This window comes from Heloderma suspectum, chromosome 6 (genome assembly GCF_057233095.1).
Source record: "Heloderma suspectum isolate Gila_16-S chromosome 6, 16-S_ref, whole genome shotgun sequence".
Taxonomy (NCBI): Eukaryota; Metazoa; Chordata; class Lepidosauria; order Squamata; family Helodermatidae; genus Heloderma; species Heloderma suspectum.
Genome location: NC_139463.1, coordinates 105,830,994 through 105,902,071, shown reverse-complemented (window position 1 = coordinate 105,902,071; position 71,078 = coordinate 105,830,994). Strand labels below are relative to the sequence as shown.

Here is a 71,078-nt window from a genome sequence, read left to right as displayed (position 1 = left end):
AGGCTGGTGGGGACGAGGGAGAGGGCCTTTTCTGTGGTGGCCCCCACTCTGTGGAACTCCCTCCCTAGGGAACTTTGCCATGCCCCCTCCTTAATAAGCTTCCACCGTGCATTAAAAATGTGGTTGTTCAGGCAGGCATTTGGGGTGGGTTAGGGTATTTTAGAAAATGTTTGTATTGTAGAATTTTATTGTTTTAAACTGTTTTATTATATGCTTTGTACATCGCCCAGAGTGGCTGGGTGACCAGCCAAATGGGCAATTAATAAATTTAATTAATAAATAAATGAATAAATATTATTCCCCCTCTCTCATAATACTAGAACCCAGGGTCATCCCATGAAGCTGATTGGTGGGAGACTCAAGACAGATAAAAAGGAGTACTTATTCATACAGCATTTAGTTCAGCAATGGAATTCACTACCACAGGATGTAGTGATGACCACCAATTTGGATGGCTTTAAAAGGGGGCTCGACAAATTTGTGGAGGAAAAGGCTATCAATGGCTATTAGTCCTGATGGCAATACACTACTTGAAGTATCAGAGGGAGTATGCCTATATGCATCTGTTGCTGGGGAACATGGGCAGGAGGGGCTGATGCACTCACGTCCTGTTTGTGGGTTCCCAGTCAACTGCTGGTTGGCCACTGTGTGAAGAGAATGCTGTACTACATGGACCCTTAGTCTGATCCAGCATGGCTCTTCTTATGTTCTCCAAAATAGCCTCTCTTGGCCCACTGCAGTACTGTTGCAATATAATCTTTAAAGTAGGGTTTTTCCCCTCCCTCTCTGCTATAATGCTCAGCTTCTAAACAGGAATATAGGAAGAATTGGGGCCAGCATCAAGGGACAGCTCTTGGATACCAAGACCGTAACTCAGCATGACCCAACATTAACCAAAGATATATTCAAATCGATATAAACAAAATAACTGGATTTGACTTACCTTTAACCTTGAATACAATGTAGTTGGAGCTTTTCCTGGGCAAGGTGCTTGAGCGGGTGGTTGCAGGACAGCTCCAGGCACTGTTGAATGAAATGGATTATCTAGATCCATTTCAATTGGGCTTCAGGCCTGGTTTTGGAACAGAAACTGCCCTGTTCACCCTGTGGGATGACCTCTGCCGGGAGAGGGACAGGGGGAGTGCGACCCTGCTGAGTCTCCTGGACCTCTCAGCAGCTTTCAATACCATCAACCATGGTATCCTTCTAGATAGGTTGTCTGGGCTGGGAGTTGGAGGCACTGCACTGCACTGGTTCTGCTCCTACTTGGATGGCCGATTCCAGAAGGTGGTGCTGGGGGTTATTGCTCTGTGCCATGGCAATTGTGCCATGGGGTTCCACGGGGCTCTGTTTTATCTCCCATGCTGTTTAACATCTACATGAAACCGCTGAGGGAGGTTATCCAGAGGGGTGGGCTGACGTGCCATCAATATGCGGATGACACCCAGCTCTACCTCTCTTTCTCATCAAACCCAGGTGAGGCAGTGGCTGTTCTGAATCAGTGCCTGGGCACGGTAATGGACTGGTTGAGGGCCAATAAACTGAAACTCAATCCAGACAAGACGGAGGTACTGTTAGTGGGTGGTTCGTCTGCCCGGCTAGGTGATATTCAACCTGTTCTGGAGGGGGTTGCACTCCCCCTAAAGGATCAGGTTCGTAGTTTGGGGGTGCTCTTGGATCCAGAACTGTCACTTGAGGCACAGGTGAACTCAGTGGCACGGAGCACTTTTTATCAGCTTAGGCTGGTATACCAACTACGCCCTTATCTGGACAGAGATAGCCTAGCTACAGTTATCCATGCTCTGATAACTTCTCGTCTGGATTACTGCAATGCGTTATACGTGGGGCTGCCTTTGAAAACGGTCTGGAAACTTCAGCTGGTCCAAAATAGGGCGGCAAGATTGTTAACAGGGACTGGCCTGCGAGCTCATATTACGCCAGTACTTTCCCAGCTGCACTGGCTGCCAGTCCATTTCCGGGCCCGATTCAAAGTGCTGGTGTTAACATTCAAAGCCCTTAACGGCTTGGGGCCAGGTTACCTGAAGGATCGCCTCCTCCCATATCTGCCTGCCCGGACCTTAAGATCATCGTCAGCGGCCCTTCTCCGTGAGCCCCTGCCAAAGGAAGTGAGGCAGGTGGCTACTAGGAGGAGGGCTTTTTCTGCTGTGGCACCCCAGCTCTGGAATGAGCTCCCTAGTGAGGTTCACCTGGCACCTACATTGTATTCCTTTCGGCACCAGGTGAAGACCTTTTTATTTTCCCAGGCATTTTAGCATTTTAGCTTTCTAAATTTTTAGCTTTGCTGGTTTAAATCTGTATTTTAAACTCCTGCACTGCTGCTAGGTTTTATTGTGGTTGTATTGTTATGTTGTGGTTTTAATGTTCTATATGTTTTAAATTGTTTTATTGTGTGCCGTTTGGTTTTAATTTTTGTGAACCACCCAGAGAGCTTCGGCTGTTGGGCGGTATAGAAATGAAATGAAATAATAAATAAATAAATAAATAAATAATATTCATATGTATCAAAATACATGAACCAATTGTTTCTCATTTATTAATACTAGGAAAGTTGATCATCATTAAGAACTGGAAACATGCAGAAATAATGACAGATAGAGGTCACGTTTGGATGAATACAGTGGGGGCAGGAACCATCATGGTTCCTGCCCCCACCCCCATGCATGGTGCATTTGTGACCACCATTTACATAATCTCCCACAATGCAGCGGGGGTTGGCTTGTCATGCGAACCTGGCCTGGATGCAGCAGTGGCCGCTTTGTACCCACCCTAAACCCATGATGTGCTATAGAGGTTGTGGGGTGGTTATAAAGCAGCCCTGCACCACGTTCGCATAGCATGCCACCCCCCCCACACTATGTCGCAGGAGATTATGCAAATCGCAGTCACGTGCATGGCCCAGGCGGGGGAAGGAATTACAATGGTTCCTTCCTCCACAGTGCTCTTCTGAACGAGGTCACAGAATAGGTAGCAAGGTTTGGCACTTAGCACAATTATAAAAAATCACTGGATTTAAGGTATAGTACACCAAAGAATCCATAATTAAAGAGCATGGAGTCTTTTATTGATTTTGGGGGAACAAATTATATGGAAATTAATATGTATTCATGCTTCCCAATCTCATAATTAATAGTTCCAGTAGGTTTAACAACACATTTATATAATTTCATAAATGAATAATGCATCATCATGTTGTGTAGTTTTATGTATTTTGTAGTTTATTCTGCATCTTCTTAAAATTAAAATTAAAACAAAATAAAATAAAATAAAAGAGAGAGAGAGAGAGAGAGAGAAATAATGGGCCAAATCCTGCACTGCAGATCTCTAGCAGTACAAATACTTGTCTCAAGCTGTAAATTCAATCAAGCTAAGGAGGCCGGCCAACCAAAGGGCCGATGTGGGGAGAGGAGATGAATTCCATATTGTTCTTAGAGTTCATCAGTCAAATTATTTGGGTCTCTCAATGGGGCCCAGAGACAAATACACTGGAAGTTGTCAAAAAAGAAGCCAACATTCCTGTCTTCCCCAATGCAAATAGCCATTCTCCTATCCCAGGGGTGGCCAACATGTTGTCCTCCAGATGTTTTGGCCTACAACTCCCATGCCCTCACCATTGGCTATGCTGGGCTTGGGCTGATGAGAGTTGTAAGCATAAACATCTGGCAGATCAGAAGTTGTATATCCCTGTCCTACACCCTACTAGGTAGTTTCCTGAAGACATCCGATGACTACATTTAACAAAATAAAAATGTGCATTAGGGGAGAGAGAGAGAAGAGTACAGAGTGAGAAATTTATGCCTTTCATATCTGGATAGCCTAGCTGCAGAGATCCAGGCATTCATAACTTCTCATTTGGATTACTGTAATGTGTTCTTTATGGGGCTGCTTTTGAGGAAGGTCTGGAAACTCCAACTAGTGTAAAATATGGGGGTGAGAATTCTAATTGGAACAAGGCATTACGATCATTATATCTGCCACCGCTCAGGGTTTTCCAGAAGGCCGCGGCCCCTTCCCCTGGTCCCTCTGCCTTTCAACCAACCATTGATTATTTATGGTTTCCCAGTCTTTGTGCAGTTTTTCCCCACATTCTCAAAAGCTGAAGCAGTTTAACTATGAGGGCCAGTAAACTGAAGCTGGTGTTGAATAGGGTACGGCTACCCTTGAAAGACCAGGTCTGCAGCCTGGGGGTCATTTTGGACTCCCAGCTGTCCATGGAGGCTCAGGTGTCAGCTGTGAGCCGGACAGCGCTGTATCAACTCCATCTGATACGGCGGCTGCGCCCCTTCCTCCCCGACCATCTGCTCCCATCGGTAGTACATGCCCTGGTCTCCTCTCGTTTAGACTACTGTAATGCGCTCTACGTGGGGTTACCCTTGAAGACGGTTCGGAAGCTGCAGCTGGTACAGAACGCGGCGGCTCGCCTGATTAAAGGCAGCCGCCGGCGAGATCACATCACTCCAGTGCTGAAGGAGTTGCACTGGCTACCAGTTGTTTTCCGGGCCAAATTCAAGGTGTTGGTTTTGACCTTTAAAACCCTATATGGTTCCGGCCCAGCCTATCTTAAGGAGCGCCTCCAGCAACACCAGACAGGCCGCTTAACAAGATCAGCCTCGGATGGCCTTCTCTCTGTCCCATCAGCCAGGACAGCTAGACTGGTGGGGACGAGGGAGAGGGCCTTCTCTGTGGTGGCCCCCACTCTGTGGAACTCCCTCCCTAGGGAACTCCGTCATGCCCCCTCTTTAATGAGCTTCCGTCGTGCATTAAAAACGTGGTTGTTCAGGCAGGCATTTGGGGTGGGTTAGGGTATTTAAAAAAAAAATTATGGTAAAATTTTATTGTTTTAAATTGTTTTATGGTGGGTTGTACATCGCCCAGAGTGGCTGGGTGACCAGTCAGATGGGCGATTAATAAATTTAATAACTAATAAATAAAATAAATAAAGCTGAATCCTGGCAAGATGAAGAGCCTATTGGTGAGTGGTTCCCAGGTCCAGGAATTGGGTTGTTCACCTGTTCTGGATAAAGTTGCACTTCCTCTGAAGGAACAGGTACGTAGCCTGCTTCTGAATCCTTCTTTGTTACTAGATGACCAGATGACCTCAGTGGCTTGGAGCACCTATTACCAACTTTGGCTGACTCTCCAACTACGTCCATTCCTGCATATTCACAGCCTAGCCACTGTGATCCATGCACTGGTAACCTCACAGTTAGACTACTGTAATATGCCCTGCATATGTCTGCCCTTGTGCCTGGTTAGGAAGCTTCAGCGAGTGCAGAATGCTGCAGGCAGGATGCTCAGTGGATCACCTAGATATATACACGTTAAGCCTGCATTAAAAGAACAGCATTGGCTGGCTATTTGTTACCAAGCCATGTTCAAGGGTGTTTTATTGCCATATGAAGCCCTAAAAGACTCAGGACCAGGTGAGCTGACTGCGTTCCTTTATATACCCAATTGACCCCTGAGATCTTCTGAGGAGGCCTTGCTGGCTCTTCTGAAGCCAATGCAATGTCACCAGCTAGGGGGACATAAGTGGCCATTCTCAGTGGTGGCACCCAACTTTCGGATCACTCAGCCGTGTGTGATTTGAGAGGCAGAAAAGGGTGTCAAGTTTTAAACGCCTCTTGAAAACAGGCTTTCCCTGACCAGTGAGACTCTGTTACCATCACTCTGTTTTATTGTTAAGGTGATGGAATGTATTTAAATGAACTTAACTGGTTTTTATTATTTATTATTTTTATATCATTTCTATATTGTTACATTGTATTTAATATAAACCGCTTAGGGATTCTAATATATTAAGTGGTGTCAAAGTAATAATATTAATAATACTAATTAATGGTCATTTGAGTTTGTGTATTCATAATATATTTGATGCTGTATTGTTTTATATTGTTGTTTATTTTTATTAGGGTTTATTGGTAACTTTTTGTGAAATTATTATGTTTTGTACAATACCTAGATAAATGTATATACCATGTTTTTAATACAATAAATAATAAAGAAATACCAAGCATGTCCAGCAGATTCTGATCAAGTTATCAACCATCTTGTATACCAGCAGGATCCGGAATGTGCTTATAAATCAGTGTTGATGAAACAGATTATGATGAAAATAATTGTTCCCACCTGATTAAATTTGTGATTCCACACAATGGCACTTCCATTAATGGTGAACCCCTTCTCTGGAGTAGCCTCGGGCTCCATCCTTCCAACTTGGACTCTCTGGAAGGATTCATTGGGGAAGGTGACCAAGTTGATGAGATCGTATCCACCTGCCAGGTTCCCATTGTCATCAAAAAAGATTTCTTCCCCAGCAGTATTATTAAAGCGGATGCTTCTCAGAAAAGAGTGAAGCTGTATCAGAGGAGAAAATAACTGACAATGTATTGTTTGTTTACTAAAAGGACTGATAAACTGCTCTGCTTCCTTACAGGTTCCAGGGTGGTCAGACAGTCTGAACTGGGTGATGTCATTTCCTTGGAATTTGCCGTCTTGTGACATTTTGGGTGCTTCCAGATGAAGCATTTATCATGCAATCACCCTGCTGGAAATCAGCCCTGACTGCTCATTGGAAGGACAGATACTGAAGCTGAAGCTCAAATATTTTGGCCAACTAATGCAAAGAGAAAACTCCCTGGAAAAGACCCTGATGCTGGGAAAGATTGAAGGCAAAAGGAGAAGGGGACGGCAGAGGATGAGATGGCTAGATAGCATCACTGATGCAATGAATATGAGCTTGAGCACACTCCGGGAGAGAGCAGAGGACAGGAAGGCCTGGCGTGCTCTGGTCCATGGGGTCACGAAGAGTCGGACACGACTGAACGACTGAACAGCAACAACAACACCCTGCCTTATTCACAGAATTTCAGGTCAGTCTAGACAATGTTGCCTTTCATTTGTAACCCTCCCATCTATTCCCAATTCAGTATTTTTTTCCTACTCTGTCTCCCTCTGGAAAGAAGTGAAACACATAATGGCTGCAGGGTAGCTTTGTCTGGTAGTGCTAGGAGCGCAGTGTGCGGAAGCCCCATCAGGCATTCAGTGTCTATCTTCTAAAGCATCAGTATGACCAAGATGACTTTGCGAGGGCCTGTACTTGCCAAATATTCAACAATGTTCCATCCAAGCTGAGGTGGAAGATGATGAATGAAATAGGGCAGGGCAAGCCCTCCATATGGTGGGATGAATCCCCCACCTCAGGCAACAGAACTGGAAGGGCAGTGGATCCCATGGATCCCGCACACCCACTGCCAAGTGTCCCAATGCTGCTGCCCATTATTTTACTCTTGAATTGAGGCACTGGGTGATGGACACCTAGAGAGGTGCACTAGCTGCTGCCCTGCTGTGGCAAAAGTCACAGCTAGAATGTGCCCACCCAACCCAAATGCCTTGCTCTGAGGGTTCCTTCCTCAGAGCTAGGCATTGGAGGGGAGGTAATCTTGGAGGTGGCCAGGGAGTGCAGGCAGGGAGCGCAGGGTTCCTTCCTCAGAGCTAGGCGTTGGCGGGGAGGTGATCTTGGAGGTGGCCAGAGAGCGCAGGCAGGGAGCGCAGGGTTCCTTCCTCAGAGCTAGGCATTGGCGGGAGGGTGATCTTGGAGGTGGCCAAGGAGTGCAGGCAGGGAGTGTAGGGTTCCTTCCTCAGAGCTAGGCATTCGCAGGGAGGTGATCGTGGAGGTGGCCAGGGAGCGCAGGCAGGGAGTGCAAGGTTCCTTCCTCGGAGCTCGGCGTTGGCAGGGAGGTGATCTTGGAGGTGGCCAGGGAGCGCAGGCAGTGCCCATGGCCTCCTCCCTGCCAACGCCTCACTCTGAGAAGGACCCCGCAAGGTATTGAGTGGAAGGTGGGTGACAGCTCATGCTCCCCCATCCTCCAGCAGCTCAAATCACAGCTCAAATTGACAGCCAGCAGTTGGGCATGGCAGCGGCAGGAGGTGTTGTGTGGGCACTGCTCCAGGAAAAAAAGCTCCAAGAGAGTTTTCCATTCCAGGACTCCACCTTGAAAAATATGAAGCAATAATAAAGACATTGGAGAAACGTATGAAGCAATAATAAGGAAATTAGTCCAAGGAATTAGAACATGTGTACAATGTTTCCTCCTCACACAAGGAGCCATTACAGTGAACCAGCCCTCTCTCATTGGGGCTTACAGAGGGAGGCTTCAGTGTCACGAAATGTTGTTTGTGCCCCAGCACCTCTCTTCTTATACTAGTGCTATATACTTCAGTACTATAATATGTTATACTACAGTGTAGTATAATATACTATACTATATAGTACTATACCATCTAGTCCTATAGTACTATAATACTAGAACCTGGGCTCATCCCATGAAGCTGATTGGTGGCAGATGCAGGACAGATAAAGGGGAATACTTCTTCACACAGTGCATAGTTCAACTATGAAATTCACTTCCACAAGATATCGGGATGGCCACCAATTCAGAAGGCTTTAAAATAGAAATGGGCAAATTCATGGAGGAGAAAGCTATCAATGACTATTAGTCCTGATGGCTATCTGTTAACTTCAGCATCAGAGTCAGTATGCCTACATACACCAGTTGCTGGGGAACATGGGCGGGAGGGTGCTTTGCACTCATGTCTTGCTTGTGAATTTCCTGCAGGCAGCTGGTTGTCCACTGTGTGAACAGAATGGTGGACTAGACAGACCCTTGGTCTGATCTAGCATGCATCTTCTTCTGTTATTCTGTTCTTATAAATTAAGATGTGTATATGGTCACCATCATTCTTCTTCAATTAATTCTTGTTTAACTGGCTGTATCTATTAAGGCCAACCAAAATGATCAAGAGTTTGTAACACCCCATCTATTAGGAAAGAAAAAGGTGGTTGGGGCTTTTTAGTTTGAGAAAAAGATGAGTCAGGGGGTCATGATGAGGGTTTATCCATTTTGAATGGTAAGCTCCCCCTCCATCATAGTACCTTATGGTATCTTATTTTATTTCCTTAATTTATATCCTGTCTTTCCTCCAGAGGCCCCGAGGTGTCATACATAATCCTCTTCCTCTCCGTTTTATCCTCACAACAACCCTGTGAGGTAGGTTAGACTGAGAGTCAATGACTGGCCCAGAGTCACCCAGTGAGCTTCATGGTGGAGTGGGGACTAGAACCTGGGTTCCCCTAATTCTACTCCAACGCTCTAACTCCTACACTACACTGACTATCTTATGATATTCCATGATTTGTCTGTAGCTGGGAGTACCTGCCATGGCTGGACTTTCCAGAGGCCCCATCTGTCCCCATGTCCTCTTGATTTCTGTTTGGTTTTTGCTAAATCCATGGCACGGAGAGCATGTGCGACAGCATAGACAGCATTGTAGATATTGTAGCTCTGGCCAGACATCGCCGTTTCAAACACAGATCCAGGGAGGCTTCCCAGTTTCTCTTCCCCAGTGCAGTTTTCATTGCTCGGCGCGTACATGTTATATACCGGGAGCGAACAGAAAAAAGCAGTGAACCAGAACTGCTTGATGAAATAAATCTTTGACTGAAATGGATTTATGCTCTCCAGAAAGTCCCGAAATCCTGGCACCACATTTGTATGGAGAATAAATGACAAGGTGCCATTGAAGGTTTTTGTGCTGAATTTGTCCCTAGCCAACACAGCAGTGTAATCCCATTCAGCTGTGGTGATCCAAACCCTCTCTATGGGGTGAATATAAAATTCACGGGTGTACAAAACTGATTGTAAACCCTCCAGAGATTGATTGTCACCATAGACAACAATCACGTTGGTTTCTCTCAGTGGGAGTGTTGATAGGATTGCTCCCACTTTTTCTTGAAATAGTTCCTCTGGTAAAAACTGTGACATTGTTGGGATCATCTGTGTCCAAGCAATGCATATATCATGCTGCAGAAGCCTTGATCTCATGGCTTGAAGGAAGGTTTCCCCACTGTCATCCTCTGAAACAATGAGACCAATCCAGTTCCATCCAAAATGCTTGAGAAGCCCAACAATCCCAGCATACTGGTGGTCTTCATTTGGGACCATCCGGTAGAAAGAAGGAAAGCGAGTTTTGTCCCTCAGCACTGGATCAAAGGAGCCATAGCTGAGCTAATGAGAAAGATATGGTTTTTAATCTGAGAAAAACATCCCTTTCTTCTCAAGCATAAACTATACAAATCTCGGTCAAGGTTAATATCTTGATTTCCTTGAATAGGACTTTCTAACAAATGTTGTGCAATCTAATAGTCCAATCTTACACTTCCTATTATGCATACCCAGTAATATCGATTGCTGGAGAAGTCTCTTACGAGTCCCCTGGACTGCAAGAAAGTCAAATCAGTCAGTCCTAAAGGAAATCAACCCTGAGTGCTCATTGGAAGGACAGATACTGAAGCTGAAGCTCAAATATTTTGGCTACCTAATGTGAAGAGAAAACTCTCTGGAAAAGACCCTGATGCTGGGAAAGACTAAAGGCAAAAGGAGAAGGGGGCGGCAGAGGATGAGATGGCTAGATAGCATCACTGATGCAATGAATATGAACTTGAGCATGCTCCGGGAGAGAGCGTAGGACAGGAAGGCCTGGCGTGCTATGGTCCATGGGGTCACGAAGAGTCGGACACGACTGAACGACTGAACAACAACAACAATAGGAAGCAGGGTGCAGAATCAATGGTTTTCTCAAGATTAACATTTCTGCCAAACACCATTCCCAGCTTGGATTCTAAATCAGCAGTCCTATACCAAATTACATGGGAGTAAGCTCCATTGACCTCAATGGGGCTTACTTTTAAGTAGACATATATGGTAGTACTCTAAGTGTTGTGGTGTTACAATGTTGGACACAAACATGAGCTCCCTTTGCGATAGCTTCACTATAATTCTGTGAGATGCGGAGGGCCATCGACCTGATTGCTCATGGGTGCCCTCTCCGGTGCTGTGGAGCCCGCTCTGCTCCTTGGTATACTGGAGAGCTGCAGTCAATGAAATAGGCTGGATGTTGACTAGAACACAAATGGCATAAGACTCAAGGTGAAGATGACCAAGCCTACTCTAGAGCACATAATTGTGTCTATTGTGTGGCAGTCTGGACAGCAAAGAAGGGTTATTTTGCTGCCTCCATTGTGTCCTCAAATAGCAGTACAATGGAGCTTGTCCGGGTGGTCCGGGGGATCTTAACATCCTCCCCAGCAAATGGTGCCCTGGCCTTGTCAAGGACACCCTGTGACCTTTCTACATTGCACTTGAGGACAAAATCACTTGTCTCCTCAGCTAACTTGAGGCTGTGGTTAGTGCAGTTCCAGTTGAGGTATCCATTGTGCCCAATTTTGTGGGATCGGTTCCAGGTGCTGTGTCCTGATGATGTGGACAAGGTGCTTGCAGCAATGCAACTGACCACGTGCCCTCTCGATCCCTGCCCCTCTTGGCTAATACATGCTAGTCAAGGGGGTATGACTGGGTGGGTTCAGGGAGCAAGAAATGCTTCCTTTCAGGAAGGGGTGGTCCCTGCTGTCCTTAAGGAGGCAGTAGTGTGCCCGCTCCTGAAGTTCTGGACCCATTCTGGACCCAATGGTCTTAGACAATTACTGCCCAGTCACCACTATGCCTTTTTTTAGGGAAGCTACTTGAGACAGTCGTGGCAGAGCAACTGCAGGTGCTCTTGAAGGATACTGATTATCTAGACCCATTCCAGCCCAGGTTTTGATCTGGTTATGGTACTGCATCAGCCTTGGTCACCCTGATGGATGACCTTCACTGAGAGAGAGACAGGGGGAGTGCAACTCTGTTAATTCTGCTTGACCTCTCATCGGCTTTTGATACCATGGTATCCTCCTGGAACAACTCCATGGGATGGGTATCGAAGGCATTGTATTTAGAATAGAATAGAATAGAATAGAATAGAATAGAATAGAATAGAATAGAATAGAATAGAATAGAATAAAACTTTATTACGGTCAAAGACCAGCTCAAGACTGTATTAGAGTGGTTCCAGTCCTACCTATGGAACCAATTTCAGAGATTAACATTGGATGATTATTCCTCAGCCCCCTGGCAATCGAGCTATGGGGTTCCGCAAGGTACCGCCATGTCCCCAATATTGTTTAACTTCTATATGAAGTCACTGGAAATGGTCATTAGGGGATCTGGAGCCAAATGCCATCAGTATGTCAATGACACACAGTTCTATCTCCCTGTGACATGTGCATCAGGTGAGGCTGTGCAAGTCCTGGGTCAGTGCCTACCCTCAGAATTGGGCTGGAGGAGGGCCAATAAAATGAAGCTGAATCCTGGCAAGACAGAAGCCCTGTGCGCGAGTGGTTCCCGACTCTGGGAGATAGGCTCATTGCCTGTTCTGGATGGGGTTGCACTCCCTCTGAAAAATCAGGTGTAGGCTGGGGTTACTACTAGATCCATCGTTGTTGCTGGAAGGCCAAGTGGCCATGGCAGCTCGGAGTGCTTTTTACCATCTTTGGCTGGTTCGCCAGCTATGGCCTCTTCTGGACAAGGATAGCTTGGCCACAGTGGTACAGGCTTTAGCTACCTCAAGACTAGATTACTGCAGTGTGGTCTATTTGGGGCTGCTCTTAAGGCTGCTCCAGAAACTGAAGATTGTGCAGAATGCAGCAGGCCAGCTGTTGTCAGGAGCTGCACCTTTTCAGCATTCAACTCCTTTGCTGAGGGAACTGCACTGGCTGCCTATTCTCTACCAGGCCAGGTTTAAGGTACTAGTACTAGTATACAAAGCCCTAAACAACTTGGAACCAGGATACCTGAGAGAGCGCCTTCTCCCTTACCAATCTGCTCAGACACTGAGGTCATCAGAGGTCATGCTCCTGGTGGTTCCACATGGACCTATGGCCCAACTGGAGTCCACCAGGAGAAGAGCCTTCAGTGTGGTGGCCCCCTTCCTATGGAATTCCCTGCCTTTGGAGGTCAGGCAGATGCCAACATTGTGTTGCTTCTGGCACCACCTGAAAACATTATTATTTCAGGAAGCCTTCCTTGAGTGACCAGCCACAGTTTATTCAGAACTCAGTTTATCAGAACTCTGTTTCTTTTTTAAAACAGTAATGATTTTAACATGGTTTTTATTCTTTTACCCTACCTGCTGTTCACCGCTCTGAAATCTTTGAATGTAGAGTGGTATATAAATATTGTAAATCAATAAACAAATAGTTCTGAACACGTGCCTGTGGTATCTTGTAGACATTTAAGACATTGGCCATCTGGATGGAGTTTTGAGAGGTGAGACCACCAACAACAGCCATTAACTTATCTTTCCTGACACAGTTGTAATTGAGAGGATCCCCTTGTCCCATAAGATTCAGAGAGTTCACAATGGCTTGCCGTGAATTAAAAGCATTCTCTGTAACACTGGATCTCAGCGTGGTATTCAGTAATAATTGAGCATCCTTGTTGAACTCATGAATGGCAAAAACAAAGGCAAGGACATGCTGGTAGTTTTTAGGGATTATGCTGCAATGAGATTGTCATATCATCTTAAATACAAACTAGAGAAAAATCTTGCTCAAACTAATGATATGAAGATTGTCTCCTAAGACAATATGAGTAGAAGTATGTCAGTAGCACATGAGCCTCGTGTGGCGCAGAGTGGTAGGTGGCAGTATTGCAACTGAAACTCTCCCCACAAACTGAGTTTGATCCCAGCGGAAGCTGGGTCTCGGGTAGCCGGCTCAGCTTGACTCAGCCTTCCATCCTTCCGAGATCAGTAAAATGAGTACCCAGCTTGCTGGGGGAAAGGTAGTCACGAGTGGGGAAGGCAATGGCAAACCACCCCACTACAGTCTGCCATGAAAACGCCAGCGCAAGCGGCGTCCCTCTAGGAGTCAGCAATGATTCGGTGCTTGCACAGGAGGAACCTTTCCTTTCTATGTAGGTAGCACAGCATGTGCTGTGCAGTGGCTAAACTGATGAGTCGGGATGTGGGAAACTCTGAACAAAATCCTTCTTCACCTGTGTGGTTCACTCAGGATGCAATTCTGTTCCCACTTACCTTTTGGACCCAGTGGGGTGTACTTCTGAATCACTGTGAACAGGATGCCCTGTAATTACTCTTGTGTAAGCACTTTTCCTAGCCCACCTTACTGGGTTATTGTGAAAATATGATGTCCCCCTAAGCTTGGCAAAGCAGAGGACTACAGGCATAGAGCTGTTGGCGGTGGGTAAATTTCAGCGCAGGTCTTCCTGCTTCCTTCACCCTATGGAAGAACCCATCTCTCCCACCCCATCTTCTCTCCTGCCTCTCTCTTGTGCACATCACCTTGTCAAATATCTCTTCTCAACTATCTCTTTCCCTCCCAACCTTCTGTCTCCCTCTAACCATGTTTCTGCCCATCTGCATCTCAGCTGTGACACATGCACTGTTTGTGAGGAGGACACACAACAGAAAATGATGACCAGAAGTTCATCTTGAAGGTGCCACTCTTTTTCCAGACACTCTTACTGATTTAGGATGGGGGGCATGGATATTTTGGGATTGACTTTTCTTTGGTTACCCGTGGCAATATTTGGGATCTTCATGGCTAAGTATGACGATCTGGACTGATTACGACTGTCTAAAACTGGAATTCTTTGAATTGCTTTACTCTTTCTTTCTAATATAAATCTACAGAAACACAACAGTGCACTTGCAGGGAGGAAAGGGAGCATTTTTGAAAAGAAGATCAGATGGCACTTAGAGCACATATGCATTCGTCTGTCAAGGATGAATATCATACCCCTGCCCAAAAGACAACTCCAAAAAATGTATTCATCAGTTGAAATCTGGGGGTTGACTCCATGAGAAATTTCTTGCAAATTGGCTATGATTGGAGGTTGTTCAGGACACATGACGTTATGGCCATCCCGCAGCCATCTCAGAGATTTGCATGGAAAAAACTGTTTTTCGGAGACTACTTTTAATCCAATTTTTTTCTTAATTCAACTTGTCTGCATTTCTGTTGCAGTGTGTACCAACCCTCCACATTTACTTTGGCATGATAGCCCTGCCCAGGGATGTGTCTTTCACCTGGCCGTGACCTCACTGAGCCTGGTCAAGGGGGGTTCCTCCAATGTTTCCCCTCCCTGTGTTTCCCTGATCTTTCTGCAATTTTCCAGCTGACAGTTCAGAAGTTCTGAGCTACCCCGTGGTATTTACTTACTCTTGCCTACCACTAACCTCTGGCTGCCATCGCCCCAGAAGTATAGGTGTGTTCTGCTTGGGATCCTCTACCTTTTAAAGAATCTTTGTAAATCAATACTGCATAAAAGCACAATATCAAAATAGCACATTCCTGCTACATCGTGAACCCAAAGTAAGTGCTCCAGTTTCACCAGCCACAGCTGCAGGGCGGGGGGATGAACTTATTTGCAAGTAGAGTATGGGGTGGGTGGACATAGAGTAAAAAAAAGTGGGGAGACCAATAAGTGAAGATTGTTTCCCACCCCTGTCCAGGCCCCCCACTGCTGCTACGTTATGAATGGAGAGCAACCAATTTTCCCCATGTGTGCAGATTCCCCTGAAGAAACTATTCTGCTGCAGAGTTATTGTTCCCATCCAATTTTTCCCCATGTGTGCACTTTTGCTTATTGCTTCCAACCTCCCTTTTCTCCCTTTCTCCTCCCCCGCCCCGCTCACAATAAGAAGCTCCCACAAACTGGAAAGAACATTACTTTGATAAAGTGGAGAAGGGACTTTACATAACAGCACAGAAACTACAGAATGTCAAAGGAGTGCAACATCGCAATAATGATTTAAGAGATCATTGGAGAAGCGAAAGAGCATTTTAGGACAAGTTACGAAAGCTGGCTTTTAACACTTTCATTTCAGGGGAGCAAGATTTCTTTCTTACTCCTGAGTAAATATGCACAGAAGGAGGGATATGTTAAAGACTGAAAGCAGGCTACCTAAAGTGATTGAGTGTCCCCACTACTGCAGTAATGTGAGGGATCGCTGCTGTGCTCCTGGGGATTTTCTCAATGGGAATGGGAAAAACTACTTCCATTGGGGAAACAAGAGGGAATGGGGCATCCCAGGACACCGCCAGGTCAAAGAGGTGCATCCAGGATTTAATGCAGGGGATGGGGACATGGCCAGCCACTTCATTCTTCAGTAGAGATGTGCTATAGTGAATCTAGCACATCACGATAAATTGAAATAGCACATTTGGAGGAGAAGTCTTTACTTCACCTCTAAGCAGAGGCAGGGCAAAGTCTCACAGGAAAGAACTACTCCACCTGATGATTCCAGCACCCTAAGTAAAATGACATCAATGTATCTGCACATTTAGTCTTGTTGCTATTACGCTATTATGGTTTTAGAGAAAGAATATTTTTTTAAATATTGGGTGGGGAGGGTCAGACATAGGATGGGGAGGGTGGGGGTGCTAACATACACACTGGCCAGAAATAGCAGAAGGGGCAGAACAAGGTAAGAGTGGGAGGGAGGGAACAGGCTCTCTAAATGATGATGTGGAAGAGACTCCAGCCAGTAGCCACCCAAACAATTCCCAGTAATTTGCAGTAAGATGCTGTGTGACCTGCGGAGAGCCCCAGGCCAGCTTTGGGGTAATCCAGGTTTTCAAGCCCCGTGTGTCCCCAGACAGAGAAGATTTGACTCCAGTAAAAAGCACAGCAAAGTGGAGAGCGAACTAAACACATCACCGTGGAGATTCCCCCGCCACCGCTGCCACCGCCCAGAGAGATTTTGATGAATATCAGGTCTAATCCTGACCTGCTGATGGCTCTCTTTCTTCTAGCTGGAGTGGTGGAAAATGATGCTGAATGTACACTATCAGGGTTTACAGAACCATAAGAGAAAGAGACAGGCTGGTGATTAAAATTAGTAATGTATTTTGTTAATTTAAGCAAGACCATTGGGCAGAGGACATTTAAAAAAAAATGAATAACTTACAAAGAAGCTATTGCAGCATAATCTGGCTTTTCCTTAAACTCCAGCACACTGAAGTCAGCAAGTACAATGGATACAAATTCACCAATGATAATCTCATCTGAAGAACTGTATGAAGGACTCCAAACTGCTGTTCTCGAACTGTTTATGGAGCAGTTCACAGTCTTGCTGGAAAAATAATACAGCAAAAGCAAAACCAGACTGAATACTGAAAACCCTCGGGGAAAGCCCAGGCCAGACCCCTTCATGATCACCAATGGCCGCTATCAACAGTATCAATCCTGGGAAAAGAAACAGAAAAACCTGGATTGATAGAACTGTGGCTGCCTCAAATTAACCTCCAAATTGGGGTGGACCAAGTTGTATGGACAGGAGTCTTTATAGATGCAGCATAGAATATCACGCTTCAAATGTACTGTTTTTGGTATGTGATTTGCATAGGGTCAGTGATACCCTTGGGGCTTCTGAAAATAGCACTGCTGATTACAGTAATTTTAATCATCCCTGGGAAAGCCATCTGTTTTCCCCAAGTCCTGAAGTGTCAGAAGGAGAAAAGAAAATGGGTCTCTGTGATCCCACTCTAGGGCAAGTCATGTTCCAACTTGCATCAGTAGAACCACCTAGAGAACTATGCTGGGCAGAAGCAGCCTCTTGGAGGCTTGTCCTAACTTGCTGAATAGATAAGGATTGGCATAGGGCCGGTGGGAATACACAGGATGGTGGATGTCCAGTCAACATCCCTATCCTGGTCAAATATATTAGAAGCTGCCTTCTACCAACTCAGACCATTAGTCTGTTATTGTCTTTTTCTGATCTGTGTTTGAAATAGGAATGTCTGGCCAGAGCTACAATATCTACAACGCTGTTGCACATGCTCCTCATGCTATGTGTTTGGCAAGAGCCAAACACCCGATTCCTGGGTTGTTTTGAGATGTGTGAACCTGGAACTCTGGGTTGGTTGTGGTCTAAACAACTCAGACTTAACCCCACAATTGCCCATGGTTTGTTGTTGGTTTAGCTCTAGCTTGTGTAACTCATACACAATCCAGAATTTCTGGGTTCATACATCACAACCCAGAAATTGCTGCTGTGACATGCAAACTGGGTCCTCATGAGAGCATGGGAGCCAAAACGCGTGGTCCATCAGCAGAGCCAATGGAATAACCCTTGTTGTTGTTGTTTATTTGTTCAGTTGCTTCCGACACTTCGTGACTTCATGGACCAGCCCACGCCAGAGCTTCCTGTCGGCCGTCGCCACCCCCAGCTCCCCCAAGGTCGAGTCTGTCACCTCCAGAATATCATCCATCCATCTTGCCCTTGGTCAGCCCCTCTTCCTTTTGCCTTCCACTTTCCCTAGCAGCAGCATCTTCTCCAGGGTGTTCTGTCTTCTCATTATGTGGCCAAAGTACTTCAGTTTTGCCTTTAATATCATTCCCTCAAGTGAGCAGTCTGGCTTTATTTCCTAGAGTATGGACTGGTTTGATTAGGGATGGATGAAAGTCCCTTACCTGATCCCGAAGCTTGCTTCGCGGTGGGGGGGAGGCGCTCCGTCCCTCCCCCCAAAATTCTGGCCAGGGGGGAGGCGCCCCATCCCTCCAGCCGCAAAACCTCCTCTCCTGCTGGGACGCAAATGGCGGCGGCCATAGCCACCGCCATTTGCGTCCCTGCAGTCAGCCATGATAGGCTACATAAATGTTTACGTAGCCTATCACAGCTGACTTTTAAAAAAAAAAAAAGTGCGTACGCAAATGGCGGCGCCCATGGGCGCCGCCATTTGCGTTCCTTATTTTGGCACGTGTAGTCTACGTAAACATTTACGTAGACTACAGCGAAAATAAGGGGAATGCTATTTGCGTTCCCCTTATTTTCGCCGTAGTCTACGTAAATGTTTATGTAGACTACATATGCCAAAATAAGGAACGCAAATGGCGGCGCCCATGGGCGCCGCCATTTGCATATGCACTTTTTTTTTTTCAAAGTCAGCCGTGATAGGCTACGTAAAGATTTACGTAGCCTATCACAGTGTTTTTTTTAAATCTAGCTGTGATAGGCTACATAAATCTTTACGTAGCCTATCACGTTTGTTTGTTTTTGTTTTACTTGGAAATGGCGGTGGCAGCAGCCGCCACTGCCGAACCGCCGCCGCCACCAGGGACATTCGAACAAAGTAAGTCCTGTCTCAGGGGGGCCGGGGGGGGCAGATCGTTTCTCCACCAATTTCAGGGGGCCAAATGCTCTGGCATTCAGCCTCCCCGAGATTCGTGGAGAAATTCTCTGGCATCCCTAGGTTTGATCTTGCAGTCCAAGGCACTCTCAGAATTTTCCTCCAGCACCACAGTTCAAAAGCATCTATCTTCCTTCACTCAGCCTTCCTTATGGTCCAGCTCTCACAGCCATAGGTTACTACGGGGAATACCATTGCTTTAACTATGCGGACCTTTGTTGTCAGTGTGGAATAGTTCCAGTTGGAATAGTTCTGCTTTTCTCTTCAGCCTGATGGGATGGCAGGTGCAAGGTAACAGCTTTGGGTTGGATGCAGATTTAATCGTTCTTAGAGTGGACCAATTGAATCCATTGAGACTTGAGTTAGTCATGACTAAGCTAAGTCCCACTGATTACAATGGATCTACTCTGACTATGTCGGGATCCAATCCAAAGGTAACTGGTCACTTAGCAGAGCCAATGGACTGTCGCTGCTAGGGATGTTAGAAAATTCCGCCACGGACTCCAATGAAGCCGGATTCTAAAGAATCTGGCCCCTCGGAGTCCATGGCGGAATGGACCACCCACCTCCGCCACCCTGCGAAGTTGCCCTGGAATGGATCCTACCTGCCACTGGCTGGGTCTGGTCTGTCCACTGCCGTCCGCTGCCAGTCTGCGGAAGAAAATGGCATCTGGCGTAGCGGACGCCATTTGCGTCTGCAGACTGGCAGCAGATGGAAGTCCGCCAGTAGCCGGAGCTGGCCAGCGGCTCCACGGACTCACTGTGGAGTGGAGCCAGCCGGTGAGGATTCTGGGGGGGAGGGATGGATCGCCTCCCCCCCCGTGGTCCCTCCGTGGACTCCAGGTAAGGGGAATTTGCAGCAACTTTCCCCCTTTTACAGAAAATTATGGCTGTAAGTGGCAAAAGACCCGCACTTCCGCAAATGGGGAAAAGTTCCTAGATTTCAGGATGTAATTTGCAGCTGTAATTTGCGGAAAAACAAAAGGGGGAAGTTCCCACCGCCACCATGCACAGACCCCTTGCACTCTCCTTGCTGATGCCGACCCCAGAAAGAAGAGTGCGAGGGGTTTGAGCACTGGGGAGGTAGTGGGCAGCAGGTGGCGGTGGCAGGGAGGCGGTGGCAGGGAGGAAGGACTCCCTCCCTGCTGCTGCCAGCCACCACCCACTGCCATGGCCATTCACAAACCCCTCGCGCTCTCCTTGCAGATACTGGCAAGGAGAGCACACAGGGTTTGCACACAACCATGGCAGAAGTCTGCGAGCTGGCCATACTCTCACAGGTCGAGTTGGGCCAGCTCGTGGGCAAGCAAGCCAGAGTCCGGGGGGCCTCTGACTGACTGGACTGATTTGACCTCCTTGCAGTCCAGGGGACTCGTAAGAGTCTTCTCCAGCACCACAGTTCGAAAGCATCAATTCTTCGGCACTCAGCCTTCCTTATAGTCCAGCTCTCACAGCCATACATTATTTTATTATTATTATTAAATTTATTAATCTGGCTGGTCACCCAGCCACTCTGGGCGATGTACAACATACAATAAAAACAGTTTAAAACAATAACATTCTACAATAAAAACATTTTGTAAAATACCCTAACCCACCCCAAATGCCTGCCTGAACAACCACGTTTTTAATGCACGACGGAAGCTCGTTAAAGAGGGGGCATGACGGAGTTCCCTAGGGAGGGAGTTCCACAGAGTGGGGGCCACCACAGAAAAGGCCCTCTCCCTCGTCCCCACCAGTCTAGCTGTCCTGGCTGATGGGACAGAGAGAAGGCCATCCGAGGCTGATCTTGTTAAGCGGCCTGTCTGGTGCTGCTGGAGGCGCTCCTTAAGATAGGCTGGGCCGGAACCATATAGGGTTTTAAAGGTCAAAACCAACACCTTGAATTTGGCCCAGAAAACAACTGGTAACCAGTGCAACTCCTTCAGCACTGGAGTGATGTGATCTTGCCGGCGGCTGCCTTTAATCAGGTGAGCCGCCGCATTCTGTACCAGCTGCAGTTTCCGAACCATCTTCAAGGGTAACCCCACTTAGAGCGCATTACAGTAGTCTAAACGAGAGGAGACCAGGGCATGTACTACCGATGGGAGCAGATGGTCGGGAAGGAAGGGGCGCAGCCGCCATATCAGATGGAGTTGATACAGCACTGTCCAGCTCACAGCTGACACCTGAGCCTCCATGGACAGCTGGGAGTCCAAAATGACCCCCAGGCTGCGGACCTGGTCTTTCAAGTGTAGCTGTACCCCATTCAACACCAGGTCAACATCCCCTAACCTCCTCTTGTCTCCCACCAAAAGTACCTCAGTCTTGTCAGGGTTCAGCTTCAGCTTATTCCTCCCCATCCAGCCACTCACATTACTACTGGGAAAACCATAGCTTTGATTAGACGGACCTTTGTCGGCAAGGTGATGTCTCTGCTTCTTACTATGCTGTCTAGGTTTGCCGTAGCTTTCCTCCCAAGGAGCAAGCGTCTTTTAATTTCATGGCCACAGTCACCGTCTGTGGTGATCTTGGAGCCCAAGAAAATAAAATCTCTCACTGCTTCCATTTCCTCCCCTTCTATATGCCAGGAAGTGATGGGGCCAGATGCCATGATTGTAGTTTTTTAATGTTGAGTTTCAAGCCAGCTTTTGCACTCTCCCTTTCACCCTCAACAAGAGGCTCTTTAGATCCTCTTCGCTTTCTGCCATTAGGGTGGTATCATCTGCATATCTGAGGTTGTGGATAATTCTCCCAGCAATCTTAATTCCGACCTCTGATTCATCCAACCCGGCGTTTCTCATGATGTACTCTGCATATAAGTTAAATAAGCAGGGCGACAATATGCAGCCTTGTCGTACTGCTTTCCCAATTTTGAACCTATCGGTTGTTCCATGTCCGGTTCTTCCTGTTGATTCTTGACCCTCGTACAGGTTTCTCAGGAGACAGGTAAGGTAGTCTGGTACTCCCATCTCTTTCAGAATTTGCCACAGTTTGTTGTGATCCAAACCATCAAAGGCTTTAGCGTAATCAATGAAGCAGAAATAGACATTTTTCTGGAAATCTCATGCTTTCTCCATGATCCAACGAATGTTGGCAATTTGATCTCTAGTTCCTCTGCCTCTTCAAAACCCAGCTTGTACTTCCGGTAGTTCTTGGTTCGCATACTGCTGAAGCCTAGCTTGTAAGATTTTGAGCATAACCTTGTTGGCATGTGAAATGAGCGCAACTGTACAGTAGTTTGAACACTCTTTGGCGTTGCCCTTCTTTGGAATTGGAATGTAAACTGACCTTTTCCAGCCTTGCGGCCACTGTTGAGTGTTCCAAAATTGTTGGCATATTGAGTGTAGCACTTTAACAGCATCATCTTTTAGGATTTTAAATAGCTCAGCTGGAATATTGTCATCTCCGCTAGCTTTGTTGTTACTAATGCTTCCTAAGGCCCACCTGACTTCACTCTCGAGGATGTCCGGCTCAAGTTCAGTGACCGCACTATCATGGCTATCAGGGACATTCAGATCTTTCCTGTATAGTTCTTCTGTGTATTCTTGCCACCTCTTCTTAATCTCATCTACTTCTGTTAGGTCCCTGCCTTCTTTATCCTTTCTCATGCCCGTCTTTGCACAAAACGTTCCCTTGAGATCTCTGATTTTCTTGAAGAGATCTCTAGTCTTTCCCATTCTGTTGTTTTCCTCGATTTCTTTGCATTGTTCATTTAAGAAGGCCTTCTTGTCTCTCCTTGCTATTCTCTGGAACTCTGCATTCAGTTGGATATATCTTCCCCTTTCTCCCTTGCTTTTTGCTTCCCTTGTTTCCTCATCTACTTGTAAAGCCTCCTCAGACAGCCACTTGGCTTTCTTGCATTTCTTTTTCTTTGGGATGGATTTCGTTGCTGCCTCCTGAACAATGTTACGGACCTCCGGCCATAGTTCCTCAGGCACTCTGTCTTTCAGGTCTAATCCCTTAAATCTATTCCTCACCTCCAGTGTATATTCATAAGGGATATGATTAAGGTCATACCTGAATGGTTTAGTGGTTTTCCCTACATTCTTCAATTTAAGCCGAAATTTTGCAACAAGAAACTCATGAACTGAGCCACAGTCAGCTCCAGGTCTTGTTTTCACTGGCTGTATAGAGCTTCTCCATCTTTGGCTGCAAAGGACATAATCAATCTGATTTCGATATTGACCATCTGGTGATGTCCATGTGTAGAGTCACCTCTTGTGCTGTTGGAAAAGAGTGTTTGCTATGATCAGCATGTTCTCTTGGCAAAACTCTATTAGCCTTTGTCCTGCTTCATTTTGTACATCAAGGCCATGCTTGCCTGTTATCCCGGTGATTTCTTGACTTCCTACTTTAGCATTCCAATCCCTATGATGAAGAGGACATCTTTTTTTGGTGTTACTTCTAGAACGTGTTGTAGGTCTTCATAGAACTGATCCACCTCAGCTTCTTCGGCCTCAGTGGTTGGGGCATAGAATTGAATTACTGTGATGTTGAATGGTTTGCCTTGGATTCGTACTGAAATCATTCTATCGTTTTTGAGATTGTACCCCAGTACTGCTTTTCCCACCCTTTTGTTGACTATGAGTGCTACTCCATTTCTTCTAAGGGATTCTTGCCCACAGTAGTAGATATGATGGTCACCTGAATTAAATTTGCCCATGCTTGTCCATTTTAGTTCGCTGATTCCCAAGATGTCGATGTTCAATCTTGCCATCTCATGTTTGACCCCCTCCAGCTGACCTTGATTCATTGATCTTACATTCCAGGATCCGAAACAATATTGTTTTTTACAGCATCGGATTTTCTTTTCACCACCAGATACAACCACAGCTGAGTGTCCTTTCGGCTTTGGCCCAGCCGCTTCACTCTTTCTGGCGCTACTTGGAAATTCCCTCTGCTCTTCCCCAGTATTATATTGGACACCTTCTGACCTGAGGGGCTCATCTTCCGGCGTCATATCTTTTAGCCTTGTGATACGTTCCATGGGGTTTTCTTGGCAAGAATACTGGAGTGGGTTGCCATTTCCTTCTCCAGTGGACCACATTTTGTCAGAACTCTCTGCCATGACCTGTCCGTCTTGGGTGGCCCTGCATGGCATAGCTTATGGCTTCACTGAGTTACGCAAGCCCCTTTGCCACAACAAGGCAGTGATCCATGAAGGGGATACATGAGAGTATGCCCCACTATACTCAGTGGGGCTTGCGTCTGAGTATACATGTATAGAATTATACTCTAAGTATTGTAGGTTGTTGTTTCCAGGAATCTCCATAGATTATGTTTTGCAATGCAGTCAATGAAGAGCTCAGAGGGCTCAGAAGAACCATTTGCCCTTAGCAATTTTGATGCAGGACACAAGTAGGACTCTCCTTGTGCTTGCTGTATCTAATTCTAAACACATACCTGTGGTAACTTGTAGATATTTAAGACACTAGCCATCTGGATAGAGTTTTGGGAGGTGAGACCACCAATAACAGCCATTAATTTATCTTCCCTGACAGAGTTGTAATTGAGAGGATCCCCTTGTCCCATAAAGAGAAGATTCAGAGTGCTCACAGTGGCTTGCTGTGAATTAAAAACGTTCTCATAATTCTTGAATCCCAGTGTGGTGTTGGGTAACAATTCAGAATCCTTGTTGATTTCATACATGGCAAAAATAAAGACAAGGATATGTTGGTAGTTTTTAGTGATCATGCAGCAATGAAATTGTCATATCTTAAATCTTCACATAACAGTTCTAACTGCATTGCAGCTTGAATAGTGATTAGCCCATCTAAGCAAGTTGGATGTTGTCACACCTGAGTGATGGGGAGTTGGCCTGACTTTGTGAATACATAAGGATTGGCATAGGACCAGTGGGAAGAAACAGGATGGTGGATGTCCAGTCGAGATCTAGGTCCTGCTCAAGGACACTGGAAGCTGCCTTCTCCTGAGCCAAACCATTAGTCCGCTATTGTCTCCTTTGACTAACAAGGATGCTCCTACAACTTTCTTGCTGTCATGCAACCAAGGATCCTTCTACCTAGATACCTCATACCTTATAGGAATGCAAGTCAATAGCTGTTCTACTAAGCTATGGCCTCACACTCCAAGCTAGACACTGAAGTTGTTGATTATATTTATGTATGTACTGAAAGACATTTTACTGTGCTCTTCAGCCAAGAAGACTTCCAGAGCAGTTTACCGATCAGGAGAGCAGGGAGGGGGGACAAGACAGATCCTTCTCTCAGGCTTACCATCCAAAGGAAATGACACAAAAGGAAAAAGTGATGTGGAGGGAGGAGAGATAAAAGCAAACTCAGTTCTTAAAGTTACAGCATTCTTATCATGACCGGCTGGAATAGAAAAAGTTCAGCGAGAGAAGGAGGTGAGCAGAACCCATAGAATAGCTCTGTTTTCCTTTTCTCTCCTCTGCTTCAGTCTGATGGAATGTCTGTTGCTAGGTAACACATGAAAAAGAGCCATTGGCCTGGAGTTAAATGTAGCTGTTCTTAGAGTGGACCCATTGAAATCAATGAGACTTGAGTTAGTCATGACTATGTCTGAATCCCATCCAAAGGCAACTGAACATAAAAACATAAGACAAGCCCTGCTGGGTCAGACGAAGGGTCCATCTAGTTCAGCATTCTGTTCATACAGTGGCCAAACAGCTGCCGACCTGGAAACCGCAAGCAGGAGACAAGTGCAACAGCACCCTCCCGCCCATGCTCCCCAGCAACTGGTGTACATAGGCTTACTGCCTCTGATACTGGAGGTATCACATAGCCATCAAGCCTAGTAGCCATTGATAGCCTTCTCCTCCAGGAATTTGTCTAACCCCCTTCTAAAGCCATCCAAGTTGGCAGCCATCACTACATCTTGCGGTAGCAAATTCCATAGTTTAACAAGGCGCTGTGTGACTGTGTGCATAGTTTAACTATGCGCTGCAACTGGTCTCTGCGCAGAGCCAAGGGAGTAGCCCTGAAGCTCATTTCTCCCTCTGCTGCATCCCTATGCAGTGGCACACAAGACGGTATTTTATTTTTTTAGCTGCCTATATTGTATTTTATTCTTTTAACTGAGAGCCGGTGTAATAGTAAGAACACATTACCTGAACTCCCTATTCATTCCAAAGGAGGCAGCATCTGCAATGTGTATGAATATGTGCACAAACCTTTGTCCCTTCTATTGAAATTAGTGGGGGTCCTTTCATGCTCCATAATAATTTTATCTATTAAAAAAAAAAAAACATATATATACCCCCCTCACTATCAAATCACATGCCAGTGTGCAAAATGCATTAAAACAATTAAAAACAAAGATAAAAACAAACAAAAATAGCCTTAACAGCTTGGGGCCAGGTTATCTGAAGGATCGCCTCCTCCCATAGGTGCCTGCCCAGACCTTAAGATCATCCTCAGTGGCCCTTCTCCGTGAGCCCCTGCCAAAGGAAGTGAGGCGGGTGGCTACTAGGATGAGGGCCTTTTCTGCTGTGGAATGAGCTCCCTAGTGAGGTTCACCTGGCACCTACATTGCATTCCTTCCGGTGCCAGGTGAAGACCTTTTTATTTTCCCAGGCATTTTAGCATTTTAGCTTTCTAAAATTTTTGCTTTGCTGTTTTAAATCTGTATTTTAAATCTCTGCATTGCTGCTAGGTCTTATTCCAGTTTTATTCTGTTTGTATTGTTATATTGTGGTTTTAATGCTTTTATATTTTACAGTCAGGGCCAGAAATATTGGAACAAGGATAACTGTTTGGCAGTTGGCCTCTGTACACCACCACACTGAAGTTGAAAGGAAACTCCAGATGGGAGCGAAATCAGGACTTTCAGCTGTCATTCAAGGGGTTTGACAAAAGTGGGGCACTAACCATTCAGGAAGGACAGCCAGTGGCATACACACACACCCATCGTTGGTGGCTCATAAGTAATGGAACAAACCAACATCATTTCAAACTTAAGGATCGCCTTTAATACCTGAATGAAAATGCTTTGCAGCCAATGACTGCCTGAAGTCTGGAACCCATGGACATGACCCATTGCTGAGTGTCCTCCCTCTAGATGCTTTGCCAGGCCTTCACTGCAGCTGCCTTCAGCTGCTGCTTGTTTGTGGGTCTTTCTGCCTTTACTCTTGTCTTCAGTAAGTGAAAAGCATGCTCTGTTGGGTGGAGATCGGGTGACTGACTTGGCTATTGAAGAAAATCCCACTTCTTTGCTTTGAGAAACTCTCGGGTAGCTTTTGCTGTATGTTTTGGGTCATTATCCATCTGCAATATGAAGCAGCGTCCTATCGGTTTGGCAGCATTCAGCCTCTGTATTTACATTCAAAAGCCGTCTCTTGATTGTAGATGTTGACAATGACATGCCTACCTCCACAAGAGCATTCTTGACCTGGCTAGATGGTGTGAAAGGGTCCTTCTCACCATGAGCAGAATTCCGCGGTCATCCACTTTAGTTGCCTTCCGCAGTCTTCCAGGGCTTTTGCTGTTGCTGAGCTTGCCAGTTAATTCCTTCTTTTTCAGGATGTTCCAAACTGTTGTGTTGGCCACTCCCACTGTTTTTGCAATCTCTCTGATTGGTTTATTTTGTTTCCTCAGCCTAATGATGGCCTCCTTCACTCACATGGACACCTCTTTGGACCTCATGTTGGGGGTTCCAGTGAACAGCTACCAAATGCAAATGTAACACTCAGAACCACCGCCAGGCCTTTTATCTGCTTGCTCGGTCATGGGGTACCCAGGAAAGGCCACACCTGGCCATGCAGCTGCTTGTCAGCCATTCGTTCCATTACTTATGAGCCACCAGTGATGGGGGGGGGTGTATGCCATTGGCTGTCCTTCCTGAATGGTTAGTGCCCCACTTTTGTTGAACCTCTTGAATTACAGCTGAAAGTCCTGACTGCTCCCATCTGGGTGTGTTTCCTTTCAACTTCAGTGTGGTGGTGTACAGAGGCCAACTGCCCAAACAGTTATCCTTGTTCCAATACTTCTGGCCCTTACTGTATTGTTTTACTGTGTGCTTTTTGGTTTAAATTTTTGTGAACCACCCAGAGAGCTTCGGCTATTGGGCGGTATAGAAATGAGATAAAATAAAATAAAATAAAACAGTATTTAAATTAGTAAATGCCTTCGATGAGCTTTCAACGGGTGCCAGGGCAGGGAAAACTTATACAGTATTGTAGATAATGTAGCTCTGGCCAGACATTCCTATTTCAAACACAGATCCCGGCATGCCCCAGTTTCTCCTCTCCAGTGCATTTATCATTGCTTGGCATGAAAAGGTTATTTGGGAGTGAACAGTCTAATGCAATGAACCGGAACTGCTGGATGAAATAAACTGGAGTCTTATATGGATTTATGCTCTCAAGAAAGTCCTGAAAGCCTGGCACCAGTTGTGTTTATTTGAACCAGTAAGTTGAACTGATTCTTTTAGGGTGCAGTCCCACCGGGAGTCCCATCAGCCTCCGAATTCAGAGACTGATGGGAATCCTATGCGGACTGGGAGCAGCACAGAGACAATCTTCTCCTCCACGCTCCCCGCACTCTGCATTTTCGCTAGATGGGCGTTTTCACCCATCTAGCTAGGGCTTTGCAGAGGGGGAGGGATGGAGACTGGGGGAGGCTGGGGATACCTCATATCCCCACCCATAGAACCACCCCTTTCCCTTCCCTCTGAGGTTGCCTTTGCAACCTTGGAGAGGCATCCGGCACAGTTCTCTCAGTGCCAGCTGCAAGGGGGAGGGGGCAGGGGCAGGGAGCTCTGACTCTCAGATCTAGGAATCAAAAGTATCCTAGGCCCCCACCCTCGAGTCTGTCTAGGGGCCATAGGATTGCTCTCTTAAACATATAACAAACATGACAATCAACAGGAAAATCAAGTAAAGAGAATTAGTATGTTAAAGAAGAAACACCTGTTGGTCCAAATGTTCACTCAAATATCTGAGTTCAAAACATGCAAATTGAAAAACTTTATGCTAAATAAATAAAACACTCGGAGATTGGTGTGTATACTTTATTCCAAGTGCAAAAGTGGGGAGATTTTATTTCATTTTATTATTTTACTACAAGGATTTATATACCACTTTTCATTTTTATAATTGATCCCAAAGTGGTTCACAAAAGAAAATCATAACAAAATACAATGAAGTTAACCAATAAAACCATAAAAGAATAACATATTCTGAATAATTTTGGGTAGCTGGTAGTATTAATAGCAAGACAATGTCTTAAGTTGTCAGTGGAAACACCCCACAGTAGGAACCCGCCTGATCTCAGTGGTCATTCCACATGGTGGGCACCACAACAGAGAAGGCCGTCCTCCACCCCACCATCAGATGAACCATCTTATAGTAAGCAAGGCCTCCCACACAGAATGTAAAGACCAGGACAACCGATACAAGAGAAGGGAGTCTCTTAGATTTCCTACATTCACATAATGTATACAGCGTGCCAAATTCTGCTCATCCTTGGTTCAGAATTTGGGTTACATTTGTGATGAACAGAATAGAACAGGATAATTCCATTTAGACCACTATTTAACCACTTCCAATTTTAGTGCCATTTATGAACTATCACCCTCTTCAAGGCCCCTTTCACCTCCTTGTTTCTGAGGCTATAGATCAAGGGGTTCAACATAGGGGTAATCACCCCATATAGCATGCTCACCAGCCTGTCTTGGTCTGGATGGTGGCTGGAGGAAGGCCTTATGTAAGTGAAGATGGTGGTCCCGTAGAAAAGGCACACCACCATCAGATGCGAGGCACAAGTGGAGAAGGCCTTACGCTTCCCCTCAGTGGAACGGATCCTAAGGATAGTGGAGATGATGTGAACATAGGAGACCAGCGTGACCAGAAAAGCTCCCACACCAAAAATGCCACCAACACTAAGCACAACCATCTCAGCCACATAGGTGGAAGCACATGCTAAGGCCAACACCGGTGGGATGTCACAATAGTACTGATTGACTCTATTGGACTTGCAGTAAGGTAGAGTGAAAGTAAATACTGTGTGCAGCAAAGAGTTGAGGAACCCGGTGATCCATGTACCAGCAGCCATCTGAAGGCAAAGCTTCTTGTTCATAATGACAGTGTACCGCAAGGGATTGCATACGGCCACATAACGATCATAGGCCATGACAGCCAAGAGGAAGACCTCTGTCCCCACCAGGGCTACCAAGAAGTACAGTTGCAGCACACAGCCAGCAAAGGAAATGGTTCTGCTCTCTGACAAGAGGTTCTCCAGCATCTTGGGCACTGTAGCTGTGGGGCAGAAGATGTCCAGCAAGGAAAGATTACTGAGGAAGAAATACATGGGGTTGTGCAAATGAGAGCCAACTCCTATGGCAAGAAGGATGGTGCCGTTTCCCACCAGGGTGACAAGATAGATGAGCAAAAAGCCAGCAAAGAGAGAAAAGCGGACAGCTGGGAGATCGGAAAGTCCCATTAGGATAAATTCTGTCACTGTGGTGCCATTCCCTATTTCTTTGCTCAGAGAGGAGCTTTCCTACAAGAGGTTGAAAGTGTAAGAAACATATTAAGCATGTCAAAGGCTACAGGCATAGACAAGGGAAGGCCTTTGGTTTCAAAGGGATGAGATAATTTGTTACCAATCATTTTATTTCATTTTATTTTATTGAATTTATACGGACAACTGGGCAATGTACAAAGCAAAATGTAAAACAAATGCAATATTAAAAATATACAGTGATTAAAAGCAAAAAAAAAGACAGCATAAAACGTACAATCAAGTGGGGACAGAACAATAATCAGATCAGATTAAGGACATTTCTACATGAGGCTTTTATCCTGCACCTTTACTGAGGCTCCTGCTTCCGGATCTTTGCGTGGTTAAGATTGGCTCCTTACGCATGCTTTTTTCTGGGGGGTTTCTTTCTCTGCCTTTCTATATGTGTCATTATACACCTACTAAAAGGTGCTGTGGTATAGCAGAATTGCATAGTTACATGAGACTCTCATGCCACCATTTCTAAATAATACTGGACTTTCCTAGTTAGGAAAAAAAAATGTGATAATGGTTGCAAACCACAGGGGAGGGCCTGGAGGATGACAACGTCAGATGAAGGTCCAACAAACTACCATGAGTGAGCAATCTCAAGCACACAATAAAAGCCTTGGGTAGAAAGGCTCTAAAACCACATTATAACGACGACAGCCTCATGTTTCTTTAAAACACATGTTAGTTTCAAAGCCTTGAATGAGTAAAAAGGTCTTCACCTGGTGCCAAAAAGACCATAAAGAGGGTGCCATGCAAGCCTCCCTGAGCCAGGGTGTCACCACCAAGAAATCCCTCTCCTTTGTAGCCACCCACCTCACTTCACTTGGCAAGGACACAGATGGGCTTCTGAATAAGCTGTTAAGGTGTGTTGTAGGTATATATCGAAGAGGGCAGTCTCTGTAGTGTCAAGCCATTATGGCTTTTATAGATTAAAACCAGCACTTTAACCTGGGCCCAGAAATAGACAGAGAGCCAGTGTAGCTAGTAAAGCAATGGCATGATACAATCAAACTGCCCAGTCCCAGCTAATAATCTTACAGCTCTGTTTTGAACCAACTGCAGTTCCTGGGCCATTTTAAAAGGCAGCCCTGTGTAAAACACCTTGCAATCGTCAAAACAGGAGGTTACCAGAGCATGCATAATGGAGGCCAAGCGATCTCCAAGTTATGGTCACAGCTGCTATATCAGCTATAGCTGGTAAGACGCACTTCAAGCCACAGAAGATATTTGGAAACTAGGAATGGAAAGTCCCCTTGAGAGGTTTTATACTTCTGGGTACCAGCTACTGGAGGAAAATAATAGAGATTAGCTATTAGCTTCATGCCCTACTTATGAGTTTCTCAGGGACCTCTGTCTGGCCAACCTGAAAAACAGAATGCTTGATTACATGGATCTTTGATTTGCTCCAATGAGAAGATGCTTATGTTCTTAAATTACTGAGACACATCAGAGCTTGTTCTTGCATGTTAAGTTTTTTTCTGGGCCTGTGTGTAATATACAAGTCTTCTCGTGGGAACGCTGGGGTTGCTTTTCCCTGACTCTCCCTTACTTATGTACATCTTGAACCTAAGCTATCCCATGTGCATCAAGCAGCTAAGCTCAAGCGTGATGACAGTCTGGTGTAGTGATTACAGTGTTACACTAGTACTCAGGAGATCTGGGTTCTAGTCCCCACATGGCCACGAAGCTTACCGGGTGACTTTGGGCCCATCACTGACTCTCCACCTAACCTACCTCACAGGGTTGTTGTGAGGAGAAAATGGGGAGGAGAAGGAGGACCAAGCAAGGCGCCTTGGGTTCCTTGCAAGAGGAAAAGAGGTGGGATATAACTGTAATAATAATAATATGCATGAGTCTGTGTTGGCTCCAGGTTTCGAGGGGCCCTTGGCCAAGACTCCCTCAATGCCCCCCCCTCACCCAACGAGCCTACTCCACCCTCACCATTGTCACCAGCTGTTGCCACTCCTCTTCTTCATCATTTCTGCTATCCGGTTGCTTGCCAAACAGAGAGCCAGTGCGTAAGCAGGCAGCGGGAACCAAGGCTACTCCTTCTCACCACCACTGTTTGCTTGTCTGCTCGCTCACACCCCTCTGGCCCAGAGCGAGAAGTGGGTGAACAAGCAGGTTGCAATTGTGACGAGGAGGAGCAGGTCAAGGGGGCTCCTGGCAGTGGCCCCCTATGAGGTGTGGGCCCTCAGCAAGTGCCCAACCAGGCTGACCTTTGATGCCATCCCTGGTGTGAGTTGAACAGTATGGAAAGGTTCTCTCGCGCGCGCTCTCGCTCTCACTCTCCCTTATACACACACACACACACACACACACACACACACACACACACCTTTCTAAAGGATGTATTACAGCCTAAGATTGAATAAAACTAAAACTCCCATTTCAAGAAGTCTCTTATGCCATAGAATGGCACAGAATGGAACCCTGATGGATCTAATGGAGGGGACATCTGGTCCAGTGGAGACTGGTGGCTCTGACGTCAGTGGGGCCATGAAACCACTCTGGCTTTCAGTCAGAACTCTAAAGGGGCTATCCAAGGGGTGGAAGCCCCTTTGATAGCTCCTTTAGAGTTCTTACTGAAACCCAAAATATGGAAAGGCACTCTCTCTCTCTCTCTCTCACACACACACACACACGCACACACACACATCTTTCTAAGGGACATATTACAGCCTAAGATTGAATAAAACTAAAGCTCCCATTTCAAGAAGTCTCTTATACCTTTAAGAGCTGGCATGAAACGAAACCCTGCTGGATCTAATGGAGGGGCCATCTAGTCCAGTGGAGGCTGGTGGCTCCGATGTCAGTGGGGTGGTGAATCCGTTCTGCGTTTCAGTCAGAACTCTAAAGGAGCTATCCAAGGGGTGGAAGCACTGGTTCTGACTGACACAGATTCACCGCCCCGCTGATCTCAGAGCCACCAGCCTCCACTGATCTAGTCTAGTCTCCTGTTTCCAACTATACTCAGCTTCCAGCAAACCCACACACAGGGCATGAATGCAACAGCCCTCCCACATTGCCCCCCCCAAACCAGCAACTGGTGTTCAGAACCACCGAGCCCTTGAAGCCAGAAGTTCCACTGAGCTACCATAGCTAATAGCCACGGATAGATGTATCCTTTTGAACGTGTACAACAATTTCCTTTTGAAACCATCGCAATGATGGCTGTCACCACATCCATAAATTAATTCTGCTTCACACAAACCATTTTCTTTCCTCTGTCCTGAATCTACATCCAGTCAACTTATTTGGGTGTCCCTGCCTTCCGGTGGAAGCATTTTGGGTGGCTCCTTCCGAGTTCTGACTGAAACCCGGAGGAGATTCACCGCCCCACTGACATCGGAGCCACCAACGTCCACTGCTGAGTTCTGGCATTAGTCAATAAAGGCTTTCTTTAAAAAAAAAAAAAAATCTCTGCACATGGTGCGGGGCAGAATTTCAGGAAGCAAACAGGTGGGATGGGAGAAGGTTTAACCCTCCCATCCTGCTGTACACTGTTTCTGGTTCAGATTGGGGTTGTGCACATTTACTCTTGAGTTTTTTTAAAAAAAAAGAATAGGCTCAACCACACGCTATGCAATGCATGTAACATGTAGTATGACCATTTCCAAAACACTGAATGTAACACTCCCATATATTCCTGCTGCTGTTTAAGATTGGTGCTTGTTCCACCTCAGCTAATTTCTAATCCTAGCCTATGCCATGTCCATAAACCCTTGGTCCTAGCCCTCATAATGGTCCCATAAAGTTAATATCTACTGATACTCACCAGCAATGACTGGCGCTTCTCCATTCCCCCAGGAAACGATAATAAAGAAACCCTCTCATCTGCATTGAGACCAAGGAGGGGTTGTCTGTTCCTCTGGTAGCCCAAACTTCTCCTTTAATATAGGGAGCACAAGGGAATAGCGGGGCCCTGGGCTACCTCAGCGATGCCAACAAGCAACTAGTACCCCTTCCAGACCAGTGTATGATTCCCCAGCAAAATAAGGTATGGCCCTGGGAGTAATCCTCATTCGAGCGGTTACTCCCCATAGTTCTGCTTCTATTCACAAGAGCAAGGACTGCGCACAGAGGGAAGAGAAGCATAAACTTTACTGAATTTTAATGAGGAACAGACTGGGAGCAGGGTGCCAGATTTGGGGGCGGGGGGAGCACAGTTGCTATTTCCTCCAAAATAAAAGCAGTAGCATTAAGCATGCTTTTTTTAAAAGCTTGATTAACGTACTGTGTCATTTGGCCCCTTATATGAGTGCCATTTTGGGGTAGAAAGGCAGAATACAAATAAAATTAAATAAATATTTTTCTTCACAGTAAGCTCTTTGAACCTCCCTTGCATGTCTGACCTTTGGGCTTTTGTTTCTCTTTGCCTTCTGTATCCAGGGCTGGGCTACTTGTAAGGCTACCTTGGGGTGTCATGTTTTTGCTTGTTTGCCTTTTTTTCTTTTTGGCTGGCAGGGCCTCCTGGTAGTGGTCTGCCTACCGGGTAGCCCCGTTAGTTGCTGAAGTACCACAACCACATTTCATCCATTAGTTCAAAATGGTTTCACAACCATTTTGATTCCCCCATGAGGCCCAGTTAGCTTTATAGCTACAATTTCATATCTACCATCCATGTTGATTAAGAAGAAGAATAGCTGCATCACAGAAGATGTTACAGTGTTTATGTTTTCATTGTCTTATAGGAGGGTACTTGATGGGCAAAGTTCATATTCCAAATTACTGAAAATAAGGGCCTGAATGTAGAGCTTAATTTCTGTGCCTCTGACCTGGAATCCCTTATTTCTGTATTAAGTTACATAGAAACTGGTAACCATTATTAAACACTGGGGGAAGACACTTGGCATATTATCAGAGCCACCTTCTTTATCATATCCCAGCATATATCATGACTGACCCCAGGTATTATGAACAAGCTCAAAGACTCATGCCTCAGAAACCCTGGCTAAAATTAAGCCAGGCTGATGTGTTTGAAGTCTTTCCATTAAATTGTCTATAGCACCTGGTGCTCACTGAACTTCAGAAGGAACCCCCTAGAGGTTATAGAACCACAGAGATCATGTCCCAGCAGTCACTGATATAAAAGGATAGCAAAGATCATACACTTTTCCCATCCCAAATGAGGCCTTACAAGTGTTTTTCCCTCTCAGACTTAATTCCCACAGGGCATTGTTAAGTGTAATAGAGATGCCAGGGAGCTACCTCTGATGAGGTCTTCAGATGAATACTGTACATGGATGGCACTATCTGAACAATAATACCAAGAGTAGCTATGATCTCATCCCAAGGCAATGTCTTTAAGGTCCTCAGAATTTCCATGGGATTAGTATACAAAAGGTCAGGCAAGTAGACTGTTGATAACTTTCATGGCCTAGTGCCCACCTGGGCTGTACCACATCAAACATTGGCTGCAGTCTCATTTCATGGAATGCTCCTCCAGAGAAAACAATTTGCTCCACATAGAAAACTAGATGTCAGGGATAATTAATCTTCTTCCCGATAGGATAGGATTCATGTGTGTAGGGCTCTTTCTTTCAGAGAAGCATTCCATCTCAAAAGTTCTCACACACAATCTAAAATAGTAAAGTCCAGAGTGACACAGATTTATTACTTGAAACTCAGTTCAAATTGGATCTGAACACCAGGAGGTGTAATTGTTTCCTATTTTGTTTTTTCAGCTCTTTTTCTGAAAGTTACAAATGTGCTATAGCCATTAAAAAAAGAAAAAGAAAGAAACCTCGCTCTTCCTGCAAGTCAACAGGAAATGGACCAGTTAAAACCCTTTATCCCCGATGTGCTAGTTTTTAATTTGCTGGGAAATGTGCACATGTGGGAGATTTTTAAAAATAACATCAGAATGGTGGTGCTCGGGGAGGGGGGAGGGAGTTAACCGAGAAAAGAAAGGTGAACCCTAAGGTGATGAAACATTTATTGAAAAACTCTTCAGGGAACATTATTTGTGTCTGATGTGTTTTACACCATGCCCTTCCTCAGAGCCAATAGTATCTTCTAGTTTTCATTACAGAAAATTCCCCCATCCTGAAGGCAACCACCCAAAACCCTCCTAACAATGGCTAGGTGTGAGTGAACCCCTGTTACAGCAGATGATATATATAAGTTCTTAAAATAAAAGTGAAAAACAGTTGCAAACCCTAAGAGAAGAACATGGAGGAGAGAGGGAGAGAGACTGACTGACTGACGGTGACAGTTATATGTGATAGTTGGTCTGAAAACCATCATAAACAGTTTACAACTTTTGTAGACTTCATGAGAAAAATGAGGTTGATAGACTGAACTTCACAGCTGACTGAACTTCAGAGTAGTTTCTGAGGGAAAGAAATAAAGCAGTAAGGTGATGTGACAGGCTGTAATTCATAGGGAATCATGGAAAACCATTCAGAGAAAAAGGGGGAGAGAGAGCAAAAGAAGATGAAAAAAATGTACATCTAAGAAGAAATAAGATATTGTGCGTTTAAAGATAAAATGTCCCTGTTCAAAGAGCAGCATAAAGCTTTGAAAAGACTAGGGGAATGTAAATAAAGAGAAATGAAATATGCAGATGTGAGGACAAAAAAGAAAAAGAAATGTTATAAGGGGGGATACTGTTGACAGCTGTGCCTACATTGGAGAAAAGGAACACCTAGCATAGAACACATTCTATGTGTTGTCCAGCAGCCTCCTCCCCCACTCCGTCTAGCCGCAAATGCACGGCAGAAGAAGCACGGAGGGAACAATCCGCTCTGTGCTTCTCCTGCCCTGCATTGGATAGGTAGTCGCCTCCAAGTTCAGAGGTGGCTGCCTATCTGAATAGGATTGTGCCGAGGCAGCGCAGATGTGAGGGGAGGTTGGTTCTCTGGGAACTGACCTTGGAGCGCAGGCTCCAAGGTTGGCTCCCGGAAAACCAGATATCCTACGGCCATCTAGCCGCTGTTTAACAGCCATAGGATTGCTCCCTAAATTAAATAAATAAAAAGTATTGTATAAAGCTCCTCTATGGTCATCAGAATGTGAGTCAACTGAGAGGGTCAAGGTTGCTTATGTACAGAAATCAGAACTTTTTTTAAAAAAAGGCAGGAAATTGCCAAAAGCAAATAGTGGTTCTCCAAGGCATGTACATGTGCAAAAACTGAAAAACACAGCAGAGCAGGGGTCTCTACCCTTTCTGGGTTGGTGGGCATATTTGGAATTTAGAGAGAGTGTTGTGAGTGTTCTTATAAAATGGCTGCCATGGTGGGCACAGCCAGTCACAAAACACTCATTTCCCATAAGGCAAACTGGTGAGACTAAAAGAAAAATAACTGGCCCAAGAACCTAAGTACAAGACAGAGATGGAGTCTGAACTCCAATACGCAAAACTATTGTTTTGAACCAAACAAAGATCGTTCTAGAGGGCAACCCTTAAGGTTGCAACATGCCAGCCTGCCAGTAAAACAAAAAACATAAAAAAAAAAAATACGAGCCCTGCTGGATCAGACCCAGGGCCCATCTAGTCCAGCATTCTGTTCACACAGTGGCCAACCAGCTGTAATCGGGGAACCCAAAAGCAGGACATGAATGCAACAGCACCCTCCTGCCCATGTTCCCCAGCAACTGGAGTGCATAGGCATACTGCTTCTCATACTGGAGGTAGCATAGAGGCATCAGGACTAAGCACTGATAGCCTTCTCCTCTAGGAATTGGTCTATCCCCCATTAAAAGCCATCCAAATCAGTGGCCATCACCACAGACTTAAGAAACAAAATAAAAATTAGGAGGGGAAGGGAGACTGGCAGGTACTAGAGATGGGAGAACCAGGAATGCTGAAGCTCACCAAGTTTCTCCGAACTCCACTTTGAAGCTTGTTTCGTCTTGCTCCCATTCTTGTTTGCAACCTGTTTTTCTTTTTATTTAAACGGGAAACATGTGCCTTTCCAATGAGAAGAGCGTGCATTTCCGTGCACATTTTTTCAAAAGTGTGCACTTTCTCCCCATTGAGTGAAGTGTGAAAATGGATTTTTTTTTCAAAAATGCACCTTTTAAAGTGCACTTTAAAAAAAAAAAAAGTAGATTTTTCTAATGCAAACACAGGCTCAGGAAGTTGCATGCTTTTCCAGGAAAATGTGCTTGTGTTCGCATTTGGGCTTGCAAACAGTGCAGGTTCTGATGATTTGCAGACAAAATGAAATTCTCATACATCCCTAGCGGGCACCAGAGGGGGTATCTGTGGGTAAACTGGTACCCACAGGCACCACACTGGAGACCCCATGAGTAGAACATTGAACAGAGGGAGCATTTAAAACAAATCAGATTTATTGCAGAGAAGAGATTAATAAAGGGGGGAGAGTTGAGCAGATATGCAGAAATAAGCATAAATCGTTTAAAAGTAGTGACAGTTTATTGAATCTGCTGGATCAATATGCCTTTACATGTAGTAGTAGTAGTAGCAGTAATAGGAAATAATAATAATAATAATAATAATAATAATAATAATAATAACAACAACAACAACAACATCCCAGAGGCCTTCAGAGTACAAAATACAGAATTAATTGTGATAACTATGTATCTGTGTGCCATTGTTCAGTCAAACATTTCAACTGTGAGAAACGTGGAGATGATCAGATGACAGCCATGTATTCTAAAGTATTCTCTGTGCATGCCTAATCAATGTATATTAAAAAAAATGTTTTTGTTAATGTACATGCGCTTTACAGAATTTCATTAGCAAAACCATGTACCTTACATTATATATCTTGACAGTGAGGGAGAGAACTGGCGAAAGAGGGGAAGGTTAAATGTAACAAAAAGGATGTATGTGAGCAAGCTCAGTAACATACGTTAAAGTTTTGTTTCAGTTGGGTATGAGGATTAAGGGGTTGAGTAAAAGGTTTCAAGAAAAAGATGGTTCTGAGGACAGATTGACACATGCTACTTTTCCTTCATTCAGAATTTGAGTTACTTTGGTGCCCATTTTATATAACGCAAGTACACATAGTTCTATCTAAGTCACACGTTTCAGGATTAATAGATAACTCTAGCCCTACTCAGGTGTTCTCTGATTGGGTAATATGAACATGTGAGGAGAGGAGAGCTCCAGCTCTGCCCCTTCCGTTGTTGCATCAGTTGCCCTCTACTCATGGAGGGCAACTGTCTGAAGAGGAGAGCCTCATGTATCAGTGGAGGGTCCCCACACAAGCATGAACACTGGAAAATCAGTGTTCTTGCTCACATGGAAAACCCTCACAGATACAGAAGGCCCTCCTCTTCAGACAGTTACTCTCCATGAGTGGTGGGCAATGGATGTGAAACAGAGGGGGATGGGTCTGGAGCGCTCCCTCTCTTCACACGTTCAATGTTGCTGGTATGAGGACATCTGAATAGGGCTTCCATATAAGCTGCTATTTAACCACTTCCAATTTTAGTGCCGTTTATGAACTATCACCCTCTTCAAGGCCCCTTTCACCTCCTTGTTTCTGAGGCTATAGATCAAGGGGTTCAACATAGGGGTAATCACCCCATATAGCATGCTCACCAGCCTGTCTTGGTCTGGATGGTGGCTGGAGGAAGGCCTTATGTAAGTGAAGATGGTGGTCCCGTAGAAAAGGCACACCACCATCAGATGCGAGGCACAAGTGGAGAAGGCCTTACGCTTCCCCTCAGTGGAACGGATCCTAAGGATAGTGGAGATGATGTGAACATAGGAGACCAGCGTGACCAGAAAAGCTCCCACACCAAAAATGCCACCAACACTAAGCACAACCATCTCAGCCACATAGGTGGAAGCACATGCTAAGGCCAACACCGGTGGGATGTCACAATAGTACTGATTGACTCTATTGGACTTGCAGTAAGGTAGAGTGAAAGTAAATACTGTGTGCAGCAAAGAGTTGAGGAACCCGGTGATCCATGTACCAGCAACCATCTGAAGGCAAAGCTTCTTGTTCATAATGACAGTGTACCGCAAGGGATTGCATACGGCCACATAGCGATCGTAGGCCATGACAGCCAAGAGGAAGACCTCTGTCCCCGCCAGCGCTACCAGGAAGTACAGTTGCAACACACAGCCAGCAAAGGAAATGGTTCTGCTCTCTGACAAGAGGTTCTCCAGCATCTTGGGCACTGTAGCTGTGGGGCAGAAGATGTCCAGCAAGGAAAGATTACTGAGGAAGAAATACATGGGGTTGTGCAAATGAGAGTCGACTCCTATGGCAAGAAGGATGGTGCCGTTTCCCACCAGGGTGATCAGATAAATGAGCAAAAAGGCAGCAAAGAGGGAGAAGCGGACTGCTGGGAGATCGGAAAGTCCAGTTAGGATGAATTCTGTCACTATGGTGGTGTTCTCTATTTCTCTGCTCAGGAGAGAGCTTTCCTGCAAGAGGTTGAAGGTACAAGTGACATATTAAGCATATCAAATGGTATACACATTAACAGATGATGACCTTGTTAGACAAACATATGGTTTAACATGTGTCCATCAATAGGTATGTGCTTTCGAACTGTGGTGCTGGAGGAGACTCTTACGAGTCCCCTGGACTGCAAGGAGGTCAAATCAGTCAATCCTAAAGGAAATCAACCCTGAGTGCTCATTGGAAGGACAGATATTGAAGCTGAAGCTCAAATATTTTGGCCACCTAATGCGAAGAGAAAACTCTCTGGAAAAGACCCTGATGCTGGGAAAGACTGAAGGCAAAAGGAGAAGGGGACAGCAGAGGATGAGATGGCTAGATAGTATCACCAATGCAATGAATATGGACTTGAGCACACTCCGGGATAGAGTGCAGGACAGGAAGGCCTGGCGTGCTATGGTCCATGGGGTTACGAAGAGTCAGACACGACTGAACGACTGAACAACAATCAATAGGTTTGAGTCACAATAGCTAGGAATGGAAGTCCCCTGTTCAGAGGTTGTCTACCTCCAAGTACCAGCTACTCGAGGCAAAAAATAAAGGAGTTAGCTACCAGTGTCATGTCTTGCTTATGAGCATCTTGGGGACCTCTGTCGGTCGAGCATTGGAGAAACAGACTGTTCAGCCAAATGGATCTTTGACCTGATCCTTTAAGGTGATTTTTATTACCTCAAATTGCCAAGACGCATCACATCACAGCTGGCAAATGTGTTACATGGAAATGGAGGTTCTTTTCCAACTTATGTCTAAGATATGAGCTTCCCCTCAGGAACAACAGGGTTTCTTTTGTCTGACTTTCCCGTATTTATATATTTATTTATGTGTATACCCTAGGATTTCCCATAGACTTCAGGGAGCTTACTATATTTTAAAATTATCTTGCCCTACTTTGCATCTCGCTTTCTCCCTCTCTCACACACACCCCACACACACACACATGCTCCTCCATACTTTTCTAATCCACATCAAGCTGTAAGATATTTTAAAAAATGAAATATTCACTTCAAGTTATCCAGAGAACTCTCAAGTCAAGATATTTTGGGTGCTCCTGTGCTTTTAAAGAACTGCACAGAACACAAGATGAGCCCTGCTGGATCTAAGTGAAGGTCAATGTAGTCCAACCCTCCTCAGCCTGGCACCCTCTAGATGTGTTGGACTACAAGTCCCATCATCCCCAGCAAGCATGACAAGGGGAAATGGCCATGCTGACTGGGGATGAGCCGTGTTTGTAGTTCTACACACCTAGAGGGCACCAGGTTGGGGAAGGCCAAAGCCATCCAATGTCCTGTTTCTATCTGCAGTCCAATCCATCAAAGCAACAGCCCTCCCTTGTTGTTTTGCCCCCAGCACACTGCCTCTGAGCATGGAAGTTCGATTTGCCTGTCATGGCTAATAGTTATCAATATGTCTGTCCTCTATGGATTTTTCTAATCCCCCTTAAAGCCACCTAAACCAGGTACTATCACACATACTATCACAGGGGGTTGGACTCAATGGCCTTGTAGGCCCCTTCCAACCCTACTATCCTATGATTCATGGTAGACGCTTCTGTATGGTAAAAGTACTTCTTCACAAAAGGCATCATTCTTTTGTCTGCCCTGTCTTTATTGCCAGTCAATTTAACTGTGTGATCCTGAATGCCAGTATTAAATGGAGAGTTTTAGCAGGTACATCCAGTCCTTTCACACTGTTCCACTGGGCTATATTTCCCCAATAATAGTCGCTGCATGTCACCTAAAATTGTCCTTGTTGCTGTAAAGAATCTGTACCTTTTCTTTGGATTTGCACCTATAGCTGACTCAGTCTTCCAAATGGATCTATACAAAGGCATTGCAACTCAACCCACCCTCTGCTTCTGAGCTTTTTTTCTGGGGATATTGAGTAGTTTAGTACAAAAGGATTTTAAAGGCCCCCCTAAATGAGTAATGAAATGCTGTCTTAACATATTCTTCTATCATGTACCAAAAGCTCCATCTTCCCATCCACATGGCATTTTCTTTCAACAGTGTAACCAGCCATACTAAATATTGTCAGAACATGGCTGATTTCAAAAGAACATAAGAAGATCCCTGCTGGATCAGATCAAGGGACCATCCAGTCCAGCACTGTATTCACACCATGGCCAACCAGCTGCCTGTGGGAATCCCCCAAGTAGAACATCAATACAATAGCACCCTCCTGCTCATGTTCCCCAGCCATTGGTATACATATGCATACTGCCTCTGACACTGGAAGTAGTCATGACTAGTAGCCATCGATAACTCCATGAATGTGTCTAATCCCCTTTTAAAGACATCCAAATCGGTGGTCATTACATCTTATGGTTGCAAATTCCATAGTTTTTTAAGTGCTGTATGAAGAAGTCCTTCCATTTATCTGTCCTGAATCTCCCACCAGTCAACTTCGTCCGATGACGTCAGGTTCTAGTATTATGAGAGAGGGAGAAATAAATGTCTCCCTAACTTCAATTAGATGTTTTTTAAAAAAATAATTTAAGTTTTGAGAAGACTCTTTCTGCAGAGGCAGAATGTCAAATACACCACATATGCTGTCATCTGCCCTCATCTTTCCGTTCTTCTGAGCACCTTTTCCAGAATAGACCACTCCCATTCCTGTTGCTTATGGATCCTACTTATTCCAGCAGTGCAGCCTTCTAAACCTAGCCCTTGCTGTCTTCGTTTACTCAGGGTCCCAACTATCATAATGGTTTCATATAGTGAATAGTCAGCAATACTCACTGACAAGTGGCTTGTATTCATTTCCCCAAATGAAGACAATGGAGAATTCCTTTCATGAGATCAAAGAGGGGTTGCCTGTTTCTCTGGCTGCCCAGCCCTCTGCTATAAGACTGTACGTCAGGTGCACAAGAGAATAGCAGCCTCCTGGCAATTACCAGTACACATGCTTTCCGTGGCAAATGTCAAGGCAAAAGGCAATGTGTAAATTCCTGACGCAATATAGATATGGTCCCCTGTGCAATCATAATGCCAAATGTCACTCCCCACAGAGCTACTCATCCTCACTTAAGTAAGGACTACACAGAGAGAAAAGAAGCAGAAATCCACACTGCAATCCAGCTTTGCTGAATTTCAGTGAGATACAATGAGAAGCCACAGAGATTCTCATAGCCTTCATTGGCTCCAGTCTCCTGGCAGCTTTTGCGTAAGGAAGCATAAAGATGCTGCTGGTGGGTTGGTTAACACCATAACATCGACTCACAATAGTCTCGTGGAACCTGCTTTGCTGATCTATGCTTGGGGGACATGGTTTTATTCACACTCTGGTCCTAGGCTTGGCCTAATTTGGAGTCTGGTTTTGTCATCCGTTGGTGTTGTTGGTTCTCTTTGTTCACAAACAAACCTCAAAGGGCATCGTTAAGTATAATGAAGATGACGGTGCCATCGCCAGTAATAAAAGAGCTACCTCTCAGGTCCTCAGATGAAGACTAATGATGGCGTCATCCCAAGCCAATAGCTCCAAAGTCCCCAAAACCTCCATAGGATTCATGTACAGTGGAAAGAAAAAGTTTGTGAACCCCTTAGGACTGTCACATATTTCCAACCTAAAATGTTATTAGACCTTAATCTAACCCCATAATCCTAGATAAAGAAAAATAGATAACCTGATTAAACAAATGATGCACAAACATGATGCTTTTTCAACATTTATCTGTCCACAACTGATTCAACATTCATTATCCATGTGTGAAAAAGTGTGAACCTTTAGATCCAGTACCTGGTGGCACTCCTTTGAGCAGCAATGACTTCAAGTAAGCATTTCCTGTAACTGTTAGTCTCTCACATAGGTTTTGAGAAATTTTGGCTCATTCCTCCTTACAGAACTGCTTCAACCCAATGACATTTGAGAGCGTCCTTGGGATTTAGGTCCAGACTTTGACTAGGCCATGCTAAAACACTGGAATTTCTTCTTCAACAGCCATTCTTTTGGAGATCTGCTTGTATTTTTTAGCATCATTGTCTTGTTGAACCCACTTCAGTTCAGCTTCAGCTCATGGATGCATGGCCTGACATTCTCCTCTAGAATCTTCTGATACACTGCAGAATTCATGGTTGTGTCAAGGATGGCAAGCCCTCCAGATCCAGAGGCAGCAAAGCAAGCCCAAACTACCACATTCCCACCACCATGCTTAATGGTTGGGTTGATGTTCTTCTGTTTGAACTCAGTGTTTGTTTTTCACCAAACATAACGTTTCTCATTGACGCCAGAAAGTTCTATCTTTGACTCATCTGTCCAGAGAACATTGTTCCAGAAGTCCTGGGGATCATCTTTGTGATCTTTAGTGAAATGTAGATGGGCAGCAATGTTCTTTTTAGAGAGCAGTGGTTTCCTCCTGGCTATCCTCCCATGAACACCATTCTTATTCAGTCTTTTTCTGATTGTTGAGGCATGAACACTCACATTAGCCAAGGCAAGAGTGGCCTGCAGATCCTTGGATGTTACTCTGGGGTTCTTTTTGACTTCCTGGATGATGGGCTGGTTTGTTCTTGGAGAGATTTTGGTAGGACAATCACTCCTGGGTAGAGTGACTGTGGTCCTGAACCTTCTCTGTTTGTAGGCTATCTGTCTGACAGTGGATTGGTGGAGCCCCAAATCCCTAGAAATGATTTTGTAACCCTTTCTAGACTGATGAGCAGCAATAACTGCCTTTCTGAGGTCCTCATGTGTCCTTTGATCCTGGCATGATGTGTTTCCACACAACCATATGGTGAAGACCAAACTCACACACCTTTTTGATCCTTTAATAGGGTGGGGCCTCCCAAACTCATCCTTGAAGATCTATCTAATTACTTAAACACCTGATTCTAATTATTCCCTTTAATTGAGCTGATGCAACCAGGGGTTCGCTTACTTTTGCACATACCCTAACTCTTAAGTACTCATTGTTTTCCTAATTTATACATCTTTTTATTTCACATGACATGGAATTGGTTAAGATAAATCCTACTGGATATTTAGAAAAGAACTAGTTTAGATTCACAAAGGCTATCATGGTAAAACTATAGAATTTCCATAATTAAGGGTCACAAACTTTTTATCACCACTGTACTTAGTATGAATGCCAGAAGCAGTAACTGAAGAGTGGCATTGTCCTGCCCTAGACAGGTCCTGGCTCTTTGCAAAGCAAATACAGGGAGGTATACAATAGAGTAGACAATTTAGCCAGCAAATGGTCAAGAGCACAGGTTTCAGTCCTGTGGGGTTCAGGCTACAGCTGGAGTCTTCAAGGTAGCAGGCAAAGGTTGGAGCACAGGCAAGCAGCTAGATACGTGCGGTCAGGCTAAGGCAGGAGTGGTTGAGATAGCAGGCAGAGATCAAAACACAGTTACGCAGGGTCAGGAAACAGTCCAATAGCACAGAGCATCAATCACAGAGCGAAGTAACAAACACTAGAGCTAGCAGAGGCATTGTTTCCAACAATTCTCAAGTTACCAGTGAGAGCTGATATAGCTAGAGCTACTAGAGCCCCACCCAGTGCTCAGCTGCATCCCATCAGAGGCTTGACAGATGTCCTCCTCATGAGGAGAGCCCAACTCATGAGGAGTGCTCTTCAGTAAGTGAGGACTCCCTCGCCCAGCCATCATCCTATCATGGACCTTAAGGTGCCAGCACTCTCAGGGACTAGTAGGTCATCCAACATGACAGCCTCTGCCTCTCTAGGAGGTGGATTCAAAAGCATCACTCCTGAGGGTCCCAGACCATCTTGGCTAATGCCAGGCTCTCCTGAGGGTTCCACTGGCTCTAACGGTTCTGGCTCCTCCTCTAAAGATGACTCCAGTGGTGGCATGACACCTGGGACCATGACAGGCATAACCATGCAGTAGAATGAAGTGGGAAGGATGTGCTGGGGTGGTAGAAGCAAGGACAGTACCACTTCAGACTGCTGGTGGGAAAATCATATTTTGAGGTCTTCCTGCATTTTTTTTTTAAAAAACCTGCAACTAGAAAACTAGTGCATCAAGGAACAGACTGGGACAAAACCATGACAAAAGGACATTCAGGGCAGCTAATAATCAGAAGACCAAGACTAAAACAAAAACTTAAAACCATCATAAAAACAAATAAATTAAGAACACAACCATAAAAGAAATAAACAGCACCAAACACAGCACACGGCAGAACATTAAAAAATGGCACCCCCCTGAACAGCAGTGTGGAATGGTACAGCCCACTACCTCCTCGGGATGGCTTGAATTAGCAAAAGAAACCCGATATCCCTTTCACACAACCTGCTTTTCCAACGCAACTGTTACAGACTACACACGGCTACTTGTCTCTCAGTTTCAGTTCATCACACCGCCCTCCGTTTCCCCTTTTGGAGTAAGAAAATGAATGAAATTTAATAACAATACAATGGGCTGGTTCACATGATCTTAGGCACCCATACCAGCTGCCACTGTGAATATTCCAGCTGCTGCGGATGGTCACCTCAGCTTATTGTGACATCCAAACCTGGCATAGGGTGGGTTGTTGCCATGGTTAGCAAACCATCCAAAACCAAAGAACAGCCCATGGGTTGTGGGTGGTTTGTTAACCATGGCAAAAAACCCACCCTTGCCAAGTTCAGACATCATGATAAGCCACAGTGACCACACCCCATGGCTTGAATATTCACAATGGCAGCCAGCCTGCCCCACAACCCACCATGGCTTATTTATTTAAGCTATGGTAAGCACCAGCAATTGTGCAAACCAGGCCATTGACTAGGGACTTCCTTTGGTGTGTGAGGTCAGATCCTGGCATCCTCAGAGCCTTTCAACAAATCCTTGGGAAATGACTGCATATGTATGATGGATGAATGAGTATCATATCCATCTATATCTTAAAAAATAAAATTGGTAGTCCAATGCAGAAGGACATAATTGTGTGACCCTTTTAAAACTGAGTTCTCATAATTAATCTCTTGAACTATAAATCAGCTGTCCCCAAACTGGTGCCCTACAGATGTGATAGACTACAACTCCCAGCCTCCCCAGGCTCAGGGTGCTGGGAGTTGTAGTCAAACACATCTTGAGGAGCCCCCGGTTGGGGAAGGCTGCTATAGATCATCAAAGGGTTTGGTTTGATTGAATGGATTTCTGGAGTACATATGAAGCTGCCTTATGCAGTGTCAGAACATTTGTCCACCTAGCCCAGTATTATTTAATTTCTGGATCTCAGACCAATGTCTTTTCCAGCCCTGCCACCTGAGGTCCTTTAAGTAGACAGGTCAGGGACTGAGCTGGGAATCTTATGCTGTATATTGAGTGCAGTGATGAAGAAGAAGAAGAAGAAGAAGAAGAAGAAGAAGAAGAAGAAGAAGAAGAAGAAAAAGAAAAAGAAGAAGATCCTAATGGGCCAAATCCTATATATAAGCCTCATAGAAAACTGTAGGCGTGAGAGGACTTCATTAAATGTAAGGGTCAAACTAGATGTGACATTATACATGTCTTTAAGGCTGCAGTCCTTTGACCCATGAGACAATGTCCCAGGGGGCATAGGAAAGACGGGATTTCCCCCTCTTAGTTTAGAGACAGAGATCCAATCTTGGAGGAAGAGTTCCCAACTTGATTTCCCCCCTTCCTGCCCCAGTGGCCCTTCACTCTCCGACATCAAAGCGGGGGGGTCAGCAGATCAGACCATGGCATAGGGGAACCGGGAGAGGTTCTGGATCATGGTCATTGTTATAAATAGGCACACTAGGGCATGTGCTCCAAACTTTCTGTGATGTGCCCTAAATCATTTTAGGTACCCCAGTGACATCATCTACCTTAATACAAGCCTGCCTCTTTCCTCTGAGCTCAGCCTTGTAGTGACTAGGAAACCTTAGGGAATCAGTCCATTATCAGGCCAATAGGGGGTATAGCATGAAGGTGGCAGCCTTTTAAACTAGGGATGTACGAAAATCACTTACCTGTTCACGGATTATGTTTATGGGGGGGGAGGCGTTCCGTCCCTCCCCCTGGAATCCTGGACGAGGGAGGAGGAGCTCCGTTCCTCCCACCCGGAATCCTCTGCAGCCAGCTGTGCTCCGCGGCAGCTCCGCGGAGCACCCAGCCAGGCCCAGCCAGGCCAGAGCCATCCACAGCCGGATTTCCGGCCACGGAGGGCTCTGGTGGGGGGGGACTGCATACGCAAATGGCGGTGGCTACGGCCTCCGCCATTTGCGTTCCTTATTTTTGACGTCTTAATCTTCATAAATATTTACGTAGACTAAGACGGCAAAAATAAGGGGAATGCAAATAGCGTAGCGGATGCTATTTGCGTTCCCCTTATTTTCGCTGTCTTAGTCTACGTAATTATTTACGTAGACTAAGACGGCCCAAAATAAGGAATGTAAATGGCAGCGGCTACGCTATTTGCGTTCCCCTTATTTTCGCCGTCTTAGTCTACGTAATTATTTACGTAGACTAAGACGGCCCAAAATAAGGAACACAAATGGCAGCGGCCGTAGCCGCCACCATTTGCGTATGCTTTTTTTTTTTTTACCCAGTCATTTTAGGCTACGTATGTTTTTACGTAGCCTAAAACATCTGGGTAAAAAAAAAAGGCATACGCAATTGGCGGCGGCTGTAGCCACCGCCATTTGCGTACGCCTTTTTTTTTTACTTACGTAGCCTATCACTTACTTACTTACATAGCCTATCACGTGTGTGTAAAAAAAAACAACTGCAAATGGCGGCGGCGGCAGCCAGTCGGAAGACCAGCCGCCGCAGCCGCCACCGCCCGGAAGATCCGCCCCAGGTAAGTCTCGTCCCGGGGGGATCCGCGGGGGGGCGGGGGGTGGCAGGCCGTCCCGCCACAGATTTCGGGGGGCTGAATGCACTGGCATTCGGCCTCCCCGAGATCTGTGGCAGAATTCTCTGCCATCCCTATTTTAAACTATAGGATTCTCTGCCACATTTCCTTCCACAGTTTGCCCACTATTTTTTCTCTCTCTCTACCTTTCTACTCTTACATGGCCATTTTTGGGAGGCTGCTTACAAAGAAAGTTTGAAGAGGGTGGGGGAAAGATAGGAAGAGCACCCTGTGAAAGATTGGTATTTCACACAGCATCTGATTTTACTGCCCCAAACTGAAATATGTGTCCAAATGTAACCCCAGTTTCCCTACCACCAACCCAATGGATTGGTGGAAACCATGGAACCTGCGTTCATACATGCAGTAGGGCATGAGGGAGAAAGATGCTGACTTCAAACTAGCATTCCATGCCTCCAACCCAGCAGGACCCTGTTCCCCTAAATCAGGTGGGGGAAAATCAGTGAGCAACTTATAAAACAAGAAGTAGGATTTATTTAACATGAAAGTGAAAAGGGGGAAGATAGGGCTGGCTCAAATCAATGATTCTACCAAAATCCATGAAATCAGGTGAGTAATTAATTTAGAATTGTTTTAGAAAATTTATCAGACCTAGCTTTATTTCAGTGAATGAATTCTAGGCTGTTCCTCCTGTTTCTAAAAAAAAATGTGCCTGAGGCTCCCTCACTAATATAATGGAGGGAACAGAGTTTGCAGCCCATATAAATGCATACTGGAGATGCTTCCTCCTTTGAAATAAATGGGGAAGCTCTGGTAATTAGGGACTCTGTCCATACCCACTGAGATCTTCATGCTTGCCAAAAAAAAAACTGCTTGACTGCTTGACCAAGCATCACCATATATGTTTACAGCTACCATTCATTTCAATGAAGCATGTATAGAAGACTTTCCCAGTGGATTGTGCTCAGTGGATCAGATCTGATTGTCTCCCACTCAGCTACCCATAATGGCACCCAAAATCCACCATCTTTGGTGGCCATGTCATGTTGCTCCACAGTGGGGCACCCTTGCTAGTCAGAGGAGACAATAGTGTAGTAATGGTCTGACCTGGGTGAAGGCAGTTTTCAATGTCCTTGACCAGATAAGGTTCTGGACTGGACATCTGCCATTCTGTTCCTATGGCAATCCTTATCCATTCTGAAAGTTAGGCCAGCTCTCCAAGAGGCTGCTTCTCCCCAACATAGTTCCCTATACAGGAGTCCTCAACACGGCACCCACAGGGAACCTCTAACCAGTGACCACAAAGCTCTCCACTCTCTGTCCCCTTTTTAATTAACAACTTGAAAAACATTAGGGTGCCAGGTTTATTTTATTTATTTATTTATTTATTTATTTATTTACATTTCTATACCACCCAATAGCTGAAGCTCTCTGGACAGTTCACAAAAATTAAAGCCACAAAATACAGCTCTTTCCTGTTCCTGCACCTACCATTGATCTGCTGTTCAGTGGGCAGGAAAAGAAGAAAGAGTTGCTTCCTGACTCCACCCAATCTTCTTCTGCCCACACAGACCTTTCCTCTTTGCCCTCTCTCAATCTCACCATTCCCAGCCTCTAGCCTTGCTGTTTTTCTCCACCCACCCCATTTCCTCACTATTTCTCTCCCTTCCCCATCCCTAGCCATTTTTCTTTCCCTTCCTAGCTCCTAGGCTTGCTCTTTCTCTCCTACTCGCCCCTTTACCTGGCTGCTTCCACTCTCAGCCTCTATGTCTCTCCCCCCAACTCTTTACCTTGCTGTTTCTTTCCCCCACCTACCCACGAGCCTCACTCTTTCTCTTACCTCTATCTCTTTGCCTTGCTATTTCCCCCCTCCCTCCCAGCCTCTAGCCTCACTATTTATCTCCCCCCACCTCCAACAAACACACTTCTTTTGACTAGCCAGGACCCCATGGCAGCCATTATGTGACTACTCACATCCTCCATGTGAGCCCTTTTGGCTCCATGGGAGCCATTTCTCAATTTCCCAAATGTGCCCACAGACCCAAAAAGGTTGGGGACCCCTGCTCTGTACAATAGAACTGTTCCAAGATCGAGCAGGCCATGCCTTGGAGTGGAATCACAGATACATATTTTCTTTGGTTGTTCTGAGACTTGAAGACTGGCAAAACAAATGATATGCCTTGGAATTATTAAAATTACTGTTATCGGTAGTGCTGTTTTCAGAAGCCCCAAGGGGTATCACAGGCCACATGCAAATTACATACCCAAAGCAGTACATTTGAAGCATAATATTCTGTGCTGAGTCTATAAAGACTCTTTTCCAACTTGCTCCACCCCAATCTGGGAGGTTATTTTGAGGCAGGCACACGTCTGTCAGCCCAAGCTTTTCTGTATCTTCTACCAGGACTGATAATACTGATGGTGGCCATTAGTGATCATGAAGACATCATATTGGAGCTTGGCCCCAGACTTGTCAGTATGCCATCTGATTTTGCTTCTGCTATTCCTATGCTATTCTTCCAGCAAGGGTTTGAACTCCTCCATATGCAGTTGGAGGACAACAGTAAGAACTCCTTCATATAGTCCTTCAGATCAGATTATCATTGGTGAATTTGTATCCATTTCACTTGTCAACTTCAGTGTGCCAGAGTTTAAGGAAAAGGCATCTTCCTCTCCAGTAAATGCTCTGTAAGCAGTTCTTTATTTTTTATTTTTGTAAAAAAGACCTGCCTATTCAATATGGTCATTCTGAGCTTGACAAAATACATTACTACTTTTAAGCAGCAACCTGTCTCTTTCTTTTATTCTTCTCTAAACCTTGGTTGTAAACATTCAGAATAATTTCCCACACTCCAGTTAGTAGAGCCATTAGCAGGTAAAAATTAGATCTGCTTTTTCTCAAAATGTCTCCAAGGGCCTGTCTACATGAGAGGTTTTCTCCAATGCTGCTGTGCCTTAAAGTCATTAGGGACACATGACATCATGGCCACTCTGCAGCCACCCCAGAGTTTACCTGTGAGGAAGCCTCATTTTTGCAGAGTACTTTTACTCCATTGTTTTTCTTTAATTTGGCTCCCCTGCAGTTGAGCTGCCCATCCCTCCACTTTAAATTCGGTACAATGGGGGTGTTCCTAGGGGTGTGTCTTTCACCTGGCTGTGCCTCCACAACCTAGGTAACTAGAATAACTAGCCTGCCTTTCCAACACATGAAAGTGCTACAGTGGTCTTTCAAGCATTCAGAATCCCACTGCTCTTCCTTTTCACCAGTGGGAGTAATTAGCCTCTGTGATTACACACTTCTCTGATGTTTGCATTACTTAGGTCCTGTGATGTTGTGTGAAGTCACTTATCTGATGTCTTGTAACTTCGCTTCTCTGTGATGCTTGCAGTAAGGGCTTAAGGGCTTAACTATAGTAGTGATCTACTAAGCTGTCAGGATCACGGGAGCAGAGAAGCCTGTCACTGCCAGCAGGGAGAAGTGCCCAAGGAAAGAGAAAGGGGGGTTGGAAACTATAACTCCATAACAATTTGCTAAAATGGGGCAAAATGGGGTGGGGGGTTGCTCTCATAGAGAGCCTTCAGATGCTGCGCTAGAGAATCAGGCATTTTGGTTTCTTCATGCAAAAGTGTGCATATAGGGGAAATGGGGTGGGGGGAATAACTCCACGACAGTTTGCTGGAGTGGGGCAAAATTGGGGAGGGGGCTCTCATAGAAAGCCTTCAAATGCTGCACTGGAGAATTGGGGATTTTGGCTTCTTCATGCAAAAGTGCATACATTGGGGGAAAGTGGGGGGAGCTCTAACTCTGTGAAGATTTGCTGGAATGGAATTGTGAATTAGTTACTCGCCATTCATAATAATGTAGTAACAGGGGGAAGCCTGGACAGGGGTGGGGAAACAAGCCTCTCTCATTGGTTGAGCCCTGGCCAGGTTGATAATGTTCAGTTGCACTCCCTCCACCCAACCTAGAAATATGGTCCTTTCAAGCACTTTGTGACCCCTGAAAACCGGATTTTAAAGGTACGGTACGCTCTTGATTTTTCATGATTCTTGATTCATGAGTCCCTGACAGACCAAAGCCGATTCCATGAAAATCCAGATAATACCCTCACTTCTCATTCCATTGTTGTGAAGATCCCCCCAAGTGCAATTTGGATATTTTCAAAAATGTTGCCTTTCCTCCCTACAAGTACAGTGTTGTGGTTCCGTAGATTTAGATGTAGAAAGGAAGCAAGCAAGCACAGAGTAATTAATAGAATTCCTATTTTAGGCAGTCCTGATCAATCCAGACCTTCATAGATGGCTATGAATATCCCAAATATTGGCATCAAACCCCAAAATATCCCCCCTCCCTCTCCAGCAAACCAGCAACACTGTCTGGAAAAATAGTGGGAACATCAACAAGAATTTCTAGTTATCATTTTGTGTTGTTTGCCCTGTCAACAAACACTGCATATGCCATGGTGAGGAAGAAGAGAGACAAAGAGAGATGAACAGAAAGACGGTGAAGGAGAGAGGCAGGTGTTTGGGAGGGAAAGAGATAGGAGAGAAGACGATGTGCACAAGATAGAAGCTGAAGACGGGGTGGGAGAGATGTGTTTTCCCATGGCTTGAGGGGAGTGGGTAGGGCTGCACTGAAATCTTTCCACCACCCAAGGCAGTATGCCCGCAGTCATAACTTTGTGTCCTCTGCTTGCTCAGAAGGACAACAAAGCTCAGAAGGACAACAACACAGAGATGCGGGTTAGGAAAAGACACCCTGTCCCTCTTTACTCAGTCATAATCCTCACGGTGTACAATGGGCTTCACACCTACTTAAGTGGGAACAGAACTGCAGCTTGGAAAGAAGAAAAAAACTTCACCGGTGGTGAACTGTCTTTTGGTTTGGGGTTTTCCACATCCGCTGCGTGGAATTGGATCTTTTTGGCTGTGTTGCTTACACACTTCTTCCCATGTTGTCTGAGGAGATAATCCTCATATCCTTAGTTTGAGCAAGATTTTTCTATGGTTTGTGTGCCTACATCCAACGTAGATAGGTAAATCATAATGCAAGCCATAATGCAATTGGTCTCTGATGTCAAGATTTAAGACAATATGACAATCTCATTGCAGCATGATCCCTAGAAACTACCAGCATGTCCTTGCCTTTGTTTTTGCCATTCATGAGATCAACAAGGATGCTGAATTGTTACCCAACACCACGCTGAGATCCAAGATTTATAGGAATGGTTTTTATTCAAGGCAAACCTGTGAGAACACTCTGCATCTTCTCTTTACGAGAAAAGGAGATCCTCCTAATTACAACTGTGGCAGGGAAGATGCATTAATGGCTGTTGTTGGTGGTCTCACCTCCCCAAACTCCATCCAGATGGCCAATGTCTTTAATACCTACAAGATACCACAGGTATGCATTTAGAACCTGATAGAGGCAACCACAAAGGGAGTTTCTACTTGTGTCCAACATCATAATTGGCAAGGGTAAAAATTTCTGCCAAGCCCACAGAGCTCTTAATTGGCAGCATTTCCATCTTGCTATCTATGGTGATCTCTGGAAACAAGAACCCACAACACCTAGAGTGCAATCCTATATATGAATTAGATAGAATTATTGAGGCAACCACAATGAGAATGGGTGCCTCTAGTTGTGTCCGACGTCAAAACTGCTGAGGGCAAAAGTCTCTGCCCAGTCCTCTGAAGTCTTAATTGGCTGGATTGCCTTTTCAGAATCTATAGTGATTTCTGGAAGCAAGAACCCACAACACATAGAGATAGATCATGGTAGATGATGATGAGAGAGAGAGATTGAGAGTGAGAGAGAGAGAGAGAGAGGATTGCACTCTAGTATCTTCTCAGAAGTAAGTCCCCCACAACACATAGAGATAGATCATGGTAGATGATGATGAGAGAGAGAGATTGAGAGAGAGAAAGAGAGAGAGAGAGAGAGAGAGAGAGAGAGAGGATTGCACTCTAGTATCTTCTCAGAAGTAAGTCCCCCACAACACATAGAGATAGATCATGGTAGATGATGATGAGAGAGAGAGATTGAGAGAGAGAGAGAGAGAGAGAGAGAGAGGGGATTGCACTCTAGTATCTTCTCAGAAGTAAGCCCCCCACAACACATAGAGATAGATCATGGTAGATGATGATGAGAGAGAGAGAGAGAGAGAGAGAGAGAGAGAGAGAGAGGATTGCACTCTAGTATCTTCTCAGAAGTAAGTCCCCCACAACACATAGAGATAGATCATGGTAGATGATGATGAGAGAGAGAGAGAGAGAGAGAGAGAGAGAGGATTGCACTCTAGTATCTTCTCAGAAGTAAGTCCCCCACAACACATAGAGATAGATCATGGTAGATGATGATGAGAGAGAGAGATTGAGAGAGAGAGAGAGAGAGAGAGAGAGAGAGGATTGCACTCTAGTATCTTCTCAGAAGTAAGTCCCCCACAACACATAGAGATAGATCATGGTAGATGATGATGAGAGAGAGAGAGAGAGAGAGAGGATTGCACTCTAGTATCTTCTCAGAAGTAAGTCCCATTCAGTTCAACAGTGCTTACGCTCATGTAAGTTCTTATAGGATTGCAGTTTAAGACTCCAACCTCTGAATGGTACATGGCAGAAATGTGAATCTTCAGAAAACCAGTTACTTCCACATCCTGCTTGGTATCATTTTATAACCTGAATACTAGCGGTACTGGGTAAGTTTAATAGGAAGGGTAAGATTGGACTGACAGAAACCACAAATTCTACTATCAGGCCTTATTCAATGAGATCATGATTTTAACCTTGACAGACATTTGGGTAGAGTCAGTGTATGTTTGAGAAGAAAGGGATGGTTTTCTGAGATTAAAAATGATCGTATCATCTCCATTAGGTCAGCTATGGCTCCTTTGATGCAGCACTGAGGGACAAAATCCGGTTCCCTTCTTTCTACCGGATGGTCCCAAATGAAGAGCCTCAGTCTGCTGGGATCGTTCGGCTCCTCAAGCATTTGGGATGGAACTGGATTGGCCTCATTGTTTCAGATGATGACAGTGGAGAAAGCTTCCTTCGAACCCTGAGACCCAGGCTCTTGCAGAGTAATATTTGCAGTGCTTGGATAGAGGTGATCTCAATGGTAACAGGTTTTTTCCCAAACGAAATACTTCAAAAAAAATTGAGACCACTTAAATCTACTCTCCTACTGAGGGAAATCAATGTGATTCTTGTATATGGCGACAATCAGTCTCTGGAGGGTTTAAAAATACTTTTGTACTCTAATGAAATATATTATATGAAGCCTATAGAAAGGGTGTGGATCACAACAGCAGAATGGGATTACACTGCTGTATGGTCTAGAGACAAATTCAGCACAAAAACCTTCAATGGCACCTTGTCATTCATGCTCCATACAAATGTGGTGCCGGGATTTCAAGACTTTCTTGAGAGGATAAATCCATATAAATCTTCAGTTTCTTTCATTCAGCGGTTCTGGTTCACTGCCTTTCACTGTTCCCTCCCACAATATAATATTTATTCATGGACCAAGAAAAACTGCACTGGGGATGAGAAGCTGGGGAGCCTTCCTGGATCAGTGCTTGAAATGGAAATGTCTGGCCAGAGTTACAATATCTACAATGCTGTCTATGCCATCGCACATGCTCTCCAGGCCATGTACTTAGCAAGAGCTAAACAGAAATCCAGAGGAGATGGGGACAGATGGAACCTCTGGGAAGTTCAACCATGGCAGGTAGTCACAGCTACAGACAAATCACAGAAAGTCATAATTATGGAACCATTAAAAATAGAAGAAAATAAATATCATAAATAAATCAACCATGGAGGGGAGAAAAGCCTGATAGCAGACCCAGCTTCCAAAGCACAACTGAAAAGGAAGATCTCAGCCTCTTCCTAGCTCAGTGACAGAGAGGGAATCTTTGATGGGCAGCTCATGTACAACTTTATCTTACCCCCTTTTAAAGCCATCTCAGCGATAGGACATCACTACTATTAACCCATCTGAAATATCCCACCAAACCGTTTTATTGGGTGACCCAAAATGTTAGTATTATGACAAAGGGAGACCTCTATCTCCACCTCTTACCATTCATAATTTGATAAACCTCCATCATGACCTCCATTATTCACCTTTTTCTCAGACTAAAAAGCTCCAACCCCTTAATTTTTCCTAACAGGCAAGGCTGACCATTTGAGTGCCCTTGTTAGATATAGCCAGTTAATAAGAATTAATCCAAGAAGAATGATGGAGACCAGCTAGTCTAGGATTTCATAGAAACATGAAATATCCTCATATTATTTAGGGCATGACAGGGAACAGGATTTGATGCTCATTACATCTGGGCAGACAATATACAAGACTTGGTTTAGAAGAAAGGTGCTGGGGCAAAACCAACATTTCCAGACACTGAAGCAAGTCTCCCTAATCCTCAATAAGAGTGGGCTGACTGCGATGGCTCCTTGATTGAGGGGAAAACCTTCTCCACTTGCTCAGAAGCCCTGATTTCTTTATTATTACTTTGTAAATTCTGAGGCTGAGTCCTGGCATGGAAAATAGGTAATGGGATCTTTTCCCTGGTAAGCTGGTCCCTGTCGCTAGGTGGAGCTATAGTTCATTAACAGACCACATGTCACATGATGATGATTTCCAGTCCAGTCCTTGGATTCTCCAGTTAAAAGAGGAACCTCTGATCTCTGGTGCCAGGGCAAGGTACAAGCTTCTGCCCAACCCTCTGGAAAGCCACTGCCAGCCAGAGCAGAATTACTGAGATACTGTAGACAGACCAACAGTCTCATTCAGTATATGGAACCTTCATGGGTTCATAGTGAATTCCAGGAAACACTTCACCATCAGAATATTTATTTCATTTGTCATCTCCCATCTCAGTTTGGATGGAGCATTGTTGAATGTTTGGAAAGTACACGCATTTGCAAGTCTATCTTTGGTGTGTTAAGGAAATATCCAAGGCAGGTTAGGTTGAACAGTCAGAAATTTATTAAAGCACATCACGGCCATGGGAGAGACAGACAAAACTGTGTCTCTCCCCCAAAAAGAAAACAGGATGCATTTATACAGACTGAAAGTTGGAGAACAAAGAAAAACACACTACACATGCTCAGAAACCAGTTCGTACTCAGCACAGTCTTATCAGCACAGCGGCCTTCTTATCTTTAGGGATGAGTTACTTAGGTGGATAGGAATTACTTGCTTATGAGCAAATTATAACTACCTTCTCATGGTCACACACGCACACGCACTCAATCCCATCAGGCACCTCGCCTGAACCAAACTACTTACAAGGCCTAGTCAGGCCTACTTTCACAGGTGGTAAAGATACTTGGGGAAACAGATACTGAAAGTCTAAGGGTGCTTTCACACAGAGGGCTCCTAACACTGCCAAACACACTGTGCAACCAGGGGGGAAAGATAGTAAGACCAAAAAAAGACCAAAAAATGGAGGAGGAAGACAGGACTGTTCCAAACGGAAGGCAATGTCATCTGGGCACACTGGGAAATTCTGAGAATAATGCAGGGTGATTGCATGATAAACGCTTCTTCTGGAAGCACCCTAAGGGCACAATCCTATCATATCCACCGTGGATGATCTTTAGCCGCCCAACTCGGAGGCCTGTGATCATCCCAATGCAGAGCAGGAGGCTCAGCAGAGGCTATTTTTGCCTTCCTGTCCTCCCGCTCCACATTTTTGCTAGATGAGCCTTTTTGCCCATCTAGCTGGAGTGTTCCGGAGGGGGAGGGAAGGAGGCTGAAGAGGCCTCTGGATAGCTCATCCCCTCCCCTCCCCACCCACTAGAACACCCCTTTTACCCCCTTCTCTGAGGTTGCATTTCCAACCTTGGGGAGATTCTCTCTGCGCCAGCTGCAAGGGGGAGGGGGGGGGTGGAGCACAGATTCCCGGATCCGAGGTCAGGATGCTGTGTCCAACCTCAGATCTGGGAATCCAAAGTATCATATCCCCACCCTAGATGCTGTCTAGGGGGCATAGGATTGCTCCCTAAATGTCACAACTTGGGGAATTCCAAGGAAATTTAACCCATTTCTGACTGTCTGCCCAACCTGGTATTTATAAGGATGAAGTACAGTTTATAAATTATTTTAATAAATAAATTAACAATACATTGTAAACCATTTTTCTCCTCTGATTCAGCTTCACTCTTTTCTGAGAAGTATCCGCTTTAATAATAGTGCTGGGGAAGAAATATTTTGTAATGCCAATGGGGACCTGACAGGCGGATACGATCTCATCAACTTGGTCACCTTCCCCAATGAATCATTCCAGAGAGTCCGAGTCGGAAGGATGGACCCCCAGGCTCCTGCAGAGAAACAGTTCATAATCAATGAAAGTGCCATTGTGTGGAATCACAAGTTTAATCAGGTGGGAATGATTACTTTTGCTTTCACCATCATCTACATGCCAAATACTGGTATCCAGGATGGTTGATACTTTACAAGAATATGCTGGGCCAGACCTACACCTCATGTCATACTGATACGATCCCATCACGGTAACACTATGCACTTTTATACCTCGTAGCCCACGCAATGACAACTGCTGTGGAATTTTGGATATTACGGAATAAAAAGTGGGAAATAATGCCTCAAAAGCAGTATATGGGGTGTGTCATGTGTCCCAACAGTTATCAGTGCAATTCAGTGCCAGTAACAAGCACTAGTGTAGCTCTAGCCCTGGACATATAGGTTATTTATTAAATCCCTGATCAACATGTTTCTGTAGTCATGGTAGAACACATAATAATAGTAATGACACAAAAACATGAATAAATTCCCAATAAAAACAATCAATAATCCAAAACAAATTAATGCACCAACACATCAAAAATATAATACAAATACAAAAGGTAAACCCACACTGTAGGGGCTAAAATAATAGAAATTACAGAGCGATGCTGTGGTCCCTGGGAGAGTGTCTCAGGGACCATAGGGTAGGTCAGATGCCCCCTTCTAAGGTCAGAGACACTTCTGTTGGAAAGGGCCATTTAGGCCATCGAATCCAACCCCCTGCTCAGTCCAGGAATCCAGTCCAGGAATCCAGCCATTTGTCAGGGAGCTTAAAACATCCCTGACAAATGGCTGTCAAGTCTTGCTTGAATACCTCCAGTGATGCAGAGCCCTCCACCTCTCTAGGAACCCAGTTCCATTATCTCACTGCTCTGACCCTTAGGCCATTTTTCCTGCTGTTCAGCTGAAACCTGCCTTCCTGGAACTTAAGCCTGTTATTCCCTGTCCCACTGTCTTGGATGATAGAGAACAGGTTGCAGCCCTGTTCTGTTGACAACCCTTTAGGTACTTGAAAAGTGCTATCATATCCCCCCTCAGTCATCTCCTCTCAAAACCAAACATACCCAGTTCAATATTTCCTCACAGGATTTATCTTCTAGTCCCCAGATTGTCTTTGTTGCCCTTCTCTGAACTCATTCCAATTTATCTGAATCCTCTTTAAAGTGTGATGCCCAGAACTGGACACAATATTTGAGGTGAGGTCTGACCACATTGCATTGGCCTTTTTTGCAGCCGCATCACGCTGCTGACTCATATTCAGCTTGTGATCAACTACAACCTCAAGATCCTTTTCACATGTATGGTTGTCAAGCCAGGCGTATCCCCCATCTTATACTGGTGCTTTTGATTTCTTTTTTCTAAATGAAGAACTTTGCATATTTCTCTGTTAAATTGCATTCTGTTATTTTCTGCCCAGTTTTCTAACCTATGAAGATCACTTTGAATTTTGTTTCTGTCTTCTAAAGTATTAGCTATCTTACCCAATTTTCTGTCATCTGCAAGTTTGATAAGCATTTCCCCACCACCACCTCTTCCTCCAAGTCATTAATAGAAATGTTGAAGAGTACGGGGCCCAGGACTGAGCCCTTTAGCAACCCTGCCTAGCCCCTTGGCTTGACTGAACTTACAGCCTGAGACCAGTATATTTTCTACTAGAGATCTGCAGTGCATTATTTGGCCAATTATTTCTCTCTCTTTTGTTTTACTTTTAAGAGAACACAGAACAGAAGTATCTACAAAATACAAAAATCTATATAACACCACTAAATATATTATTCACTTCTGAAATTATACAAAACTATTGTTAAACTTAGTTAAACTATTAATTATGAGATAGTGGGGCATGAATAAACATTATTTTCCACATCGTAATTTGTCTTCCAATAACCAGTAAAAGAACTCCACTTTTTAATATTTATTTTCATAGAATCATAGAATAGTAGGGTTGGAAGGGGCCTACAAGACCATCGACTCCAACCCCCAGCTCAGTGCAGGAATCCAAGTCAGAACATCCCTGACAGATGGCTGCCCAGCCTCATCTCGAATGCCTCCAGTGTGGGAGAGCCCACCACCTCCCTAGGTAATTGGTTCCACTGTTATATTGCTTTAACAGTCAAGACATTTTTCCTGATGTTCATCTGGAATCTGGCTTCCTGTAACTTGAGCCCATTATTCCGTGTCCTGCATTCTGGGATAATCAAGAAGAGATCCTGGCCTTCCTCTCTCTGACAACCTTTCAAGGATTTGAAGAGCGCTATCATATCTCCCCTCAGTCTTCTCTTCTCAAGGCTAAACATGCCCAGTTCTGTCAGTCTCCCCTCATAGGGCTTTGTTTCCAGTCCCCTGATCATCTTTGTTGCCCTCCTCTGAACCTTCTCCAGTTTGTCTGCATCCTTCTGAAAGTGTGGTGCCCAGAACTGGACGCAGTACTCCAGATGAGGCCTAACCAGTGCTGAGGAGAGGGGAACTCATACTTCCCGGGATTTGGAAGCTATGCTTCTATTAATGCCGCCCAAAATAACATTTGCCTTTTTTGCAGCCACTTCATATTGTTGGCTCATATTCAGCTTGTAATCTACAACAATTCCAAGATCCTTCTCACTTGTAGTGTTGTTGAGCCACGTATCCCCCATCTTGTGAGTGTGAATTTGGTTTCCTTTTCCTAGCAGCAGAACTTGGCACTTATCCCTATTAAATTTCATTTTGTTCTTTTCTACCCAGTGCTCCAGTCTATCAAGATCACTTGAATTTTGTTTCTGTCTTCCAAAGCATTAGCTATCCTGCCCAATTCTGTGTCATCTGCAAATTTGATCAGCATTCCCTGCACCTCCTCCTCCAAGTCCTTAATAAAAATGTTGAAGAGCACTGGGCCCAGGACTGAGCCCTGCGGTACCCCACTCGTTACCTCTCCCCAGTTGGAGAAGGTCCCATTGATAAGCACTCTTTGAGTCCGATTCTGTAGCCACCTGTGGATCCACCGGATCGTTGTTTCATCTAGCCCACTTTGAGCTAGTTTGCTCATCAGGATATCATGGGGCACTTTGTTGAAAGCTTTGCTGAAGTCAAGGTATATTATGTCCACAGCTTTCCCATGGTCCACAAGGGAGGTTACTTGATCAAAAAATGAGATCAGATTCATCTGGCAGGATTTGCTCTTGACAATTCCAAGTTGGCTTCGAGTAGTCACTGCATTGTTTTCAAGGTGCTTACAGATGGATTGTTGTATAATCTGCTCCAGAATTTTCCCAGGGCTTGATGTCAAACTGACCTGGTTCCCAGGTTCCTCCTTTTTACCCTTTTTGAAGATAGGGACAACATTAGTCATCCGGCACTTCACCCATCCTCCATGATTTCTCAAAGAGAATAGACAGTGGTTCTGAGAGTTCTTCTGCCAGTTCCTTTATTACTCTAGGGTGCAGTTCATTTGGCCCTGGAGATCTGAACTTATTCAAAGTAATTAAGTGTTCCTTGACCATATGCTTATTGATCTCAGGCTACAATCCTACTCCTTCAGCCTGTACCTCGCCTTTGCCAGGCGGGTCATAGACCCTCTTTTGGGAGAAGACTGAGCCAAAGTAGGAATTGAGCACTTCTGCCTTTTCTCTGTCATCTATTATCATTTTGCCTTATTTAATAGCTGAAACACCATTTCTTTCCTCTGTCTTTTACTATGCACATAGCTGAAGAAAGCCTTTTTGTTGTTTTTAGCATCCCTCGCTAACCTCAGCTCGTTCTCAGCTTTAGCCTTCCTGATGCCATCCCTGCAATTCTGTGCTACCTGCCTGTACTCTTCCTTTGTTGCTTGGCCTTCCTTCCACTTCCTATATGTGTCCTTTTTTGTTTTCTAAGCTTTTTGTGAAGCCACATTGGCTTCTTCTGTTGTTTGTTTTATTTGTTTTATAGATTTAGGGTTCTGCTGTCTACCATCTCTAATTTCACCCTTCTACTGATTTTTAATCATTGCAAGATTTGGCAATGAGCTTATCCATTATCTGTTTAATTATTTCTGCATTTTTCCAGTTCTTAGAGATGATCAGCTTTGCTATTGTTCATAAATTAGAAATCATTGGTTCATGTATGTCTGATAGACATGAATGGAAAATCTCCACCAACCATGTTTTCAAGGCTGAGAATAAATCAAATCCAGTTATTATCCAGGCCCCAAGACCTTCCTATATTGTTGTGGTAAAGCTGAGAATTACAGCAAGGAGGAAAAACTACCTTCCTTCTGTAGTAAAGATTACATGCCAGGAGTACTGTGGTGAGCTGATAATGAATATCTGTAGGAGTGGCAAAAGAAGATGAGATCCTCTGCTGGTGGTAGAGGTGATGGTGATTAACACTGCTGTTTGGGTTCCTGTAGTTAGAGGTTCTGGGCTACCACTGTCATTAACAAAGAATAAACAACTACAACAGTTTGGGTTTCCTTCTTGGGAAGTTGTATCTGCTCTTATCTGAAAGCCAGAGAACAGCTCAGAAGCTTTGCTACAGCCATTTCCATCCCAAATGTCCTTCCTTGTGGTTACCACTAGATGCTGCCCAGTTCCACCTGCGTTGAGAGCTGCCACCCTGGACAGAGCATGTCCATCCAGCAGGGGAAGCAAGCGTGTTGCTATGACTGCATTGAGTGCCCCCAAGGGAGGATTTCCATCCAGATGGGTAAGTGAAGGAATCCAGAGTGACCTGGAAAACAATCCAGAAGTTTTAAATTCAGGTCTAATGTAGTTCTTCTCAGTTTTGCCTACACACGTGTATAAATGTATTCCCTTACATAGAGGACAGTGTAAGAGAGCAACTATCACACATATTGGGGATGTGGGGGAGAGGAAGTTCTAATATATTTTGTTTGCTGCAAGGTTAGATAAGATGCAAGGGGGTTACCCTTGAAGACAGTTCAGAAGTTGCAGCTGGTGCAGAACGCGGCGGCCCACCTGATTAAAGGCAGCCATCAGCGAGATCACATCACTCCAGTGCTGAAGGAGTTGCACTGGTTACCAGTTGATTTCCGGGCCCAATTCAAGGTGTTGGTATTGACCTCCAAAACCCTATACAGTTCTGGCCCAGCCTATCTCAAGGAGCGCCTCCAGCAACACCAGGGACGCTGCTCAAGGAGATCGGCCTCGGAAGGCCTTCTGTCTATCCCATCAGCCAGGACAGCTAGGCTGGTGAGGACTAGGGAGAGGCTCTTTCCGTGGTGAACCCCACTCTGTGGAATTCCCTCCCTAGTGACCACCGCCATGCCCCATCTTTGATGAGCTTCCACCAGGCTTTGAAAACCTGGCTGTTCAGGCGAGCAATTGGGGTGGGTTAGGGTTTTTTTTAGAGCAATGTTTTGTTCAGTTGATTATTCTGTATTTTGTGTTATTCGTATTGTACACCACCTAGAGTGGCTGGGTAGCTGGCCAGATGGGCAGCTAATAAATCAAATCAAGATGGAAGACATGTATTAGTATATTCTGGAAATATTGAGACATTGCTTCTTACTTTCAGACGCAGACCAATGTGAGAAGTGCCCAGAAGATCAGTATCCAAACAAGAACATGAACCAATGTATTCCCAAAGAAATAAGCTACCTATCTTATGAGGAGCCCTTGGGAGTAGTTCTGGCATCCTTGGCTCTTTTCCTTTCTGTGATCACAGCTGTTGTGATTGGGAGCTTCAGTCTGCACTGGAACACTCCCATCGTCAAAGCCAACAACTGGAGCATCACGTGTACCCTGCTCTCCTCTCTCCTGCTCTGCTTTCTCTGCTCCTTCTTGTTCATTGGGTGGCCTCAGAAGGTGACCTGCTTTCTGAGGCAAGCAGTGTTTGGCATAATCTTCTCCATCGTTGTTGCTTGTGTGTTGGCAAAGACCATCACTGTGGTTTTGGCCTTCATGGCCACAAAACCTGGAAACAGGATGAGGAAATGGGTTGGGAAGAGACTTGCTGTATCGGTCATCATCCTTTCTTCTCTTATTCAAACTGGCATCAGTGCTGTGTGGCTGGCAACTTCTCCCCCCTTCCCAGAATTTGACATGCATTCCCAGGTTGACACCATCACAGTCCAATGCAATGAAGGCTCATCCCTCATGTTCTACATTGTCCTGGGCTACATGGGGCTTTTGGCCATCATCAGCTTCACCGTGGCCTTCTTTGCCAGGAAGTTGCCTGATACTTTCAATGAAGCCAAGCTGATCACTTTCAGCATGTTGGTGTTCTGCAGTGTTTGGGTGTCTTTTGTGCCAACCTACCTGAGCGCCAAGGGGAAATACATGGTGGCTGTGGAGGTCTTCTCCATCTTGGCTTCTAGTGCTGGCTTACTGGCTTGTATCTTCCTCCCCAAGGTCTACATTATTATCCTGAGGCCTAAACTGAACACCAGAGATCAGTTAGTAAGGAAAAAGAATTGAAAGGGAACGTGATGTCATCTTGAGGAATGGCAGTCCATTAATACCTGGACAGGCTCATATGGGCGAATGAGGTCTTTCAAATATTCTGGTCCTAAATCATGGAGGACTTTATAGATCATAAACAGCACTTTGAACTGTGGCCAGAAATGGACTGGTAGCCTATAAAGCTGTTGTAGCAAGCATCATGTGTGCCATATAAATGACCCAGTCAATAGTCTGGCTCCAGCATTCTGGACCAGCTGAAGTTTCTGAACACTTTCCAAAGGCAGCCCCACTTAGAGTGCCTTCCAGTAGTTCAAATGAGATGTATCTAAGGCATGTGTGACTATGGTGGGATCTGACATCCCCAGGAATGGGCACAGTTGGCATTACAAATGCACTCCTGAGCACTGCCACAATGTGGTCACCCAGATTTAGGGGTGAATCCAGGAGTAGAATTGGAGCCTGTGACTTTCTGTGGTGGGGATGGCTTTCTTTTGCGTCTTGGCTTTCAGTGCTGGGCTACTGGGTTGCATTCATTTCCAGAATGCTACACTGTTTTACTAAAAGAGAACTGGAAACAACCGTTAACAAGAAATGGTGGTTTCTCACTTGATTCTTGGAAAGGTTTTGCTTTTGCACCTTTTCCCTCCCTGGTGTAACTGTAGTGAAAGGATTCCCTTCATTCTGTCCATGTTGAGTTTTGATTGCAGAGACTTACTAGGAAATGAGTGGCATCCAACTTCTACAATGTGGACCATCATGTAACTGCAGGCTATTAAGAAGAAATAAAGAGACCTGTCTGGAAAGCTGCCACACTACCTATGTTATTTTTGTCCTCCTTTTCACTTCTTCATGAGCATCCTCCTAGTTATCTTCCATGTCCTCAAGGCACATAGTCAGGGTGATGTGTGGTAAAGGCAGTCTCTGGCTAACACAAATAACAAGTTGCCCATATTTGCCATCAAGACTGACCTGGATACTTCGAAAGGTTTTGATGGTTGTCCTTATTGTTGGTGGCATTTTTTGGTGTGGGAGCTCTTCTGGTCATGCTGGTCTATATGCACATCATCCTTAGGATATCTTCCACTGACAGGAAGCACAGGCCTTCTCCAGTTGTGCCTCACATCTCATAGTGGTGGTGTGCCTTTTCTATGGAACCACCATCTTCACTTACATAAGGCCTTCCTCCAGCCACCAGCCAGACCAAAACAGGCTGGTAACCATGCTATATGAGGTGATTAGCCCTATGTTTGAACCTCTTGATCAACATAGATACCTTGAGAAAGGTGATAAGTCATAAATGGCACTAACATGGGATGGGTTAATAGCAGTGGAGGCTAGTGGTTCCAATTTTGGTGGGGCTGTGAATCCATTCTGGGTTTCAGGCAGAACCAGCCAAAACTCTAAAGGAGTTATCCAAGGTGCTTAACCCTATCCCCCAAGATAGGTTCAGAACCTTGGATAGGCCCTTTAGAGTTCTGGATGGTTCTGACTGAAACCCAGAATGGATTCACAGCCCCACTGAAATAGGAGCCACCATCTCCACTGACGTGGTCTACCACTGGGCTATAGCCCTTCCCTAAATATTTTGTATTACTATTTGGAAAAATCCATTAAGATGCAATCAGTTGGGGTGCGTACATATACTAGACTTTCAGACAGATTTGCCTGAAAAACCCAACACACTGGAAATAAGATGTAGAGACGGTTACTGACTGAAGAGCCAGTGAGAAGTGGGGGTTGGGGAGGTCAGGATGCCCAGTCTACCCAGATGCCCTCTTTTGGACTATCCACCATCCTGACAGTTCCCTCAATAGTGAGTAAGCAAAAGGATGCTCTGAGTCACTGTAGCCTGATTCTATGACACTCTAGCAGGTCTTGGCAGCCTCTACTATCATCTCAACTCCAGTGGAAGGTGTTGTGTGTGTGTTTACTATCATGCTTTTCAGGGAGACTGTGGGCTTCTTCACATGGAGCTTTTATCTTGCTATAGAGATTGGTTACTCATGGAAGTTTACGGGTTCTTTAGATGACGTTGTCAACCTCCAGGGCGTCATCCGCACTAAATGACCTTTATTCCATTTTTTGAAAGATTGGAGATAATGAGCTATCAAATTACAGCAGGAGTTCTGCTTGAGTTCCCTCATAAAAAAGGAAAACGCACAATAATAGAAGCTAGACCACAGCACCATCTAGCGGCTGTAGAATGAAACATATGGAACTCTTAGATAAGGGGTGGAAGGAGGCACATGTAAAGGGAGTCCATCGTGACCCTGCATTTAAAACGGAAGCAGAAAGCCCCATTTTAAATCCGCGATTTTAGGTTGGTGTAGAGATGCTCTGTAGACTTGGTATTCACTGTTATTCTGTAGGGCAGTAGAAAAGCTGGTTAGAAGAGACCTTTGATGACAAAGAGAAACCCTTAATAATTTCCTAATTTTTAGGCATCAAGCCTGAGATGAAAAATTCACTGAAAACTGCATTTCAACCTGATTGATCACCATGTGAAGGAGTATTGAAAAGAAAGAATCCCCATGCAAAGTGACCAGGAGAAATTGCCTAAGGAGTGATATTATCAGTTTTGGTATTTTTGCTATTTCAGATTGTGCTTTATATTTTCCAAGTATGTACTGATATATTTATTTTTAAACTGATGTGCATTCATGTGGTTGTTAGCCTTCCCCAACCCAGTGCCCTCTAGCTGTGTTGGACTACATCCCCATCCAAGATGGAAGTTGTTGTCCAACACATCTGGAGGAAATGAGGTTGAGGAAGGCTAGTGTAGTCACTTTGAAATTTAGAGGGGACATGGAAATAAACATCAGTTGGATTGTTAAGAACTGCCTGAAACATCCATCATGGAATTACTAATAGCGAACAGTTGCCTCCTCACGGAGTAATTTCCTGGTATTGCCATTTTCAGTAAATTTCTAGAACTATAAAACCATTCAGGTTACTATCTCTTGCTAAAGCACAAGGACTAACCAAAAGATACAGCCAAATGTAAACAGAAACCAGTTTTCTGTGAGAAAAAAAATTATTCAATGAAGGTTTGTAATGGGTGATTTTCTGTCACACCGAATCACAGGTATGAAGGCCCTGTTCCAGTAACAATCACATTTGAGGTTCTCCAAAGCATAGTTTGATACCCAGCGTTCTCCTCAGGGCCTCTTTGACCTCCTTGTTCCTCAAACTGTAGATTATAGGATTCAACATAGATGTCACAACTGTATAGAATAGGGCCAACAGTTTATCACTTTCTGCTGAGTAGCTGGATTTGGGCCTAAGATATGTGATAATGCCTGAACCATAAAAGAGCGAGACTACAATGAGGTGGGAAGAGCAGATGGAGAAGGCTTTACGCCTGCCCTCAGCCGATGGCATCCTCAAAATAGAGGTGATGATGTATACATAGGATGTGAGGATCAAAAGGAAAGGAGCAGTGATGAAAAGGACAGCCACCATATAGACGGCAATGACATTCATTGAGGTGTCACCACAAGCTAGTGTCAGGAGGGGCGGGATGTCGCAGAAGAAATGGTTGATCCTTTTGGGTCCACAGTAGGTCAGGCTAAAGACATAGTTGGTTTGGCCCAGTCCCACCATCACTCCCACTGACCACGAGGCCACTGACAGCTGGGCGCAGACTCCCCGGTTCATGATGACACTGTAGTGCAGTGGTTTACAGATGGCCACATAGCGGTCGTAGGCCATAGCAGCAAGGAGGCAGCATTCTGTGATGCCAAAAAGGGTGAAGAAGTACATCTGGGTGGCACAGCCCCAGAGAGAGATCTTTCCATTCTCCGACACCAGGCTTACTAGCATCTTGGGAACAATGGCCGTTGTGTAGCATATCTCTAACAACGATAGGTTCGTCAAGAAAAAGTACATGGGTGTATGAAGGACCGGATTTAACTTGATCACGGTGGTGATGACAGTATTTCCAGCCAGTGACACGGCATACATGGAGAGAACCAGCGCAAAGAGGAGCATTCGCAACCGTGGCAATTCAGAGAACCCAACGAAAATGAACTCACTCACCAGGGAAGAATGGTTGGCCACAGTCCACGTCAGAGAATGTCCCATCTGCAAGACATGGAAGGATTTCAGTCACAAATCATCCACATTTCTCTCTCCCTCTTTTCTCATTACTTAATATAGAGATGCCGAGGCTCAAGTCTACTTGTTGGTCACCCTCTCCACCCTGGGAGTCCTCACTTCTAGCCCCAGATGTATGGGCTGTGGCATAGAGCTAAAATGAAGAAAACAACTAGAGTAGCACACACGTGCACCACTAAATATCTGGTACTAAATTGAAAACATGCATTTGAGTGTAGCAAGATCAGGATGTGAATATAAAGGAGAATTACTCTCTCCTCATATATCTGTGGTGCTTATTTGCCTGGTATTGGCTGCCACCCAGATTCCATGGTACCCAAAGTGATGGACTGTATTGGGCCTCTGGTTATTCAGCGGTGATGAAAGGCATGCTGCACATGTTGAATGGCATTCTGGTTTCTGTTGCTTTGCTGAGCCCTTGATCTTCTTGGAAACAGAGACTGGGTTCATACAACACTCTCACCCATGCTCAGTGGCTGAATGTGGGTTGTTCTGGAACCATGGGTTAGCGTGTTGTCTGAACCCAGGATATTTTCT

At 45.0% G+C, this 71,078-nt stretch overlaps 5 protein-coding genes across 5 annotated transcripts in view; 1 reads left to right on the top strand and 4 right to left on the bottom strand.

The window, feature by feature from the left end:
- LOC146342293 (vomeronasal type-2 receptor 26-like) overlaps positions 1-13,444 on the bottom strand; it is a 15,665-nt gene extending 2,221 nt beyond the window's left edge. The window contains exons 1-3 of the mRNA XM_084807786.1: positions 13,166-13,444; positions 9,234-10,085; positions 6,148-6,375 (exon numbers count right to left, since the gene is read on the bottom strand). Coding sequence (XP_084663912.1) covers positions 6,148-6,375; positions 9,234-10,085; positions 13,166-13,294 — 1,209 coding nt within the window. The 5' untranslated portion in view covers positions 13,295-13,444. The remainder of the gene's footprint in view (positions 1-6,147; positions 6,376-9,233; positions 10,086-13,165) is intronic.
- A 16,175-nt stretch (positions 13,445-29,619) lies between these two features.
- On the bottom strand, positions 29,620-30,552 carry LOC146342292 (olfactory receptor 5V1-like). Its single transcript, XM_084808486.1, has one exon. It carries the CDS (start codon positions 30,508-30,510, stop codon positions 29,620-29,622), a length of 891 nt encoding a protein of 296 aa, XP_084664612.1. The 5' UTR covers positions 30,511-30,552.
- Positions 30,553-39,988: 9,436 nt separating this feature from the next.
- Positions 39,989-42,995, bottom strand: LOC146342291 (olfactory receptor 5V1-like). Its single transcript, XM_084807785.1, has 2 exons — positions 42,939-42,995; positions 39,989-40,939 (listed from the first exon to the last, which is right to left on the bottom strand). The coding sequence occupies exons 1-2, from the start codon at positions 42,993-42,995 to the stop codon at positions 39,989-39,991; spliced, it is 1,008 nt and encodes a 335-aa protein (XP_084663911.1).
- An 11,851-nt stretch (positions 42,996-54,846) lies between these two features.
- LOC146342290 (vomeronasal type-2 receptor 26-like) lies at positions 54,847-66,440 on the top strand. The gene is made up of 5 exons (XM_084808485.1): positions 54,847-55,137; positions 56,608-57,462; positions 59,897-60,124; positions 64,581-64,707; positions 65,539-66,440. Exons 1-5 carry the CDS (start codon positions 54,847-54,849, stop codon positions 66,438-66,440), a joined length of 2,403 nt encoding a protein of 800 aa, XP_084664611.1.
- A 3,096-nt stretch (positions 66,441-69,536) lies between these two features.
- Positions 69,537-70,415, bottom strand: LOC146342289 (olfactory receptor 10A4-like). Its single transcript, XM_084807784.1, has one exon. It carries the CDS (start codon positions 70,413-70,415, stop codon positions 69,537-69,539), a length of 879 nt encoding a protein of 292 aa, XP_084663910.1.
- Positions 70,416-71,078: the final 663 nt, after the last annotated feature.

Bases quoted from the DNA above. Each gene is read 5' to 3' on its own strand.
- LOC146342291 (XM_084807785.1), bottom strand. From the start codon at position 42,995: ATGGCTGGTTACACTGTTGAAAGAAAATGCCATGTGGATGGGAAGATG. The intron at 40,940-42,938 runs GTACATGATAGA...AACCTCTTGCAG, and splicing joins ATGGGAAGATGGAGCTTTTG to GAAAGCTCTCTCCTGAGCAG.
- LOC146342290 (XM_084808485.1), top strand. From the start codon at position 54,847: ATGATCCCTAGAAACTACCAGCATGTCCTTGCCTTTGTTTTTGCCATT. The intron at 55,138-56,607 runs GTATGCATTTAG...CATCTCCATTAG, and splicing joins ATACCTACAAGATACCACAG to GTCAGCTATGGCTCCTTTGA. The intron at 57,463-59,896 runs GTAGTCACAGCT...CCTCTGATTCAG, and splicing joins GGGAAGTTCAACCATGGCAG to CTTCACTCTTTTCTGAGAAG.
- LOC146342289 (XM_084807784.1), bottom strand. From the start codon at position 70,415: ATGCTCCTCTTTGCGCTGGTTCTCTCCATGTATGCCGTGTCACTGGCT.
- LOC146342292 (XM_084808486.1), bottom strand. From the start codon at position 30,510: ATGGGACTTTCCGATCTCCCAGCTGTCCGCTTTTCTCTCTTTGCTGGC.